Source organism: Phaethon aethereus (genome assembly GCF_964289735.1).
Source record: "Phaethon aethereus genome assembly, chromosome: Z".
NCBI lineage: Eukaryota > Metazoa > Chordata > Aves > Phaethontiformes > Phaethontidae > Phaethon > Phaethon aethereus.
The window spans coordinates 66024152-66096240 of NC_138577.1; positions in this window are offsets into that span (position 1 = coordinate 66024152).

Genomic DNA, 72089 nt, shown 5'->3' on the forward strand with positions numbered 1-72089 from the left:
GTCAAAGAGCAATGAGAGATAAATAGTGCTTCTATTCCTATCACCAGTCTTTGGATAACAGAGGTGAAACATACTATGTCACAGCTTCGCCAACACTGCTCAACTTGAGAAGAAAAGCAACTGGACTTTTTACGTAAGGATACAAAAAGCTCTTACTTTAAGGAACCTACTTTCAGTTTCCTTTTCAGAGTTTGTTGGGGTTCCTCTGCTTTCTGTGTTGTTACTCACTTTTCAAAAGCTATCTATTCTCTCCAGCATAATTTTTTCACTCTTCCTCTATGGTTCTTCAACAAAGTCCCTGGCAACCCTAGGGTTTGGATCCTTCCATTCTCTCGTCTGCTGAGTCTCTCCTTCCGCCTGCATTGTCTCTTTTCTGCTCTTTTTTCCATCACCAGCTAACACAGTAACTCTAGTCCACAAGCAATCCATAGTTCCTACCCAGTGGATATCCTCTCCCTTCCCTCTGTTGCTCCTCAGTCAGGACAGAGTCTCCCGTTTAGTTAAATTGACTTTCTTAGTGTTCCATCAAAATCACTGGCATTTTTGCCTTTATATGGAGCTAGGACCCCTATGGCACCCTGACAGTAGCTCCCCACTGGGTCTCTGAATGGGATGTTAAGCAGTTTTCATTCTTGGATTATTTTCTTTGCATCAATTTGAAGCCATTGGTGATCCACAAAAGAGGGCCAGCAGGGTGAGGGTGACTGCAGTTCCTCAGGGACAGCAATCATTTCTATAGTCGATTAAGTGCTGCACTTTAGCTGCAGCGCGATGGAGAGGGTCGGAGGTGCTGGCAGATAGCTCTGGAGGTTCACTTCCTGTTTTGTCAAAAGCTTCGTTAGAGACTTACTATCAAATAATTCCACAAATATCAAATGGCCAGTACTTACATTTGCTTATCTTTGTGCTCTGTGAGCTCTGTGAAAGCTGAGAGCTCTTTCCTGCAGAGAAAAATCATCATTCTTCACCACAATGTCCTGGTACTGAGAAGTGTCAACAAATGAAACAGCAGTGAGATGGTCCAGAAACTACTTCCACAAGTGGTCTGCATTGACTTTGCTGTTTTATGTTGCCAAAACAAAAGTAGTTTACTCAGCACTTCCTTCCCATCTGCAGCTCTCAGGCATTGCTTCTCTGTGTGTCTGTCAGTGGTGTAAGAGTGATAAAAGGCAATGTCACCCTTCTTCCTTAATTTTAATCTTCTTCCTTAATTTTTTTTCCTGTCATATGCCATCCAGGAATCATAGTCTGAGGGAATTAAATGGGAACAAGGACATCAAATGAGAGGGCAGCTGTAGTATTAACTATCTCTTTACCTCATAGAGTTCTTCGCTGGCTTGAGTTTTCTAGAAGCAGCTCTTGAAATGCAGCGACAACCAAAGTTTATGATAGCAGATCATGCTAATATTGTCCTTTTTCCCAAGGGTAAGAATAACTCTTACTTCTGCCGAAAGTCAGCAGTGTTTCTAAACTATTCAGAATGTTTGCACTAAAATATTTACAGCAGGTAACAACTACAAGACAAAAGCCCGTCATGCTATGACATATTATAACAGATTGTGATTTCCCATACATGGAATCAAATTCTTCAAATCTATAAAACCTCAACAAGCACTCTTTTAACTGCTATCCTGGGTAAAATTACAGCACATCATTTTTCTTTCCAACTGTTAAGTTCAGTTCCCAGAACTCTCCATATCCAACAGTCTCTGTGGGGGAGATGAGTACATAATTTAGCAATTCCACATTTGCAGTGAAGAAAAGAGTGAGATCTCTCTTGTACTGAAAAAACATAAATTATTTGCAATACATGTTTATGCAGACTGAAGGACTTGCTTCACTCCCATAAGTTACATGAAAGCATCATCCACTGGGCACTTCATAACATGGTGCACTCTACCAGGAATTCAGCAGCAGACTGGACCAGCAGCAGTAACAATAACAACTTCTTCACAGCAGACCCCGTCAGAATCATCACCCCAGTACTAGACTGATTGCATGTACGTATCAAGCAGCTGCCTCAAGCTTGACTCAAACAGGGCAGAACCGGTGCTGGCGTGAAGAGAAGAAATGTCAGGGAGCTATCCAGGAAACTGAACTTGCCCTTTATCTAGTTTATGTGCCAATAGGGAGTATGTTAGTCTAGCTACTGCACATGAACACACCAATAGCAGCAGTGGTAAGAAATGCCTCCTTCCATCTTTAAGCCAAAAAAAATGTGTCATTTCCTCTTGGACCAGAGCCTTACTACCATAATTCATGCTCAGCTCTGCTTGGTTACTACAGCCCACTGCACCTTGAGCTACACAGATGCAGAATGAAAAGCTAAAAAACCAGACATGTTCATGACAATCCTGACTGAGGAATGCTTTTGTCTACGAGACCAGGGTGAGACTGATCCTGGTACACTGAAAGTGTCATTTCAAATGAAGTCTTGGCAAGAGTCCAGCCAATTTTCCTTGAGCAGATCGTAATGGAACTATGGAAAAAGTCAGGGGAAGGTCTTTTATGTCAACAACCAACTCATTCACAGAATGGGTGAACATATTTAATATTACCCTGTATCAATTGTCTACATATGCCAGTGAGAATAGTGCAGACAGACGGAAGACAGAAATCTGCTCTCATACAAGGGAGCTTGCATTGCGTACATAGCCTCTAGGTCTTAAGGTGCTCTTTTTTTCCATAAACAAATTCAGTTAAAAAATAGCATTTTGGATTCTGCTCTCTTTGACTCATCTAGTGGATCTGAGTCCAGTCAAGTCTCTCTCCAGACTGGGGAAACCTGAATTTTATCAGCTCCATGAATCACTACGAGCTGTCCTTACTTGAATGCAGAGTCACCCAATTTCAATTCTTTGACATGAACCAATTTAGCAACAATGTGAAATAAAGGGTGGAGGGTTTTTCTGATGCAGTGCCTTGGCTGTGAAGCAGGGTTAGTCACCTAGAGCCTGACAAAAGACTTAACAAGGAAGCTGATGTCAGTTATTCAAAGGAGAACACTAAATACAGACTATTCCAAAACAAGCAATGTCTTCCAGGCAAACTAATCATGCTTCCTGTCATTTTAATGTGGTATCGAGGATGTCCATAATTTGAATGAGATCAAATTATGAATCGAGTAACATAAAGCGTTCTTTATAGCATGAGTTTCTAGAATGACTGTTACCACGCCTCATTTGATGCAGCCTGTGTTTTACCTCTAACATTTTTTTTCAAACAGGACCATACCCATCTCCAGTAATTGCAATCAGCCACTGGTCTTTAATAGCCAGTCCAGGTATCTGCAGGGTATTCAGCCCCCTGAGCTGGAAGATGGGGATGGAGAGCACAATATACTCCTCATAATCCAGGAGGAAGCAGTTAAGGACATGTTAAACCACCTGGACACACACAAGTCTATGGGGCCTGATGGGATCCACCTGAGAGTACTGAGAAAGCTAGTGAAGGAGCTTGCCAAGCCACTCTCCATCATTTATCAGCAGTCCTGGTTAACAGGGGAGGTCCCAGACAACTGGAGGCTTGCCAATGTGACATCCATTTACAAGAAAGGCCAGAAGGAGGATCCTGGGAACTACAGGCCTGTCAGCCTGACTTCTGTACCGGGGAAGATCATGGAGCGGTTGGTCTTGAGAGTGCTCACAGGGCTTGTGCAGGACAACCAAGGGATCAGGCCCAGCCAGCATGGGTTCATGAAAGGCAGGTCCTGCTTGACGAACCTGATCTCCTTCTATGACCAGGTGACCCGCCTCGTGGATGAGGGAAAGGCTGTGGGTGTTGTCTAACTGGACTTCAGTAAAGCCTTTGACAGCGTCTCCCACAGCATTCTCCTGGAGAAACTGGTGGCTCGTGGCTTAGACAGGTTTACTCTTCGCTGGGTGAGGAACTGGCTGGATGGCCGAGCCCAGAGAGTTGTGAACGGTGTTAAATCCAGCTGGCGGCCGGTCACAAGCGGTGTTCCCCAGGGCTCGGTTCTGGGGCCGGTCTTGTTCAATATCTTTATCGATGATCTGGATGAGGGGATCGAGTGCTCCCTCAGTAAGTTTGCAGATGACACCAAGTTGGGTGGAAGTGTTGATCTGCTGGAGGGTAGGAGGGCTCTGCAGAGGGATCTGGACAGGCTGGATCAATGGGCCAACTCAACTGTATGAGATTTAATAAGGCCAAGTGCAGGGTCCTGCACTTCAGCCACAACAACCCCATGCAACGCTACAGGCTTGGGGAGGAGCGGCTGGAGAGCTGCCTGGGAGAAAAGGACCTGGGGGTGTTGGTTGACAGCTGGCTGAATATGAGTCGGCAGTGTGCCCAGGTGGCCAAGAAGGCCAACAGCATCCTGGCCTGTATCAGAAATAGTGTGGCCAGCAGGAGTAGGGAAGTGATCGTGCCCTTGTACTCGGCACTGGTGAGGCTGCACCTTGAATACTGTGTTCAGTTTTGGGCCCCTCACTACAAGAAGGACATTGAGGTGCTGGAGTGTGTCCAGGGAAGTGCAATGAAGCTGGTGAGGGGTCTGGGGCACAAGTCTTATGAGGAGCGGCTGAGGGAACTGGGGTTGTTTAGTGTGGAGAAGAGGAGGCTTGAGGGGAGACCTCATCGCTCTCTACAACTACCTGAAAGGGGGTTGTGGCGACGAGGATGTTGGTCTCTTCTCCCAAGTAACCAGCGATAGGATGAGAGGAAATGGCCTCGAATTGTGCCAGGGGAGGTTTGGATTGGATATTAGGAAAAAATTCTTTACTGAGACGTTGGTCAGGCATTGGAAAAGGCTGCCCAGAGAGGTGGTGGAGTCGCCATCTCTGGAAGTATTCTAAAAATGTGTGGATGTGGCGCTTCAAGACATGGTTTAGGGAACATGGTGGTGCTGGATTAATGGTTGGACTTGATGATCTTGAAGGTCCTTTCCAACCTTAGTGATTCCGTGATTCTGTGATTCTGTATGCAGTCAGTGGAGAGATACAAGAAAATCTTTCTGCAGAAGTGCATATGGCTCTTTGCTGAGTATACTGAAGGTCTAGGTAGACAGCTCTTCTGACTTAGACAGAGAATAGAGGCAGGTAATTGTCATAGGTATGTGGGATTGCTCTAGGTCCAATTTCTGAATTTGCTAATAAACATTTAAGATATCCTTTCATTTTGTTTGGTGCTATATCCTCTATAAGAACAGATTTTTGTAAAAAGCGCCATTTATAATATGTGATGGAATCTTGTTTGTATTTTCTGAGCATTTTCAAAGACCTGGTAACCTGAGAAGAACCTCTGCATATCACACAGAGCCATCCAGTCAAGAACACATCTGAGGCACAGCCATGACCCTTACTGGAAGTTTTCTGTCGTTTCCAGGGAAGCCTAGAAAAATAACCCACTGCATTGCCTCGCAAAACTTTTTATGGCTTGAAGCTGCACAAACCAGGTACAAATGGACAAATTACTATGGCACCTGCAGCAGTAGCTGATGATGTAAAGTGGATGTATTTGTATGTACATAAGAGATTCAGTATTGTCTCTTGTAAAGATATGTTTGCATTCTAATAGGATCTTGCCTGATGTTCTCATGCCAATATTATGCCATGCAGAACCATGCTGTATGAATCCTGTTCATCAGCATCAGCCAAGACAGTCATAATTTAGAATTGCCTTATAAGTATATTTTGCTCTTATTAAGTTCATGCCTAATCAAATAGAATGAAAAACTAATTCTAAACCAGTACCAGTTTAGATTCATGTGAGGTTTAAAAAAGTATAGCCATTAAAATGAACCATTAAAATGGCTTTAATTGTTTCCAGTCATTCAGCATAAAAAGTCTTATCAAAACATCTGACAGGGACTATCTTGACTTAATTTATTTCCTGCAATTGAATATGATTCACACTACTGAAAAATTTGCTGATTTACAACCAGGATGATTTTGTACTAAATCAACTGTACTACACAGGTCTTTTAAAAAATAATAATTAAAAAAAGAAACATCCAGTTAAGGAATCTCTATTTAATCTAGCTAGGTCCACATCAAATTAACAAGCTGTGCTATTGGCAGACCTAGGATAAAAATCTTCAGAAGTGTTGAGTCTAGAGGTAGGTTCCCAAATGTCTAGACACTTTAAAAAAAGGGATGTAGGCTCCTAGGTCACTGCACAGATTGCTTTACACCTACTTTGTATGTACTTTCCTGCCCACTCAACCCCCTGGCCCCAGGGTAAACCCCTTGAGATAAATTTACAAAAGGATCAAGCACCTAACCTCACACCTCTAATCACCACTTTCTAATTTTAAGCAAAACAGTTTGTATCTTTCAAAGTGCTACCTCACTACTACTTATGCAGAAAGATAACTAAATATCAACAGACCTTGTTTTAAAGTGCCTTTGGTGAGTCTTAAGGAAGAAGCAGCTTCAGCTATACTGTTCTGGAGGCTTGTGGCTTAGACAGGTGTACTTTTCACTGGGTAAAAAAATGGCTGGATGGCCAAGCCCAGAGATTTGTGGTGAATAGAGTTAAATCCAGTTGATGGCCAGTCACAGGTAGTGTTCCCCAGGGCTCCCTACTGGGCCTCATTTTGTTCAATGTGGGTGAAATATGTCTTGTTTAATGGGGGTGAAATCGATAGCCCAGCTCAAGTGCATCTACACCAATGCACGTAGCATGGGCACCAAACAGGAGGAGCTGGAAGCCACAGTGCACTGGGACAGCTATGATGTAGTCACCATCACAGAAACATGGTGGGATTACTCACATGACTGGAGTGCTGCAATGGATGGCTATAAGCTCTTCAGAAGGGATAGGCAAGGAAGGAGAGGTGGTGGGGTGGCTCTGTATGTTAGGGACAGTTTTGATTGTATAGAAATCAATGATTGTGAAGACCAAGTCCAGTGCTTATGGGTAAGGATGAGGGGAAAGGTCAACGAGGCAGATATCCTGCTGGGAGTCTGTTATACAGCACCCAACCAGGATGAAGAGGTAGATGAAGCATTCTGTAAGTGACTGGCAGAAGTCTTGCAGTCGCTAGCCCTTTTTCTTGTGGGGGACTTCAATCTACCAGACATCTGCTGAAAGTATAACACGGCAGAGGGAAAGCAGTCTAGGAGGTTCCTGGGCTGCATGGAAGATAACTTCCTGACACAGCTGGTAAGTGAGTCTACCAGGGGAGGTGCCTTGCTTGACCTGCTGTTTACAAACAGAGAAGGACTGGTGGGAGATGGGGTGGTTGGAGGCCGTCTTGGGCTTAGCGACCATGACATGATAGAATTCTCGACGCTGAGTGAAGTAAGGAGGGGCATCAGCAACACTGCTACCATGGACTTCCGGAGGGCAGACTTTGGCCTGTTCAGGTCACTGGTCAAGAGAGTCCCTTGGGAGACAGTCCTGAAGGACAAAGGGGTCCAGGAAGGGTGGACATTCTTCAAGAAGGAAATCTTAAAGGCCCAGGAGCAGGTGGTCCCCATGTGCTGTAAGAAGAGCTGGCGGGGAAGGCAACTGGCCTGGCCAAACAGGGAGATTTTGCTGGGACTCAGGGAAAAAAGGAGAGTTTATCACCTCTGGAAGAAGGGGCAGGCAACTCAAGAGTACAAGGATTTTGTTAGGTCAAGCAGGGACAAAATTAGAAAGGCAAAAGCCCAGCTAGAGCTCAGTCTGGCCGCAGTCATAAAGGATAATAAAAAATGCTTCTACAAATATATTAACAACAAAAAGAGAGGCAAGGAGAATCTCCATCCCTTACTGGATATGGCGGGGAACATTGTCTCCAAGGATGAGGACAAGGTTGAGGTACTTAATGCCTTCTTTGCCTCAGTCTTTAATAGCCAGTCCAGGTATCCACAGGGTATTCAGCCCCCTGAGCTGGAAGATGGGGATGGAGAGCACAACGTACTCCTCATAATCCAGGAGGAAGCAGTCAAGGACCTGCTAAGCCACCTGGACACCCACAAGTCTATGGGGCCTCATGGGATCCACCTGAGAGTACTGAGGGAGCTGACAGAGGAGCTTTCCAAGCCACTCTCCATCATTTATCAGCAGTCCTGGTTAACAGGGGAGGTCCCAGACGACTGGAGGCTTGCCAATGTGACATCCATTGACAAGAAAGGCCAGAAGGAGGGTCCTGGGAACTACAGGCCTGTCAGCCTGACCTCCGTACCAGGGAAGATCATGCAGCTGTTCGTCTTGAGAGTGCTCACGGGGCATATGAAGGACAACCAAGGGATCAGGCCCAGCCAGCACAGGTTCATGAAAGGCAGGTCCTGCTTGACCAATGTAGTGGATGAGGGAAAGGCTGTGGATGTTGTCTGCTTAGACTTCAGTAAAGCCTTTGACAGTGTCTCCCACAGCATTCTGCTGGAGAAACTGGCGGCTCGTGGCTTGGATGGGTTTACTCTTTGCTGGTTAAAGAACTGGCTGGATGGCCGAGCCCAGGGAGTTGTGGTGAATGGTGTTAAATCCGGCTGGCGGCCGGTCACAAGCGGTGTTCCCCAGGGCTTGGTTCTGGGGCTGGTCTTGTTCAATATCTTTATCGATGATCTGGATGAGGGGATCGAGTGCTCCCTCAGTAAGTTTGCAGATGACACCAAGTTGGGTGGGAGTGTTGATTTGCTGGAGGGTCGGAGGGCTCTGCAGAGGGATCTGGACAGGCTGGATCAATGGGCCAACTCAACTGTATGAGGTTTAACAAGGCCAAGTGCAGGGTCCTGCACTTGGGTCACAACAACCCCATGCAACGCTACAGGCTTGGGGAGGAGTGGCTGGAGAGCTGCCTGGGAGAAAAGGACCTGGGGGTGTTGGTTGACAGCCGGCTGAACATGAGTCAGCAGTGTGCCCAGGTGGCCAAGAAGACCAACAGCGTCCTGGCCTGTATCAGAAATAGTGTGGCCAGCAGGAGTAGGGAAGTGTTCATGCCCCTGTATTTGGCACTGGTGAGGCCGCACCTCGAATCCTGTGTTCAGTTTTGGGCCCCTCACTACAAAAAGGACATTGAGGTGCTTGAGTGTGTCCAGGGAAGGGCAATGAAGCTGGTGAGAGGTCTGGAGCACAAGTCTTATGAGGAGCAGCTGAGAGAACTGGGGTTGTTTAGTGTGGAGAAGAGGCTGAGGGGAGACCTTGTCACTCTCTACAACTACCTGAAAGGGGGTTGTGGCAATGTGGGTGTTGGTCTCTTCTCCCAAGTAACTAGCGATAGAACAAGAGGAAATGGCCTCAGGTTGCGCCAGGGGAGGTTTAGATTTGATATTAGGAAAAAATTCTTTACTGAGACAGTGGTCAAACATTGGAACAGGCTGCCCAGGGAGGTGGTGAAGTCACCGTCACTGGAGGTGTTCAAAAGATGTTTAGACATGCCCTTCGGGACATGGTTTAGGAGGCATGGTGGTGTTGGGTTTATGGTTGGACTTGATGATCTTTAAGGTCTTTTCCAACCTTAATAATTCTATGATTTTATAGTTCAGCTCAGGGCCAAGACCTAACACAAGCTATTTCATTTTTTTGCCTTCTTGCTACACTTTTCCTTCCCCCATTCCTGTACCTGCAGCACTCTCACACAACGTTCCATTTTCAAACAGCTAATCCTGAAACAAACTTCAGGTTACAAGCTCCAGCACTGCTGTCTTACAGCCCACAGGCTGTACTTACAGATCAGGGCCAACTCTATTGTTATTGTAATAACCTTTATGAAGAAAATCAACCTTCTTTAAACAGAGGAGTGCCATGCCTCCTGTAACTTCAGCTCTTGCATTATTCATTCTTGTCTTTCTCTTGGCTAACCCGAATCCTGTGCTTCGCTGTGTTTTCTCCACTGCTCATATTGGCAATCAAGTAGGGTGAACATCAACCATGAAGAACAGAAGTATTCAGGAGATCCTATGGTCATGGAAAATCCTGGTGAGACCTCTGTGTTGCTATGGTGAGTCTTATTTTTAAAGGTGAGTGTGCTTTAGTGGCTACGGGCAAGCCAAGCACCGCGAGTGAGAGGTGATCGTCCAGGCTATGTACAACAAGCACCTTTGCTTGCATACCAAGGTTACTATACCAGTTAGTTTATTAGCTGGTTACTGTCCTGATACTGAGGCTTCCTTCAGCCTAAGTAGTTTTCATCCTGGAATTTGCTGACAAAAAAAACCCACACAAAAACCAAAAAAACCTAATTTTGGCACTTTCTTGCCTCTCCAAGGAATTGTCCCATAGGCTGGGAAGCAGAGAGCTCTCTACATCTTTGATTGGATTCATGTTATTGAGGGTGAAAAAATCCTATGAGTTTGAATATAAAATTAATATTTAGAAACACTCTTAGGATAGGTAAGGAGAGGTAATCAGTTCTTGGCAGACTGTAGAACTGTATGCATGGTAGATTTTCCCAGAGTGATCTCTAAAAGAGACACCCCACCATAATTCCTGAAAACTATAAGTATTAGAGCTTCTTTACCTTTATTAGTATTCTCACCCCAACTTGTACACAACTTTCAGATTTTTACATTTTGTGGAGAAGACATCTATCTCCCCCAGACAGGCTGTAGTGTCCTACTGAAAGCAAGTGTGTGCCCTAAGAATACCTTTGTTTTGAGTCCCTGGTGCCTGAGGCTTATTTTGCTTTTTCTCTGCAGCTGGAGAAAATAGAAGCTAAAGTTTTACATAAAATGAATATAAAAGAAGGTTTACAAATTACAGTATCTAACTACTATATATCTGGAAGGAATACTAATATTCCTTCCTCTTTTTTCTTTTCTCCTTCTCTTTGCTCAGAATGCTTCTCAAAAGCCGAGCTAGTCAAAGCATCCATCAAATGATGGGAGCAGGGGGGGTGTTGAGAGAATAGCTTGCGCAAATGTTTTAATTTAGTCAGTATTTTCTGCAGTTTTTTATTGCAATGAAGCTACAGAAAATGAAAAATTTTGTTCAGGTTTTTTGCATTGAAAACTGGCTTTGTTTCTTTGGCTTTTTGCATTTGAGTTTAAAACCAGAAACTTTTCAGCAGAGTGTCTTGCCAACAGTAAAATCTTTCAGCTTACCTTTTTGTGGAAACTCAGTTTCTGAGAAAGAATGATGATTTTTTTTGTCTGGCCATTCTTAACATTGATCTTCCCCTGCCAGTGTGAAACATGTTGTCAGTGAATTATCACACAGAAGAAAATTACTTTTCTTCCTCACTGCAGTAGTCACTAGGCCAGCTTGTCTCAAACAATATAAGGGATACCATTTATTTTAGACTCAGATTGATTTAGTCCACAGCAAGGCTGATGAATATACTGTTGACAATAGAAACACTGAAACTGTGCTTAAAAAAAGAGTCTTACATGTACTGAAGAAATTAGAATCTACTGCTGCTTGAAATATGTCCTTTACTTTGACACTATGTGCATGTTCCATGTGCAACACTGGAAATGTTGGACATTCAAGCCTGAGCGGGTTGAATGAACTGAGTTATGGTCATCCATTTAAAATCTGGTTTATGGCTCATATTGAAACAGAATTACTGTAACACTGCTCATTTAGTTCCCATCAGCAAAACTGTCGTTTTACTATTTCATGGCTCTGTCAGACCATGTCACAGCCCTCTCACTTCAGGTCTTCCCAGTCAAATTGATATTTTACTGCAGCCCAGCCATTATCAGTGTTATTGTCCCACCAGTCATATGCACTTAAGCACTAGTCAGCCAATATATATAATTAAGTAATTAGATACAACTGGACTATTTGCCAACAGAAACAAGAATCACATTTAATGCCCTGAATTACTACAGGCTGGATTAAGGGATCTGAAAAGAAATGTGTGCTGTATGCTTATCACTTGTTTTCCTCACAAAAGCAGTTGTGTGAGGTCAGGGTAAATCCTTGGCTCTGCCTCCCCAACACACTGAGCAGTGCAGCTGGACAGGTACAGTTGGTGTTTTTCTGCTGATTTGATGCAAAATTTGATCCTGCCAGATAGCAGTTTGAAGGGATTTGACTCAGCTCCGTAGGGCTCCTAAGGTGCTCTGGGGTGATGGGAGTAACACGGCCCTGTTTACTTCAAGCATACAAGATAGGTAAAAGAAAAATACATATACCATAATATCATATGTGTGGTCTTATTCCAAAGAGTAAGAGTAAGCCATGCAAACAGATTGCAAACAGATTGCAAACAAAACAAACAAACAAACAAAGTGGCCATGCGTTATTTAGGTAAGAGAAAGACCTAACCTCCACCAGTGACTGCCTATGATGGGTGATGGGCTCAGAGCCAGATGTGCACACATCTGTCTTTCCTGCCAGTAGAATATGCCTGATGAGAAGTTAGCTGCTAATCTCTTCAGAAGGGTATTTAGAGGCCCACTGTGAGCCTGGAGGAATGGCTGCGGGAGGTATTAACAAATGAGAAGCTGGTTGCAATGGGGAGATTAATGTATAGATTTTTGGATGAGCTGAAGTTTCTGCTGTGTCTGAACAAAACTTCTAAGTTCTTCTGAGCCTCCTAACACCTCTTTTAATATTGGAGAAGGAAAATAGACATCACCTGTACTGGACAGCCAGCGTGCTGGTGTGAACACTTCATTCCAACAAAATCCACACAGTAACACAGGAGGAGCTGGTAAGAGAGGAGCCACTGAACTACCTTTACCCAATTGCAGTGTTTCAAATATCATGGGCAACACCTGCAGAGAGGCTACAGCCTGTCACCCCACCTATAGACCAAAATACCAGCCACAAAGGAGTTACTCAGCGACCCTGTGCTTTAACACAGAGGGCTGGAAATGTCAACTCATCAGTCGTTCTACATTCTGCTCAGCCACAGCCTCAACCCTCAGGCCTTCTGTGGGTGAAGCTGATTTCCTCTTTACACGAAGATAGGTTCTACCCTTAGCCCCAGACTGGATGGGACAAAAGAGACTCTGCAATGATCCTTCCCTCTTGGTGTTACTGAACCACCTTAGCCTTTGTATGCTATTTGGACAAAAAAGTCTCACACAGAGATACGTCTAACGTGAGCAAATGAGCCAAAGCTTGAAATAAGGTAAAGTAACAGCCTTGTGATAATCAGTTAATTGGTTTGTTATTCTATGCTTTGTTTTTGCTGGCTCTGTGTGGCAGACAAAACAGTAAAAATGAACGTTTGACTTCTATTTCTCCTCTCGTAATCTGCAGCTTAATTATACCATTTGGTTGCTAGCACCCTCTAATAAGACTTAAATTCAAGAGAAGAGGATATGACAGAGCTGGATGAAAAAGATACACTGTGAAAGTTCATAGTAGAGGCACTCATGGAAAGTAAATGGACGTGGTTCTCATGGCAGACGTAGCCTAAACCTCTCCCAGGAAAACACAGCAATTAGGGCTTAACGCGTAACATTTCTACTGAGAAAGAAAAAATGCAAGAGATTAAATAAAAACAGGCAATGCTGCTTGACAAGAAGTAGTTTGATGTTTAAAGCATATCCTTGAGATAGGCAAAGTGGTAGGAGCTAAGGGACAGAAAGGGGCTCCCTGACTGCTTGGCCCCATCTCAGAAGACAGCCGAGGCTTGTTTTTTTTCTGGAGATACTGCAGCAGTTTGAATTGCTGACCCACTTGGATGGAACAATTTGCCAAGAAGACTCTGTCCCACAAGCCATCATCTGTATCCTGTGATTTAGCCAAACAAACCTTTAGGTTTTGCCAGAAGCAAGTCTCATCCAAGCTGTAGCAGGGGACTTAGCACAAGCAGTCTGGGGTGGTGCTCTGATTCATCTGCAACATAGGCTGGGACGGGGAGACTCTCTTTGTCACCTTACTGCCTGCTTGAAACAGGACGAGGGACAAGCTTACTTAGTCCTGGCCACCATCCTAGGAGGCGAAGTGCTGCAGAACCATAAAAATCATACTAATCCAGAAAAACAGGACTAGGAGGCACCTCCAGAGCATATCTAATTCACACCCTACCCCTAGCACTGCACTGCTTGTTGCCACTAGAAATGCGTCTGTGAGGAGGGATTCACAGAAGAGAAAAATGTGAACCCAAGTGTGTACATACCCACTCACAGCAATGGTGAAGGAACAGGAGAATCAATGTCATTTGCTACATATTTATTTTTGCCTTAGACCGTGTAGCTTTTGTAAGTCCAGTCTAAAAATAAAGTCAGAATGTTGGCTGGTATTACAAAGAACTTGATGAAAGGACTACAGAGCACTGTTGAAGAAAGAGTGATAAAATGATCCTTTTTTCCCACTGAGATTTTCACTCTATTCTTAACTCTGTTTATTTTCCCTGTCTGAAATGTTTTAATTACTGAAGAAGCAGAGCACACTTTTGAAGGAGAAGATGAAGAATTCCATGGGTTTCCAAAAATTTCAAATTCTACTTCTGGTTTCTGGGCAGTTTCCTTTATATCTGGGTATGGAAACAGCACAGCCTTAGGACAAAGATCCCTCAGAAAATTAATACCTACTTTTGGTCTTGTCTATTTCTGTCCTTTTTTTCCTGTCTTGTCAAAAGTACCTGTTCCAAATGCAATGTTGTAAACTCTCAATAGTATTTTTCTTCAATATCACAGTATTCCACAAATGCCTTCAGTCTGAAAAACAAAAAGAATTGTTAGGAATCAAAGACACGCTGTATCACCAAAGAAGCAGCTAGAAAATAATCACTGGTTTCTTGAGAACTCTAAAGTGACTAAAGGAAGTTTTGTGGATTTGCATCATTATTCTGCTGTTCAGTTGAAAGCTATGAGTTCATTTGTATTTTTGAAGAGGTTTCTTAATGTCTGCATCTGTAGTAATGTGCTAGAGTAGCTGGAGTGCGGGGGGCTTGTCAAACATGTTTGTTTTACTTATGAATTAGACACTCACTGTTTACTTTTTGTTTTCTCTGGAAGCCTCCGTAAGTATGGAGAAGACAATGCCTCATGTCATACATCTTTTAGAAGTTTTCTTTTTCCTTGGCTGTGCAGAACTGGGCTACTTGAAATGAAAACTTTTTCATTTGTGAAGAGTTTGTTGCTAGATCTCTTTCAGTTTTTCTCTAAAAATAGGTCTTCCAGAGCTGAGTCATGGGTCATGCTCTGATGTAAACAGGGACCAAAAAGCACAGACCAGCACACAGCATTGCAACAGAAGAAAATGTTTCAGCAACACAGCTTGGCAAAGGGGTTCACATTACAGCTTCCATGAGTTGCAAAACTTTCAGGATTGCTCCTATATGTGCCTTCCAGCACAACAGTCATAACACATGGCACATTCAGTCACTCCTTGCAGGAGCTTAGGCTGACACTTGTATCAGCTCAGAGCTATTTTGCAGTAAGTCATGGGTTTTCCTGCAGCCTGAGCAAAGGGATGTTGTTTTGAAACAAGTGGGAGACTATTAGCCTCTTCATCGATGACCTCAAGATGCCTCTGATGATTAATATCACTCAAGAAAACTTTGTGGGAAGGTGTTTTTTTCATCTTAAGCCCTGATAAAAGAAACATCGATGACTTACTGTTTTATAGCTGCTGCCCAACTCATCTCTGTTTGGAATCCAAAGCCAGTTGCATTAGTCATTGATTACATCAGTCAACCTTTTATTTAAAAGGGCAACCCATCAGCTTTGTCTGAACATATGACTGTAGTACAGAGGGGACCAGATTTGAACTCCCACGCATGACCTGGCCACCCACTGCCCACTCAGACACAGTGGCTGCTGACATGACAAGGCAGCCACATGCTGCAATATGACTTTTAAGGCTGGTCCCCAGGTGGACAGCACAGCCACATCCTCATTTTAGAAGGGCATACATTAATATAACAAATACAACTAGTCCTTTGGAGGCACAGTGGGGAGAAGGTCATACTCTCTAAAGATATGAATCTATGAACAACAGATGAAAAACTTACACATGAAAAACTCACCCTGGTCCTTCAGTGCCAAGATGAGCAAATGACAGAAGTAACAATCCTCCAGACAAAGTTTGTTACTGCTTTACAAAGCTGGGCAACCCAAATAAGTACATGCCCATAGCTCATCACTTCGTTGTTGGAAAACTGTTAGTGTTAGCAGTGGTGGAGGTCTACCGGTCAGTCAGTTGTGAGGTTTACTCAACACTGGTGAGCATTAGTGACATGGCTGAGATGACAACTGGTTCAAGAGAATGGGCTTTCTCAGCTGCTGTGGACCTCCAAGTGCATCAATGAGTATGTCTGTATTCTTATCACAAGAAACACGGGAAATAAGTCTAATGTCCTACAGACCTCTCTTGATTATAAAGCCAGATTCACCCATATGCAAGGTATCAAGATGGGGCAGAGTTTTTCCATTTAACTCTTTAGAGAGGCAGAGCTCTTATTTATTTCACATAACACAGTTCCCACTGTGACAACTGCCCTCTCCCACTTTTTAGAAAACTCCATTTACCTTCTAGTAACATCTGAAATTGTACCAATAAAAAACCAAAAGACCGCCTGACAGAAGTGTAATAGCACACTTAGAAGTGGCAGGCTGGCTGCTGGGTTTTCATTTGGCAGGCTGATGGCCAGTCCTTGTCTTCTATAACATTAGTGCCTTTGCCTACTAAGTGTCAGTGTGACCAAAAGCAGGGTGGACCAACTGCGTATCTTCTGCAGGAGATGATGGGGAAATACTCTAGTTTGAAGGAAATTCAAGAAATGTCTGCATTATATAGCTGATTGATAAGGGAAGAACAGAGTTTCCTTTCCCACTGTGCCCATATGTTGTCCTAGAAAGGATATTTCAGAAAATCTGCTACTTTCTAATTCTTTTGTCATTCTAAATAATGCCTATACTGACATAGTCTAACCAAACAACAGCAGTAATTGTAAAATAATCAGGAGAATTTTGAAAAATAATTTTTGTATACCAGCTGCCTCTACAGAAAAAATAATTGCAAATGTAAAAAGGACAAATCTGTGTCAAACATTGCCAGGGACCAAAGGGCAGGTTGAAGAATCAGCTATGGCTGTGCAGCTGTGCGTGACAGCAGGAAGTTTTGACAGGCTTATATTCTTTCAAAATAACTTTTGTCCCAGATCTACAACACATGAATTACTAGCATTCTCATCAGACACTTGACACAGTCCATTAAGGTGCTTAATGACATTAATCCCCTTTTATTCAACACTGCCACCAAGGAAATGTAAATGCACTGGCTAAGTGGCACATTCTGTGTTCAGGTGTTAGCCATCCTAAATGTAATCTTGTCAAGCAATGGAAGAACTGAAATGATTAAACTTTTGGATGAGACTGGTTAACTGGTTAATTTACATTCTGAACTATAATATAATTTTCAAAATTATATTCTACGTTTTTGAACCAATACAGAAAATATGGCTTAATATGCAAGGTATAATTTCTTCCCACCGTGAATTATTTTCTGCTGAATTTACATCAAAGCCACCATAATACAGTGTCCAATGAATCTTGGAAGCCAGCAATTGCAAATATACTATCAGAATATAGAAAATAGATTCACAGAGTGATTTGTATAAAGTTGTCTTGAAGTTATAAGAAGAAAAAATACCATACCAAACTTCTGATTTGTGCTTATGAGTGCTTAGTCATGTATGCATGTATAGTTCTAACAACATGAGGCTGCGAGTGCATAAAATGGCATTTGCATTGATATCACCAGTTAAGAAAACCAAGTCCACAATTAGGACAGAAATAGATTTTAATTACAAATGAAGGTTATATAAGTGTAAGTGCAGATGGAATAATTAGAGCCTTTTTAGTGAAATCCTGAATGCTTATTCATGGAGCCATAGAGAGTTATAGCAACATCTGGTTCAATAAGAGAATAGAATATTCTTTTCATTTATTAAGTACCTGCTAATGTGAAAAGGAAACATGGCTCTGAACTGAAACATATGTGAAGTGCACACACTGCAGCGTTCATTTCTGAAAATCATACTAGCATATTGCTTACTGATGCATTAATGTTTTAAAGTGCATAAAGTAGTTAATTAATGAATTTAATCTTTTAAACTGTGTCTCATGTTGTCCAGGCAATACTGTGGCAAAAAAAAGTGACAATTTGCTGAAAAACAGCAGGCAGCACAAAGATAGAGATCACACCTTTACAAACACTGCACTAAAGGACGTCCTTCAGAAAAACTCTGTAACAAGACATACTGTAATTCCTTTTTAGCCTCTACTTATGACTACAGCAATCTGCCGACATTTTTTTAATATAAAAAAGGGCATATCAGTTCAGCTCACAGTAACTGTGATTACAAGGCAAAATCCTAATGTTACACAGTCCGTGACAAATAAATTTATGTGATTTTTGCTGTTAAAGGAAGAAATGCCCTTAATCAGAGAAACAGTAACACTTATGGTGTCATTGCACTGACCTCAACTGGGAATACCCCCAGAATGACTGTACCCCAGAAGTACTTTCTAAATATCCCATGGGAGGAACAAGGAAATATAAAGTGAAATAAAATTTCTCTACATGTATTTTTCAAAGATTTGACATGTGATTATACTTCCTGTGTAAATGAAATATGCACAGGAGGTCTAGGAAGCTAAGCTGTCCTTGGAGTTTAGTTTGGTCAAGAGAACTCAGACTAAAAGTCCTTTCCATTGTTCTTTCTAGTTGGTGCTTTCTAATCTAAGTGGCTCCCAAAACATAGATGGCAATGTTTTAATTTTGAAACAATAAAAAAGAAATGCTGTATCTCAGTTTTGACTTGTAAACTGGAGACTTGGAGTCCCTGGGAAAACAAAATTATATTCCACAGAGGGATCTTTTTCAGGCTGTAAATACATTAACAGTCAATTTCTAAACCTCACGTATACGCTTCATTCATGCACCATCCATATCTACTTCCTTAAAAAATGCCTCACAAAAAAAATGTTACATTGACCCCAGCAACTAGCACCGTAAGGAAAATATGAAGTGTTGTGAGACTAATGTGAAAAATCACAAGAGCTAGCAAGAAGAAACACTCTCTTTCTGGAATACTACTATTCCAAGCAATGCTTTTTATCATCTTTTTACCTTCTTTACCTTTTCTTTTTCATTGTCACTTTTTTTTTTTTACTTACAGAGTTATTTGAGACCTATTATTTAACAACGAAATATACTTCCTGCTGGTTTTTTTTGTTTTTTTTTTTCAGAAACCCCACAAGGGATTCTGCAGCTGAAAGTGATGCCACCTAAATACAGCTAAAGGTAACTAGTTTCACACTACTTCATTCTAACTCAGCTCCGTTAAGGAGAGCAGACAGTTCCTCCTAAATCTCCTGTGCTCCTGTTGACAAATTCTGGGATAAATTAAGACAAAGCCTTCATAAGACTTCTCAGCAGTGTAGGTAAAACTAAATTTTGCCAGAGCGAGGGCAGAGCGAGGCTCTGTCCAGGGCACAGGTTGGAAATGGGAGAGCCAAGCGCTCTCTGGTTGCCTGGGCTTGCTGAAGCGGGGCTGGTAGTCATCGTGGGCTGCAGCATCGCTCCCGTGCATCCGCAGTGGGCAGCCAAGCCTTCCAGAGCCCTGGCACAGACAACGCAGCAGGGCCCTGGGCATTCAGCTTCCCCATGCAAATTATCTCCTTTTTTCGTGTATGCCTATAGCTGGCTCTGACACAACCCTTCCCATGTAAACACGGCGTACCCGTAGGCACAGCAGCTTCTTGGATTGATCTGGATAGATTTAAATCCAGAACCGGTTCTAAGTCACAGGCAGAGTTCGTTCCAGATAAAATGGTCCCACTGCCACTGTAAAAAGATGATGAGGAAGTTGTGAATGGGAGAGATTTTAGCATACACTTGTCAGACAGAAGAGTTTTGTTTATTTGACTGTTCTGGGACATCGGGTATCATTTCCTTCTGAGTAGCAGGTTACCTGCATTTGGGGACCCATTTGGAAAGATCAAACTAGAGAAAAGCATCCACATTTTCTTCACACTGGAGCTTTATTGACTAAAAATGTTTCATGAGTTGCATGCTTCAATTGAAGAGATCAATCTTAGTAAAGGCATAATAGCAGCATAACAGCAAGAAAGAGAGAACTGAGATATGATTAAATTAGTCTGATGTTCGGTAACCTTGTTTCAGTGAAGAAAAGGAGCCCTGAGTTTGAATCAAGGATTCCTTGTTCCCTTTATGGGCAGCAATTATTACATTTTATACAGACATAGGTTGACTGCCCACACATGCACACAAAAATCCAAAGCGGGGGGGGAAGTAACAGAAAGAAGCCTTAAAAGTTTTTGCTGAAAAGACTCGGAAATTCTCCAAATTTCTACCTAAATGGGTCTAACTGAAGTAGCTGCATTCTCTGGCATACCTGTTCTGAATGGTTTTAGTTCACTTGAATGACTAACAATGTATTTCTTTTATTTATCTATCTATTTATTTATTTATCTATTTATTATTAATTATAAGAACAGATTGAGAGTGAAATGTCCCCTATTACCAATTTCCAGAGCAGAATAGCTCTTCAAGAGTATCTTTTTTTTTTATCTTCTGCCATATAACAATAGTTGTTTTTACCATCCAGATGATCTAATGTATTTAGATACTTCCAAAGTATTAACAACTGCAAATGACCATGAGTCTCTCAGTATCTTTCCTGTTTTTCCCAGAATGAGTAAGGACTAACTTGACTATTTCACTTTATGCTTAGCGTATTGTCTATGTTTGTCTGAGTTGTGGTTTTGAATCTGAAAAATCATTTTAAAGGGAAGTTAAGTAAGTACTTTTACATTTATTTCTATGAGAAAACCTGAACCATTTTTGTTTCAGAAGTGGGTAATCTAGCATATGTTCAGCTGCTATAGAACTTCTGCCTTTATCACTTTTGAGCCTACCCCTGTTTTATTGATCAAGCATACTGCAGTTGTTCCAAAACATCTCTGTCGAGGGCTATTTCTGATTACTAATCCCATGAAACAACTGGAAACACTACCCTACACAACCGTTATTTTCAAAAGGAAGTTAATAGAAAATAGTCAACAGAAAACACCAGTGTAAATTAATCGCAGTGATTATTGCTGCAAAGAAAATGGGCTGTTGCATTTCATACTCGCTGGAGCCTTATCAAAGTCCGTAACATTATTACTGGATATAATGGCCAACCGTCTTCTCTCTTCCACCAGTTTTGCATCAGTTGCATTATGTTCTCTGGAATATAATTCCAATTCATCATGTTCTGGGATGACAGCCAGGGTCAGTGAAAAGCCACCACCAGTGCCCTAGAGATGATAAATACATCTTGTGATAACAGGAGCCATATCTGCCACCGAGTGAACAGAAGGTGGACATTGTTTTCATTCTGTATTATTTTTGTTAAGTAATCAGAAGATAGGTGTGACTAACAATGTGAGAAATTACTGGTGCCAGAAATTCAAACGCACTTTTGATGTTTCTGACACCACTGCCTTTATTTGGACTGAATTGAATGGAGAGAGTATATTTTATCCTCGCTAGAGCTACATAATACTTGTATTACTATTTACTTACATTGCCACAGTAGCTCTCCCAGCATATCTGTAGTGACCATGATCTCCACAACAGAGAAGACTGCCTAACTGAGGACTCAGCTTTTAGAGATGAAAGGATATAGCACAGTTTTGCATGTCTATTTATTCTTGCCACTACTCGAGTGCAAAAGACCTATGCTATTCTAGCACTTTCACTGTGTCCCACAGTCTGCTGGAAATGGAAAAGGACTGAGGAACAGGATTGTCATATGTAAGCGAGACCCAACATACAAATGGACACACTTTCTTTTTTCTATAGAAATACAAAAATCATCTAGAAGAGCTGTTTCTGTGTCTTTGTCTCACTTGAAATCTGGCTGCCATGGATCCAAAATGTAAGCAGCAATGCGGTAGTGGCAGAACATTTTCCTTAGCTTTTTGTAACTTGCTTACAAAATTCAAAATGTCATTGCATCACTTGCATCCATGGTGTTGTTTTAAGTGAAAAGGTGGATTCCCTTCATGACAATGGATTTCTAGTTCCTACAGGGGTACGAGATGCTGACTGCTTTCCCTAATAATCTGGAAAGGAAAGTATTTGGGAGCGAAAATAGTTCCCAAGTTGCTATCAGGGTTTTTGTTTTGTGTAGGCCTGCTTCTTGGAAAATGGTTGTTTTATGTCTGGACTTACAGCTAGCTGATAGTACCAGAGGTACACAATGTTATTTTCCAGTTGAAAATAATCCCTCACAGATTCTTAAAATGGGTTTAGGTTTAGAGAAAAACTGCTTGTTTAGAAAAGTTTAAAAGGAAGGTGGGACAATATTACTGCAGTTATAACCACAGCTCACTTCAACAGCCTGTCCCAGTGCTATACTGAAATACAGATCAGACTTGTTTGCTGGTAAACCTTTTCTCTGTTCCTCAAAGACTTTTATAACAAACTAAATGGTAAGTAATATTTTAATTTATTGTGATCACTCATGGAGTCTCCAATCTTGGTAACACTGATAATGAACACACTACACATTTCGATGTTTGATAAAGTTTTGACAGCATTTTTGGAAAGATTATTGCATTTTTGTTCAAAACACAAGGGTGACAATTTGAGTTGATAGAGGTTTAATTTTATAAATGCTATGAAAACATAAAAATACCTTATGTAACTGATACTAAGAAGAACTTACTCTGGAGCTGTAGCAAGACAATTTTCTGTTCATGCACTTCACTGATGGTGAATTCTCATGAAAAAGCAAAGTGTTAGTTGTACGTGAGGTTTCAAAAGGCTTCTGAAGTCCCCGGACTGGCTTGAACCTTCCACAATTCACATGGGAGGGTTAACACAGAGGTCTGTGTGCTGTATTTCATCCCAAAGAATAAGCATGGAGGTTCTGAATGTTGGCTTCACAAACCAACACTGCAATATTCTTTCTTCCAGAACCGTGAAAGGCTTTTCCATAATCATAGATAGGTGAAACGAAAGGAAAAAAAAATTAAATAGCAATGCATTTAGAGAGAATTAACTTCTCTGGCTTCCTGTCACATGCCAAACTTTGCTCTTCGCTTTGATGTTACCATAGCACCCCTTTCATCCTCCTCTGAAAGTAGGAGAATGATGAAACTTCTTGAAACTTTGTGGAAAATCCTTTTTCTGTGTGTGAAGCTACAGCTTGTTTCACCCATGGCTGGTTATAAGAAAGCAACTGAAAACAAATTGTTCTTGTCTCTCATAGAGCAACCTTTCAACTTGTTTGCCTTCAGTGTCTTGTTTAGAAGTTTTAGTCTCTCCAGCAGAAGCAGTTTCAGCATCCAGATATTCTAAGCCATGTTTTCTGTTCTTTTTCTTTTCCCTTCACACTTATGCTACTGCTACAGCTTTCTGGCTCAGGGCTATTAGATTTTCAGCACTAAGGTTTACAGTCCCCTCTAGTTGACACCAAACTATAAGTTTACCTGGACTCAGCATCTTCAAGCTCTCATTGTCCTGTCACCACTGGTGTGCTTCATGATGGCAGTCATATAAGTATATACACTTCTAGAGTGTAGTAGCACAGTTTATGCCAGAAGTCCTCAGAAATATAATGTGAATGCAAATTAAAGAGGACAGTCCTCAATGGAAGTGTTGCCCACACTGATGGTGAAGCTCTTGTCAAGAGATAAAACCAGTGTCTCCTGAAATTCTGATGTTGCCTCCAAGACATGTCCAAGAACCCATCTCCTCTAAGTATTTCAGCTAAGCACTCATAACAGAAAAAACAAGCTAATTCACATTTCTTGTCAGATGTGTTAAGTGAACTTAGGCACTTTTGCAAGCCACTTAACTGGAGCTCCCTGGAAACAACAAGCATTCTTACACCAAAGTGTGCTTTTTTCACCCTCATTTTAAAAACTAAAAATGTGGCCACAGAAGCAAACAAACAAACAAGGCAGTTTAGAACATTTCTAATAGCCTCATAGCCAAAGATGGTGATGCCTTTCCCCCACTGGATAAGCAGGAAACCCATGAGAATTTGTCTGAAGATGATGAGGAAAAGAAGCTGAAAACAGAACTGGGACCCTAAATGTATCATTGCTTGTAATACCACTGGCACTACTTCAGCACTATAGTCAAGGAGAAGCCTGAGTTCAGGCAGAGACAGAAGGAAAATCAGTCTCTTCCAATAGAAGCTTGGTGGAATTATCTTAACAGTTCTGTAATTTATGAGCTGAAAAAACAGTAACAACCCAGCTAAGGAAGCATCAAATGCAGCTTCCTCTGAAGACATTAGAAGATGCAAATACAAACAGGAACAGATTGAATTGAGTTTTGCTTAAGGAATTAATGGATAGTTGGAGGAGGTACAAAAGGGAGGTTTCATTGATCATAAAGAACGCAACTCAATGCAACAAGAACTGAGAAATTAAGTATGAGTTTTAAAGGCACAAGTGGGTGGTCTTGAGCACAGTTTTCAGGCCAGACCTCCTCCCTCAAGGAAACTGGTTGGCAAAATCAAAAGAATGCTGGATACATTTGTAAGACAACTAAACCTTGGAGAAATGAGGCTTGATAACAGAAACCAAAATAGAAAATTTAACAAAAATGCCACTATAGCAAAATAACTCTTCCGGCAGCTATGAGACAGATACTCATGAAAGCTGTAATGAGTTTGATGAGTAACTTGCTTTTAATCAGCCAGCTTTTGCATGATGACTTTTTAAAATATGCAATTTGGTAATAACACAAGCAAAAGTTTTTTAAGTAGCAGCTGGAGAATATGGCAGGAAACCTGAGGTAACAGAGACTTCAAAAATACTACTTGTTTGCATATTAGTCAGTTACTTGGTGGTTTAGTTTATCCATATCTTGATTACATATTAACTGATGTGTTAAATGCCACATTTGTTCAGATCACCAAAAGAAGTTGATTAACATTGTGCCAATAATTTAGCACTTTTAACTAAAAAGCCGAAGAGTCTGCTAAGATGCTGTTCTTCCAGGGTCCAGAGGCACAGTGCTCATGACATTAAATGCCTTCACAATCTGTTCTTCCTTTGCTCTTAAGAGATATCAGACTCAAAATTAATGTTCTTATGCAGTCACTCAAATTTCAGGCATTTACAAACAATTTCTGATCAATGAATGCAATATCTCAGTCAAGAAGTGTCCATTTTTATCTCTGTCCAGATTGAATCTCTGGGCAGCTCTGGTTAGAAACTACACCAGGGCAGCTCTCGTCTATATTACTGTCTCTGTCTAAGTTAATCATGTTTGGGCACTGGTCTCTGCAGAAGTGTGTCCTCAGGCAACCCTGGGACCAGCATCTCAGGAGGCTTAGGCACACTGGTTCATTGAAAAATCCAAAACAGTTGTAGGTATCAGCTGGGCACCAAGTTCCTCTGCCATGACAAATCTGAGGTTCCTGTGTACCTGTAGAGAGACAAACTCTTACAACGGGGAGAAGTCCAAGGTGGAGGACTACACTAGCTACAGCAGTTAGAGATCAACAGAGGAGGACTTACAGAACTGCTGTTTTGGACTTGAGTGCCTACATTTTTCCCTAGCTGCACTACAGTCATCTTATCTTTTGCAGGGTTTTTGGACTGGAGAATCATTATTAAAGATTCATTATAACTTCTGATGAACAAATGAACTGTTACTCTGCCATCTGGTCTTCCTACCAAGAATATCTCTGAAGTAGCTTTTCTGGTCCCAAGTCTTGGGACCTGGCAGCTTTCAAGGTTCCCGAGTCTGACCAGATCCTTGTCTGACCTCTCTCACCTCTCCTCTGAATGTCTCTTAATGACAGGATGATGATTTCCAGGGTGTTCTGCTTGCTTTTCTCCAGTTTTGGCTTCTAGACTGACTTTCTTATCCCTCTGACAGGTGGAATCGAAACAGGTCATCTTCTCTTAGACTGCACTCTGGAAATCCAGGTTTGGAAACATATTCATTTGCACTACAGACAGCTCAAGGTTCTGTTGCTTTTCCATGGGAATGAGAGACCACCAGGCTGAAAAGGAATGATGTTATCCCTGCTTCACCCTTAGATGAAACAAGTACTTTTTCTGGTGGTTTCTCCTTCCTGTTCAAGCAGAAAGATGCAGTGACAAAAACAGTTTACTCTGGACAGTCTTAATGTTTGAGAGGCAAGGAAATACTCACAAAATAGAAAAGTATATACAAATCACCAAAGCAATATGCAAACACATATTAATCCCTCACCAGTTTGTTAGCCAAATGATACTTTCCAACACAGCAGTTTATCATTTGACCAGGTCCTGTCTCAGACCACATACCCTGCAATCTAATTCAGTCATGCTGGCAGTGGCATATACTTTTGCCAGACTTCTTACATGGAAACTCCTTCCTTTATAATCAGTGTTCTCTCTTTAGTTTACCAGTAGCATCCCAGTGCCCACCTGCATCCCAAATCAAGACTGAATGATATTGCACTGGATAATGAAATAAGGCAAAGCAGCAGGCAGTCTTTATCCAGAGGTGCTTGTCATGTACTTCAAGCAAGTCACAACCAGGAATAACTGGGAGGGAAGACAAGAAAGCTGTGGGTAGGATTGTGTGGTTGCAGTGACTCAGCCTGTGTAATTAGGATTAGATGGTGGCTTTCATGTCATTACTCTATGCAAGGGGGAGTGCACAGGAGGAGGACCAAGGAAAGTTTGCATCAAGAAGCTGTAGTCTTTCATGGGAGTCTTTGTGCCCACAGGAATGAGAAATTCGCTCATGCATTCTGCCCAGTTTATTCCTCAGGACACAGCTTTCATCACCCTTCCCACAGTACTGACTCAAAGCAAGAAGGGCTGGCACTCCCCTGCTACAGAGACTGCTGGGCTGCATAAGGAGGAAGGAATTACCAGTATAAATTCTAGCTCCAAGTACAAGTCTCTCTTTTATTTATACACACACTCAAATATTAGATTGCTTCAGTAAATGAAAGAGTACAATGTGTGTTGGTGTGCATGTGATAGAGATGACAGTTAGCTGCAATAACTCAATGCAGTCAAGGGGAGATAGAGGTGAAAAGCGTTTATCTGCTTCTCATTTCAGCAAGAACGAGTTTATCTCGTTTTCATAAATACCACACAATTAATTTGTCCCTTTTTTACTTTATTTACTTCTTCAGCACTGACATAATGCTAGCTAAACAATCTATAGCAATAGCAAAATATGTTCACAAAGAAAGCTGACAGTATAGTCAAGTGTTTGACAAATGTATTTTTAAGAGTTTAGTTTAAAAGATTCACTGTCTTCACATAAACACTAAAAAACCTCTATCTTTTTGGTGATAATAGTTTTCTTAATTTTTTTTACTAATGATATATCATAAGATGTATAACGAATACGTCTTGAACAGAATGATTTCTGATATTTTAAAAAATTCAATTTACCCCTTAATATCAGGTTACTATGCACAGCTTTTTTAAAAAGTACACTTTGTGTTTAATACAATCCTAGCTAGCTTAGTGATAGGTTGTAATAAATCCTGGCACATTAAATCCTGAAACACAGCTGGTTAAATACAATACTTTCAGCAAAGGAGAGGTCTTCTATTCATTCATTAACAAGACTCCAAATTCAGGATTATATTCAGAAACCCCGAGGAGATATAATGGCTTGGATTTGAGAACTGGGTAACCAGTAGCAACTGGTTTATCTTTTCTTTCAGTGGTGATGTGGCAATATTTGTTCCTTGAAACAACTGCTTGCAAAGGAATCAAAGAATACAAGTATTGCAAAAGAAATCAAACACAGTAGAATAAAATCATGCACTAGGAATTAGATGACAAACCATTAAGAAATCCAAAAGCATCAAGTGCAGTTCCCTGCATGCCGTTTCTACTGCAGTAGCACAAACATCTGTAGTTCAACAATAAAAGGTTTCTTTACAATGCAATAGCTGAATTTACAGTGATCTCAGTTCTCAAGTCATGATTGTAAAAAGCAGCTTTAACACTGACAGCAAGAAGACTAATAAATGCAACTTTATGTTGTTTTATGACTGGTAGAGTAATGTTCAAGGCAGTGAAAGATACTCCAATATTGTAATTCACAACTTTACCCTCGATATCTGACAGCCTTTTAGCCTCTACTGAAGGAAAATCCCTGGAGACAAAACACCAACTTGCCTGCCTTCTTTATGAATAAGGCACTACTACAGCAAATTGTATTTTCCTTTAAAGCATAATAGCAATGTTCATTTTTGCTTCCTCTCACCAAGATCAAGAGAACTATTTGTTTCTATATTTTGATAAAATCTTGATTTTATAAAAAAACAGAACTACTACTAAACGTAATACTGAAATGGCCATTGAAATGAGAAGTGTTAGACAATTTTTTTTGTTGAGAGATTCTTCATGCTACGTCGATAGTTACTGAAATGACCGTAGTCATGATTCCTATCACTATGTACAAACCAGTCATTCCAGACATTTCGCTGTGCTTCACAGAGCCTAATAAAAGAATACAGCCCTAAATTTGTTGACATACAAAATTTGTTGCCATGGAAAGGAGGAGGAGTACAAGCTAGGGCAGAGGTAACACATGTACCGGTTACAGGTACAGATGGGGACCTAGAAGATGGAGGAAATAGGGAACTGCTTTTGGTAGAAAGATGTTCGGGAGAATATGGGACAGGAGATGAGAGATGGGAATGGAGCTACTTAGGCGACAGGCAAAAAGGAAGCCTGGAACTAAAAACTATGTTTGTAAAACTAGGACTCCAAAAAACAAGTGCCCTTCTCCATAGGATACGGAAGAACATGCCTTCTTATTGTTTATCGTATGCCCGGTTCTAGAGGGGGCCACATGGCATGGAGTTTTGTACACCTTCCTATGCCTTGCCTATACTGGTTTCCTTGACTGCTCTTATCTCCTCTCCTTCACAGCTCAGACCTCTCGTTCTCCCTCCCTTTCTCTTCTGGTCTATTACTCTTTCCGTCCATGTGTTCCTTCTCCCTGCTTTTGATCACCTTCCCCTGGCCTTTACTCTCCCTTCACCCCATCGCTCATTTCTCCTTCCTTCCCTCCCCTGCTTTCCTGGTGCCTGCAGGTGCCCCGTGCCCGCAGGGAGGTGGGTGGCCACCTGCCAGAGGGGCTCCTCGGCAGACCGCCCAGGGCAGAGCTGGAGCAGCCACGCTCCGCTGGCCACGCAGCAGCCGCGGCTGGACAGAGCATCTTCCATGCTGGAAAGCCAACAGCCAAGCCCTGACAACTGCACTCCTGAGAACTGACTCCTTTTGTTTTTTCAGTTTACCTTTTCTCTAAAATATATTTTGCAGGGATGGCAAAAGGCACATTTTGGTTGTAAGCGCCCGCACTTCCTGCCCAATTTCACAGCCTTGCTTCAAAGCATGGGCGTGCAGAGCTTCAACTGAATGGGTGTATTGCTTATGTTAACATGGAGAGGGACATGAGTACTTTTGCCTCATACAGTTCTGAGATACGGCTGAACTTTCCAAAAAGTTTAAGTCTGAAGATTAAATGATACACTTATGAACACAGGGTTTTATAAGGCAACATGCCAGGAAAAAATGAAGATAGGCTTCAACAACTTGCTCTCTTTAAAACACCATGATCTGATAGGAGCAAAGATACAGCTGAGGAGCTTAAATACAAAAGTTGAGAGGAAGTTTTTAGAAGAGATAAGCAAGTGTAATGAAATAAAATTAAGAAATGGAAAATCTATAGGAGGAAAAAGTCTTCCCAGCACTGAAATTTGATTAGCCATAGAACACTGTTGCTTTGGGGATGGTGTGAGGCCCATGACTCATCACCTAGCCTATAAAAATAGGTTAGACAAAATATTAGAAACATATGCCCTGATGAATAACCCTGTGCTCTCAGAAGGATGAACCAGATGACTGCATATGACTTTTCCATCTGTAACATCCATGAATCCAAGAGAATTTCTTTATTACTCTGCTGTAGAGTTTAAGACTCTGTGATTGAACAAAGCAGAAACCTCATTGAAAGACCTGGTTCTGTCACCAATGCTCCTGCCAATTAGCACCTTGCTCCACAGCAGCCCTCTCTACTCTGAATTCCCCTCAAAATTGTATTCCAAGGGAAGAAGCTCATGAAAGAGAAGAAAATAAATGTGAAACTCATTGTGTAGCAATCCAGAAAATGTCTGAATTTCTTCCCTGGACAAAATGGAGGGAAATGCTAGAAAAGGGAAGGAAAGGAGCAAGCACATGATCTGCTAGAAACCTGATCAGAAATTTATGGCTAGTCACCCAGGTCAGCACCTCATCCTGCAACACCACGTCTCCTTCCCGTGAGCAGCGCTACTGGCTCAGAGGACTTATCATACTGCTTACTCACTAGCAAATGTACACCCCCTCTCTCATCAGTGGAGGAATCTTTGTAAGATGCTTGAACGATGATTCAAGAAGCAGAATCAATTTACAGTTTAAATGGCCACACAAAGGGCTGTCCTCAGAAGCGCTCCTAATTGTCATGAGTAACCTGCACTATATTAAAGGTCATATACGAAGTTGCTGCAGAGAGCTCCCTGCGGCAGCAGAAGCAGATTGCTCAGTAAGACAAAAGGCAAAAATAAGGCAAAACAGAGGGTGATATGGATTTTTACATTCAGTCATGTAAGCGCAAATGCTATACTTCCTACAAAGAGGGTCGCATGTCTCACTGCAATAGAATTGAAATGAGATAATTTTCAAAGCAGTAAACTGCACGACATTTAGTAAAAGGAGTGCAGAAGTTTGTGTTGGTTGGTAGGCAGAATGCAGCTTAACAAATGGATCTGTTGCAAATGCTCTTTTTATTAAGCATTTGTAGAACTGGTCATTTGAAATGAATCATGAAGGTGAATTCTAATATTTAACAGGAAAAAATAGATATTTCAGTTGCTTTCTAAGAGTGATCATTTCGGCTTATCTGGTTTAAAATTCAGAACCAGCGTTATGAGGACTGACTCCTGAAATTACCATTTTGAGGTCACTTTAAAATCACAGGGACTATGTGAAAATCTGGACCTTTGCTTTTCACCAAACCAGACATAGATATACACGCTTGTGGTGAAAGCATCGCTTCTGGTACACCAATTTCTGTCTGGCCTGATATGCAACCTCTGTCATCCAGATTCAGTGGGAACTAAGCTGTGTCAGCGGGGACTGAACAGTGTCCTGTGACTGGGAGCCATCACTGGCTGTCAGATGCTGAGCATGGATGTGTCTCCCAAAAATCTAAACTTTATTTGGTGCTTAAATGGCAGAAGCTGAAACTTCTTGAAAATTGTAGGCTATCCAGTTCATAGTCTTCTAAGTCTCGTTGATTTAATGGATACAGGTGTTTGCATTTGACAACATTTGGATATTGCTGGTGAACAAAACTGCTGTTCCTCAAACAATCTTTCCAATTCTAATGGCAATGCCCTGAGTAGAGGAAAATATCCTTAGCAACGGAGTTCTATTGATCAGTCCTAGCTAGTTGAGGATCTTCCTGAATCCATCCTTCTCCTTTTATTCCCCTACAATATAATATTGAGTCAGATGTGAGTAATTGACATCTGCATACAATCCCATACATTTGCTTTTAATTTTGCAAAAGTTGTCAACTAATTATACAGCTTGGAGTTCCCACGGTTAACAGAGAGTCAAATTTTACATTTAAAGCAGGAATTCAGCCACTTTTGCTATGCATGAGGAAAGAAGCATAACTTTCATAATTATGACATTCATTCTTCGTTTTATGAAATGCAGCTAGTAAAGCAAAGAGCATAAAAGAAAGGTTAGGGGATATTGTTCTTTCTTTTTTCAAGGCCAATGAAAAGGAAGAAGTTGGCAGTGATAAAGCACAGACAGAGAGAAGTGGAGATCACCTGAGGCTTGGCATGACAAAAATGAGAGGGTGCAAGAGGCAGAAGGGTATCCATTGTCTCTGCAGGGATACCTGGCACAAACTGTTCCTGTGAACAGTTTGGCCTAACTAAGGTAACAAAAGATGAGATCCAAGACTTAAATGCATCTGGAGAGAATAACAGACTTCAGTAGAGATTCGTCATCATGATGGAGCAGAAAATGGGTAGGTAAACCAAGAATGAGAGGTACCTGCTAGAGAAGATGAGCAGAAGAATACCTTGGCTTAGATGGATTACCTCTGGAAGAATGTAAGGACAGAAGACAGAGGAAGAAAGCTACCAGAGGAAAAGTATCACTGAGGGATTGGCTGCACTAAGGAGAAACAGAAAATGAAAACTCTTTCCAAAAGAGGGTGGAGAAAAAGAAATAACACTAATAGGCGAGGGATGAAACAGAAGGTGGCATAAGGATGATAGACAGAAAATCAGGAGAAAGAGGGCCAAATACAGAATGATATGCAAGCAGAAGGAAGAACATGCAGGGGAGGAATTTCATACAAATAGCAGAAGAAGCAGGTTCACGTGACTCCTTAGGAGAAAATGATGGGCCGTCCCCAGAGCAGACTTGGAGAATGGGAGAGTGAGCTGTCTGCCATGATGAAAATTGTGGGCATGTCTCTGAAAGCGACAATCACAAGAGTGGAAAAGAAGGCAATGGGGTGCATTACACTGCCAGATTCCTACTGGAATGACTCAAAGACACTTATGCACAATCGGAGAGGACTGGGGAAGAGATGGGGGAATCCAGTCTCCAGCACAATTCTTCAAGTCCCAGAAGAGACAAAAAGGTGGACAAAATGTAAAAAAAAAAATGCAAAAACTTATTCAGAGAGAGAAAAAATAGCGCAAACCCCAAAGTATGAATGCTACTTCATGAAAGAAGTTTTCTGACTTCCTTCCGTTTCTCCTGTATTGAGACACAAAACTTGAACACCTTGGTCTAATAAAATAAAATAGAATAAAGTCTCAAAGTGTATAACTTACCAAAGGCTTCTCTCTTGCTACCAGCAGTCGTCAGGATTCCACCCAACAACTAAACACCTGGGTTGAAACAGGAACAGCAAACTAACACTAGCTATGGGGACTCCTCAGAAATAGCTTACTCCACTTAGGCAGTCTTCGCTGATGACTTCTGCTGTGAGTGCAAATAAAATAAAGGTCTGTAAGTCTACATCTGTTTTTCAGGCCGCTGTCTGAAGTTGGTTCTCCCATGCCCCAGCTTTAAGACAGTCATTCTTCTCAAGTATGCTGAATTTTGATATTGTTTAAAGAAAATAATAGAGCTTCCATATTCAAAAATATATATTTTGCTGAAAAAATAAGGAATCCATGTATGCTTCTGTATTATGTTTTCTGGGTTTTTTCTCCATCTTTAGAAAACACCAGATTTGTTCTCTATTTCCAGAATAGATTGAGAAAAATTAAGATTATGGGTCTGATTAATGTTTCTGATTAATTTCTAAATTGGCAAATGAGAAACTTCACCTTGCGATAAGTTTAATCACTTACCATTTTTAATCACTATTAAATGCCAGTACCAGGCACTGGCATTAAAATATCCACTCTAAACTTAACTTACCTGAGGAGAGTAGAAACTTCTTTTGGAAACTCAGTGTATTTGTACCTGATCCTACACAAAATATGTTAGATTTGGCAGTGGGAGAAAAGGGTTGTTTTCAATACTGATAATAAATGAAGACAGACAACTAATTTATAAAAGAAATGTATGGTGTGTTGTTGAAATAGAAGTCGTCTTCTCAAATAATCTAACAATCGATACCTTTTGGACCTATGAAAGCTCTCTGGGAAAATATCATCTCTGCAATAGACCTCAAGTTGAGGTCTATTAATTATTTTAATGTATATATATTCCAGCATTCACTTTCCCTGCTCCTGTTATCATGGCCCACATTTTGGGAAACGTAGCTTTTCACATAAAAATGAAAAGCTTTTGTCCAAAGGATAAGTCATGATCCTCTATAGTAAAGAATATGGATAGCAAAACAGAAAGATGAGGACTATCATATATATCCATAGGCCCTTGGTAGGTACTCCCCTCAGGCACAAGAAGATTATTAACACTGTTAATACTATTAACTTTCCTCTAAATAAGCCAGCAATTCAATGTAGGTGAAAACATTTCTCAGAATGACAAGATATGTTTGTGTGTTGTTAATATTATGTATGCAGAGAGGAAGACACACAGAGAGTTTTCCATTCTGAAATGTTTAGCCTCAGAGACGGACATCTGCTACCATGATGTTAGACCTTGCTAATTTAAAACAGATGAGTGACTTAGATCTATGTGTAAAAAAAATCATTTCAGATGTTCCCTCTTCAGCTGTTCCAGCCCATCTGCAGTTGCCGGTTACCAACATTCAAGGAGATGTCTTGCCAAAGCACAGAACCACTGGGAAAGAATTATAATATCCTACTAATCCAAGTATGTATTTCTCCTTGGAGACTGTATTTTGAAATTGTATTACTTGCTGTTTGTAAATGTCAATCATGCTCTTAGACAATTTTAGTTTCCTGGGGTAAAGAATTAAGTTTTTGTAGAAGAATTCATAGAGTGTAAACCAGGTCCAAATGTTCATTTCAAATTTCAAACATTATCAGAATCATGAATATAATTTAATTGGGAATTTAATTATTTCAGTGCTTTTCCCTTCAATCCTTTGTGACCTCCACACACAGCAATACACATGAATAAATGAAAATGTCATCTTTTCTGAGCTGCATTTCATGATTTTACAATTTTAAAAAAATATATTTTATTTTAAAAATAGAATGTATTTACATGGAAGTTTTCATTATTACATTCAGACTCTACAGCAATTCCTTCTTTATGAAAAAATTACTGAAAATTCCTAGAATATTAGAAAAAGCTGCAATTTTGGAATATATTCTCATAACCCCAGTAAAAGCAGCAGTACTGGAGATCACTGAACTCTGCGAAGAGTACCGTTATGAACTACAACATGCAAAAGAGTAGAGTGTGTCATGTACAGCCAAAATTTCTTCTCAGCGTCACTATTTACCTATCACTGCCTAAGGTCGCTGTAGGATGGCTACCTTGCTAACAAACCCCATGGCATTAAACAAGATGTAACTATGCCATCCTTTGCTTTCTCTCAATAGAATGTAATGGAAAGACAGCAGCATTGCCAATGGACTAGTAATTTTGCTTGGTAGGAGCACTCATTCCCTTTCTCTCCCTCCTGTTTCTCCCCTCCCCTTCCATCTTCCTCCCAGTGAGAAGACTAAAATGACCTTTAGAATAACATAAGGCTCTGTCATAACCTCCCACAGTAAATACTGGATAAAGGAGATAACAGCCCCAGGACATGACAAAAAAGCCTCCCCTTTCTGATGCTTTTCTGATTATAAATATGGAGCTATGTGAGGAAAACTGATTCCCAAATACTTTACATTCTAGAGGTTTGACACAAGACATTCTGCAGCCTGTCCAATTTCTCCTTTCAGCCATATATTTTCCATAGGGAAACCACATGACACAATATGTAGTAAGAAGCCTTGCAGACGTACTGTATTGGCTTCCTCTAGGTTCAGAAGGAAAATGCTGAACAAAGCAGCTAGTTCCTAGTCCTGCCCCATTCCTGCCCAGACATATGCACGAGATCTTACTGAACACCACCAGCATGGAGAATGGAACTAGGAAGAGTATAAAGGCACATAACAAAAGGGGGCTGAACTAGTAACTTTTCTACAGTGCAGTATCAGCTTAAAATAGTAATTTAGTCCCTTCAAATGGGTGACCTCATTACTGGAGCAATGAAAGTGTATTTATTTGCCTTACAGAAATATTCATTACACGAATGACTTGAGTCACCAGAGTGACTTAAGATCAGGCTGTGTAAGCTGGGCATAGCATGAGCTAAGTTGCATTCTACTGAGCTCTGATTTTGCCATCCATTCAGTTGCAAAAGCTGTATAAAAACTACAGCCACAGTGGCCAAATATGCAGTTGAAGCTGCATAACTGACAACCTGTATCCTGGGAATGACTAGATTAAACCAGGGTAGTCATGTACAGAGAATTTTCATTATTAACATAGAGGGGATTATAGAAAATATGAAGAGAGCTTATCTCACATGCGCAGTGAGGAGAGAGGCAACTGTCACAGCCTGCAGCAAAAGAAATTTTGACTGGATATGAGCAGAAAATGTTCACTGTAGAAGCGGTTAAGCACCAGCACAGGTGCCCCAAGAAGATACAGAATATTCATCCTTAGAGATGTCTTGTCCTTACCTGGGCTAGGCCCTGAGCCATCTGATCCAACTTGGGTATGAGGTTGGACTAGATGATCTCCAGAGGACCTGCCTAAAAGGAATTTTGTTACGAAGTTAACATTTTCTACAGAAACACTCTCCAACCACATTTAAACTCACTTTTCTGTGTCACTTTTATTTTAGTATCTATCCTTACCAAAAATTTACCAACCAGGAAGCAAAGCATGTGAAATTATAGACAAAATTCCTCAGGTCCAAAGCACGCTACACTACCTACCAGTCCCAGCTTCTCTTCTGACCAGAGCCAGTTCACATTTTTTCAGCAAATTAGACAAAACAAATTTTGTTGCCTTGAGGACTAGAGCAATTTTGCAAAGCTTGTAGTTCAGGCCAGGAGAACCAGGAGCACAGACCTGATTTTGCTACCCACACCCCTTCCACACTAGCAGTGGCTTATACGTGCCTTTGCCAAAAAATTGGCTTGGTGAGGCACCAGTCATGGTTACTCAGCAAGTTGACCATCATGTGCTACTAGCATATGTATCCAAGAGGTCATTCACTGAACAAAAAGTGCTAGGTCAAAGAGCAACTTAGACCAGGCCTACCCTACCCAATCCTGCTAGCACAGCCACACTGATCATGCCATGAGTCTGCAAGCGAGGAACAGCAGTGAATACAAATAGCTACCTCAGGAGAGATGAAACATTACTAGCAATCAGAATCTTTAAGGCAATAAAAGGTCTTTGCTCCCATCTTTCCTAGACAAACCTACTACTGACTATCTCTCTACTGCTAAATAGATTGGTGCAGAGCTCTTCCTCTCCCTTTGTCCTCCTTCTCCCCTTTAGAAAGGCTGGTCTCATCTATACTGTGCACTTGGAACAACTCCTAGACTGCACAGCTGAACTGCTGCCAGAAGTTGTTGAGGAAAGCCAGTGTTTACCAAAGTTGTGTCAAGGAGTCTCCTAACAGTTAGGCAGCATGAGCAACTGCAGTCCAGCACTTGAGACAGTGACTTGTGCCTGTTTGCTAGTACAAAAAGAGCTAGGTTGCCTTGGATATATCATTTATGGGCCTTGGGTATGATGTGCTCTGCAGAAACTTCTCACTTCTCCCATTCTTCAGAGGTTTGCCAAAGAGCTTTGTTTCAGCTCACAACCTGGATTTCTCCTTCCCACTACCATACCATGGTGCAGAACTCAGCACGTAGGTAAGTGCCATGGCTAGCAAGTGATGAGACATACTATTGGAAACAGCCAAGTGTTCATTCTAGCAGGCAATTGTATAGCAACCAATGCAATACCAAATGAATGATGATTCATATTTTATTCATGAAGTATTGTAGGCAACTCCTCTTCACAATATGATCTAATCTGTGGCAGGAATCTTCTAGAAAATTTGTAATTGACCAGATGAAGGTACTAAGATGAATCAGCTTGACTAAAACACTTCAGAAGGCAATTTGAGCCAAAAGGTCACACCCAAGGATGGGTATTTGCTAGGAAACTAGGAAGTACATCCCAGGGAGGTATGACATGAGCAAATGACCTTCAAGTGCTGATATTACAAGTAAAAATACTCATCTAGGTTTACACTACAAAGAATTTGCTTGGAAAGAGTATGAAGGTATGAAGAGTATGAAGCCCTACCCAACACAGTTATACTGACAAAAGATCTGACAGGAAAAACAATATTTTTCTAAAGAATAGCTTGTTTCCCCTGGAGATAGGTGAGTGAGAGATCCCATATATGTATAAATAAATATATTTGCTATATGTATAAATTGCAAATCTTTGCCTTTATAGCTCTAGTGCTAATATACAACACGTATGTCTTTTCATTCCAGTACAGCACTCCTTATGCAAACACAGGTTAAAGATTAACCTTTTCTTGTTAAATTCTCTAGACTTTTATGTTTTAAAAAGCACCTTTCAGATAAAAATTGGATAGTCTGTGTGCATTTCTGAAGCTGTCATCCAAATAAAATTCTTCTGGCATGGCCAAGGCATGACCTTTTGAAGGCGATACTATATATAGATATAGAATAAGCATATCTGTTTTACTCTCCTTCAAATGCAATTGGGATATCTATTATTTACTGCATAGGAAACACTAACATATAAACAACCTGCACATGTTGCTTGTTCAGGTTTGTAAGCTTTGGAATAAAAATTAATAAAACAAAACTCTATATGAAACCAATTGACCATGTTCTCTGATAGTTAACAAGACTGATTCACATCTCCTGGAAGAGTTTGATAGTTTGCCATATATCTGCATACAAAAATATTTCCAGTGCTGGCACACCCCACAGCTGGCAAAGTCTGTAACTGCTGGTTCAGCATTTTACTCCTCTGGTAAGCATGCTAGCCTACCTGCACAAGCCTGCCATTTGAGCTAAAAGAAATTAGTCCCTGGGTTCTCGGTACTTTGAGCATATTATTTAAAATGCAGAAATCATTTTTTCTGCTGACTTATAGAAGATGTTCCACATAAAAAAATAGGCTTAACTGGAACAAGATTTATTCTGGACACGTTTTTGGCTTGGCATCATGTAGAAGGCTGGGTAGCTATTATCTTATAGGGCCCCTGAATGGTGACCAAGTTTACCTAGCAATTGCCTTCAATCATCTGCCAAACATGAAACCAGGCAGAAATGTCTTCACAGGCTTTAAACAAAACTGGAGAGGAAAGGGTTGAAAGAGGAAGCAACTGGGCAGAACTGCAAGGGTTGTGCATTTCAGCCAGGCATGTGTTCTTTTATTTATCTGGGTTTATAAGTGAGATTAGAAGAGGAGCCAAATTGTAAAGAACAAATTGTACATCTTTAGTACTTAAGTTCCACAAATATGTAATTCCGGATGTACTAGAAACACCGATCCTGGGCCAAGATAGAGTCAGTTAAGAACACTATAACAAAAAAGGAGAAAAACAAAAAGGAAGTATAAATAATATATTTCCATACCACAAAAGAGCCATAGATCATCTTAAGCAGTTGTGATTATGTGGGCTTTTCATATTAGATTCCAGTTTCTTCCACTATATTACTTATGGGACAGAAAAGGAATTCTACAGGATTTTAAGTATCCTTCATGAAGAATATGCTAGTTTCACTTGAAATCCTGCCTATATTTATACATTTATATAAAATACAGCTGTGCAAAAAGCAGACCTCTGCTGCTCTGTGGGAAAAGCCCTTCGCTTCCATCTACAGGCACAAAGGACACATCTATCTTGCATTTGTAAAGGATGCCCCAAGGCAAGGTGCAAGACCAAATGCACAGTTGGCACAGACAGAAAGTACAGCCCCAGGTGCAGCCAGAGGCCACTTTATGAAGCACACCACATGCCCAGGCATGTCCAATAGCTTGGTGAGTTACAGGACATCTTAATATGCACCTCATTGCAGACAGACTCCCCATGGCCTGTCTATAGGCAGCCAGTGCAGCAGTCGTGTGGATTAGGAAGAGAAGTCGATCCTAATGGTGGTGTTCACATTTTTTTTCAGATACCACTCAAAAAGCATGACATAGCTAAAGCCATAGGATTCAAGATCCGTGTGACTGCAATTACACTGAGCAAGGAAGAGAAAGATGCAGAGAGTTTCACCTGTTCCGTCCACTTTGGCTCCTTCTACCCAAAGCACACTAGTTCAGAGCAATGAGCTCCACACAAGGAGTGTGGGTCTTGCAAACAAATCCACAAGTGAGGCAACGACCATAAAGACAAACAGAAGCTACTAGCTTGTGCTCACAGGTGTAACCACAGACAGAATACTCTACACTGCCACGGGCATTTGAGACAGTGGATAAAGGAGTCCAGCCCAAAAGGGTCTTGTGAACATCCTGTCTTCTACAGACTGTGCAAGATTGGGATATAACAGATTTTTCTCATTTTCCTGTATCGTTCCATCACGTTTTTTCCAAAATAAGATACATGCTATAGCCTGTTCTGCAGCCCACTGACTAGGTCTTTGGTGTTACACAGAAATTCCTAAATAGTAGATGTTCTATGATTTGTGTTTCTCCATGTATATCTTTTCTCATATTTGCTTTATTAGATTCTGCATTATCGTTTTCCCTATCATCACTTTTTCAAAGACAAGTAAAACCATCTATCTTGGTTAATCCATTTTCTTACCTGAAGATAGGTTTTGAGAAGAATTAGGTTTTCATTCCTAATACCACATTAAGATCAATGACTCATGAATGTCATGTTTCCATCTGTGTAAACTTGTGAGTAAACGTCACTACGTAAACAAAAAAAACCCAAACAGCAGAATACAGAGTAGATCGCAAATCTCTGACTAATTTCTCCGTATTTCTTGTTTTAAATGTATAAAATTCTTGCCCTTTTAAAAATTATTATTTGTTTGATTTATACTTATGGCATTTGATTCATCCTCATATTCACTAGAAATAGCCTTCTTTCCTTGCTTAACACAGGAGAGACATTGGTTTTAGCTCACATTAGAAAATGAGTAATGGCAATGCTTAGTATCTCAGGCCTTGTGAGTTCCCACTCCCTGTGGGTGAATTTCATATTCATGGGTGGGGAGGAGGAGAGAGGAGGATCTGCCCCAGACCTATGCACCATTTTAGTCCACAGAATAGGGTCTACCAGGAGCTAGCATGTAGCTGGTATTTAACCCTTCCCACCAGAGACTGACAAGTCATCTACAGGTTTAAAGCCGTGAATCTGGTGATGACTGTCATCCCAGACCCTTGTCCCCATAAAGATGCAGCAGTCTGCTCACAGCTTTCATGTTACAGAGCCAAGCCTACAACTCAGACCCATGAAAGGATTTAGATCTCTGAAGGCATAAGCAGAGCTTCAGTAAAAACATGCAAGCCTCATGACCTCTGTATAAATACACTGCTAAGTAAACCTTAGAGGCACCCAAGATTTGAGGGAGGCAGTTTAGAGGGTGCTTCTGGTTCAGCTCAGCATCTGTGCAGATACGCCCCAGAAACGCCACTGCTGAATTCACCGGCTGGCGCCCTCCATTGAGGTCCATCAAAGCCCATGGATGCTCCCTTCCACACACCCAACACACCCCAACAGCATCAGGCTCCACATCAAGCACCAGAGCTACAATTATGACTGTGTTCAAAACTATGGTCAGCCAAGAGAAAGCTGGTGACAGCACGTGCCTACAACAACGCACGCTCGGTAGGTGTGTACTGGCATATTTTGATGGCACTTGCCAAGATTAGGATACACAGCTCCTCAAATGAGCAGTTTACAACATTCTTTTACAATACACGAAATTATTTCAGTTGTCTCCAGAAGGGGTAAAAAGTGAACTGGTGCCTTGAGGGCTGGCCAGAAGTTTTGTCTTTCGAAGTTAAATTCTGAAAGAAATCAAAGATCTCGTTCTCCAAAAATTAGACTTTGCTTTTCTAATCTGTACACTGCCTATTACAACTTCTCACCAACTGAATTCATGTTCCTGTCTCTGAAATTTCCATCAGCCATCATCACGGCTTTTTATGAAAAAGTGTTATCTTCCCTCCAACCCATGTACACATTACACATATAAATTAGTGAACTAAAAAGTGAGGTGAGGAATATTCACTGATAATGAAGGACAGATTTACAGACAAATATCTGAAAGACACTGTAATAAAGAGCATCAGAAAAAAGAATCCCATATATGTAGTGATACATTCAACACCTGCTTCAAGGCTACTAAAGACTGATGTGTTACTATGTAGAGAATTTTTAAAAATAATTTAATAGGTATTTTTCTGACATCAATTACAATCTTCTTCTACCTAGACAGATCTCGTGCACATTACAATAATGCTGCCTGACAGATGAAAAAAAAAATTAATTTAAAAAATCTTAACAAATTTTAAATTGTCTTTCAATTAAGTACATGGCATATACAAAATAAATAATGAAGAGGTGTATATTACTGGCTGAAGTGACATACTTATAGTGTGATCTTACTAACTTAGTCTTAAAGCCATCCCAGACAAGTTTATAGGCTAATACAAGTTTACATCATACAGTATGCAATACCATCATACAGCCTGTACATGAAGTTATCCACATTTCATGGCAACAATGAACAAAGTGATCCGCATTTCAAATATCACAGGAATCATCAATGTAATTAGTCACTAAGGAATGACTAGTACACATAACAGAGTGTACTGAATAACTGATGTTATACAGTGCTAATGAAAAGCACATCTATAGCTTATCTCATGATTACTATAGCAATTAATTCAGCCTTTACTCATACTAAAATCAGGACTGTTAAATCAGAAACTACAGGTCAGTTCTGTTCTCCACCACATCAGCTAATCTGAGGAGCTGTATAATTATAATCAGGAACTGCATAATTGTAACTCATGGTATAATTTGATCCAATGAATCAAAATATTTTTTGTATTTAATTAATTTCTATGCGCCCAAGAAAAGCAGAAAACATGAGATCAGTTACCTGTTACTACTCGTCCTTTCCAAGAACTCTTGTATCTTTATGTACCAGCCTGAGGTCCCCTACTTAGTCACTGATTTGGTATACTACAAGATACATCTCTTCGCAACAGGATTTTGTTTCTTATCTTCAGAAGCATCCTATATCACATTTATATATACCACAATTTTAATGGCTATGTATCCTGTGGATTGTAAATGTATATGAAATTAGTAGTATAATTTAGAATTATCTTTTTCTTTAATGAAATTTGTCCAGATTACTTTAATGTTTTGTCATTTAATCAGTGTCTTGTGTACTGTTTCACTAAATGAAGTGGTGTGGATTTTCAAACTTGACTACATTTTTAGTGCATGGAGTTTAGATGCATTAAGAAGACCTCAACCTCTAAAAAAATCTCTTTAACAGTAGCCAAGGCTGGGCACCCAAAGTTGAATCCACAACTCAGGTTCACCAGTCACTTTTGGAAAACCAAATTCTCTTCTTTTTATAACCATCTGCTATTTTATTTGATGTTCAATATAGTTTAAAATCGATTTGTGTTTCACCAATTTCCATTGGGTGAAAACTGGGTGACCTACTAGTTCTATCTATCCAGTTTTCTATTTCCAATAGCCAGCAATACCCACCCCAAGTTTTTGCTTTCATGCCAGCTGTTAAAGTTGGAGTTTTCAGCTTCTAAGCCCTGTCCCAGTGAAGATTTCACCAGAATCTTGAAGCTGATCATCCCCCAATACAGTCAGATCCCCTTTTTCACCAGAATATTACTGTTCTTTCTTGCAACAAAAAATGTATAAATTTATTGAAAAAAAGGCTACTAAACTCAGTTTAAACTAGCATACAGGAGTAGGCACATCCACAACTATGAATTGTTTGTATGGATATTTCTGATGTAGCAACGCAAAACAGATCTTCAAAAGCCTGTCCAGAGTTGAGTGAAACCAAACATTTGGGTGCAAAGCACCATTGTAGGCAGAAAGCAAGGCATAACATCTCATAATTCTTCCAGTGCTCAAAAGTAAAAGTCATCCCACATCTGAACTCTGCAATGTGACGTATTAGGAAACCTTTCCAATGCTTACAATTCCAACTGGAAGTTATTCCATGTGCATGAGGCTACGCTGGGAAGACAGGGCAAGAGTTCTTCAATTTCTCATTGTATTTTTAAGGAGATCTGTAACTCTGTTCTAATTCCATTTTCAATTATGAGCTAAGTTTAAGAATTAAAATCAGGGAAAGACTTTTAAAACTTCTTAGCTTCCATAATTGAGGCCAGATTTTCAGATAAGCCGTGTATATCAAGCACAATTTTCTTGGAAGTCCAGTCATTAGTGTCACAATGGGAACTGCTAAGCAATAAGCACTAAAAAAAAAAAGTTCCTAAACTGATAATTGCAGTAGGAATTGAATGCACTTAGCATCACATACTTTTCACTTTCTTCAAAAGATCAGGCACACAATACTCAGGAGTCGACATTTTCTCTTGCTTTAACAAGGCTCATGATCATTTGACTCACAATCCTTCAGGTTATAAATCAGGAACAGGGTGGAAATGAATTTTTATCAAATTTCAAGATGCAGGATGCTGTCTGAATCACTTCCCCACTTTGTAGTGCTTAAAAGATGGATAGTGTGGAGGAAGAGTATATTTCTGATCAGTCCTTTTAAATAATTGCTTGATGCCAATATTCCACTTATTCCACATTTACTCTATTTAAACAAATCCACAGATGCAGTTACATTCTAAATTATTAGTTGGCTTAAATATTGTACTTAAAAATGTTATTTTAAAACTGTTTTTCCTCTACAGCTTCCCAGTGGCCTCTGGGAACTGCTATATACAGTTCTGGCAAGCACTGGCTTCACAGCTGCTATGAGTTATTTATTTATTTATTCACCATCCTACTTGGCACAATGGGTTTGATTTTGTTAAAGGCACAGTGAATGGGCACAAATCAGGATTTTCAAATGAATTAATTACTATCAACTATTAATGTTAGTGGCTGAAAGCCATCTCTCAGACCCAGAAGGGCAAAAGCCATAGAGATTACTCAGCCTTCTTCTCTCAAATATAACTTGGCCCTCAAGCTGGAAGGTCAATCTCTAGCATCTCCGCCTCTGAGCCAACACATGCCTGACCAGAAAAACCTCACAGAAATGACCTCAGTGGGAATATTTGGATCAGGAAGCATTGTCAAGACCAGGGCCTTAACTTTTGATCTCACACCTATCATCTCCACGCAGGCAGCTGACAAAGCACTTAGGCTGGATCTTATAGCACGAAACACTTCTCACTGGGAAGGGGCTGAAACTCAGATTTCCTCAGATTACCCAGTAGCTGCCGGATTCTGTTCAGCTGTCTGTCACCGGTGACCTCAACGGTATTTGAAGCTGTAATTTCAACACAGTGAAGTCATCTCACAGCATGTCCCTGTGCTGGGTTGGGGCAGATGTGGTATTGTCCAGTAGTCAGTGATGGTGGAACTGTGTAAAGCCTCCTGCTGATGCCATACGAGTGGGTATCCCAACATTGCCTGATGGAGCACATTACAATACCAGCCGGTACTTTGCACTGGTCAACTGTTTGGGATCTAGGGTCTGTATAAGAAAGATTTACCCAGCAGATGACAGACCTTTGCAGCCTATCCTGATGGCAAATATTGACTGCTTCTGAGGGCTCTTGGGAGAAGTGTCTGGAAGGTGAGGCAGGACATTTTCTGCTGGAACTGGCATTTACTGTGAAAAGCAGGATGAAGTATCCATCTCTGCATGCTGTAATCAGGCTGGCGTGTTGTCCAATGCTGATCATCATTACAGTTACTGGGCCTGATCTATTTCGGGTCTAAAATGACAAATGTAGATTTTCACCCATTTGTAGGCTGGCCGGATACTACAGTCATACAAGCATTAAAAATGTGTGTGGTAAATCAAGTAACTAAACAGAGGTAGGCAGACAGATATGTGGATTTTGAAATGCAAAACATTACGCTGATCTGTTTTGGCTGAATGACACATCCTTCAGCACAGGATCTGGCATGCTTATGTGTAAAGCATCATGTGCATTTACGGCACTGTATAAGTAATACACTTCAAGCAATAACCACTAACTAACTGAAACAAAGAAAAAATCACACAAAATTATGGCACAAGCACTGTTTTATTTTTAAATTGTTTTATTTTTTAAAAAAATTAAAACCCAGGAGATAGAACATGCTGTAAAAATTGTGGAATAACACTTCTGTATATTGTTAGCAGTACACACTGTACTACAGTGTACTGATTGGAATTCTTAACAAATGCAATCAGTCTGATCACAGTAAATGAGAGAGTTCCTGTAAAAACTGTCTCGCCTATGAAATGGAAGGCTACGCTGTTAATAATTTAAATATAATCTGTCAATACTGCAGTGTCCCACTGAATAATTCAGAAGCATATTATGTTCATGTTATGAGATTTCAAAATTAATATTTGCATTTTGCAGCCACCCTTTCTAATCAAGTTTCCATAAACAATCTGATGAAGACAAATGAATCCCTAATTTGATGTTTTGTGCCGATAAGTAAGTGCAATGAGTTTGCAGGGTAATTTAAAGTTGGGGTTATGTCTAAATAACCACTCCTTCAGTCAAATCTTCTGTTGCACCAGTTGTTCATGTCTCACTGCTACTGAAAGCTAAACCATTTTTGAGACCAGAAATGTGGGATCTCTACACAAGCAAAATACTAAGAAAGCTGCCCTAAGCAAGACTGTCATTCCTTAGAGAATCAAAGTGGTACCCACTTTGGGCTCTTCTTTTCCAACAGGAGGGCCTGGCAAAGGGGGACAACAGTAAGCCTGCTGTCTTCTAGTGATTTGGGACAGCAGAATAGTTCTCAGGGAGCCTCTGCTACCAACCTATCCACCTCACACACCAGGAGTTTCCAACACTAGGGACTCAGGAACAGCTGAAAAGACAGTTCTCCCTTCTCCTTCCTTGATTTTCCCCACAGCGTCAGACAGGCCAGGATTCTGGTCCACACACCACTGATTCCTAACTTCAATATCCGATCACTTTAGCCCACATCCTCAGAAGTATTTACACACAGCCACACTGTCCCTTGTTCATAGAAGCACCGATGAGAGGCTTTGCCAATACCCCACTTTTTGGCTGGCACCTGTCAGACTCGCAGGGACAGCCACAGACGAGGCAGCCTCGTTGTCCCTCTGCTCTATCTTGTTCATGAACCTGATGGTCTGCACCTCAGTGACTCACTCATGACCTGCATGCCCAGGCTTCCTACTGGCAGACTGTTTACCACATTTTCAGTGGTTACTCCCCTGTGCCATTGATTCTTCCCCAAGTGATTCAGTGCTTGCTTGGCATCACTTCTCCACTGTCTCACCATATTTGTGCCACTTTCCTTCTTCCTTGTAAAGGCTTGCACTATGTTTTGTCTTCTTTCTTTTTGTCTTCCATCTTTCCCCTTCTTCCTCCTCGCTTCATGCCTGTTCTAATTCCTTGTTCTCTTTCTCACAGCACTGTTTCCACCATCTCTCTTGCTCTTGCTATCTGTTTAAAGCAAGCTTTCCTTGCTTCCTCCTTGCCATTTGTCATACTCAGCCTTGGCACTGTTTCCTACCTCATTATCACTCCTGCTCTTCCATGGTTTCCCACCCAGTCCTCACCTCTGTATTCATGCTTCTCTTCCTCCTTCTCCACGTAACATTTCACCCATTTTCAGAAGTCACCTACAGTATCAGGAATGTCCCTGACATGCTCTGGTTTTATTTACCATCTTGTATACTTAGGTTTTGGTACTGCTTGGGACTTACATGAACTTCCAAATGACAAAGAATAAATACAAGTAATAAGATTCTGTTCCATGGCAGTCTGCTAGTTTATCTGATGCTGATTAGAAATTAAAAGGCAAGCTTAACTGTAGATAGTCCTTTCCTACTCTTTCTCCTGTTAGGACTACCTCTTCTAAGTAGCAAGTTTGAGAAAAGACAAAAGCAGAATAATAGGAAGAATACAGAGAGAGAGCTGGGGAATCCCAGTCAGGAATAAATTAAAAACCAAACACAGGAAAGACAGCATAATGTGCACTTGCCAGTTGCTGGCAATATCCAACATCTGTGATCAAAGACTCATGATTATTGCATTCACTGAACATGTATCTTGCATATTCTCCAAAGCTCTGGGCCCGTTAGCAGTGACTTAGGTTGAGGTGTTGAAATGTTAGCCAGTTTCTGAAAATTTGTCCTCACTGTCCAAAAGACAACATTTGATTCAGTGAGACTAGTGGAAGCCTCTTCTGTAGTTAAAATACAAAAAACCTCCCAAAAGTTTAAGTCCCCCTGATGGCAATATACTTCCTGCCTACCTCCTGAGGCCTTGAGACAAATGAAACAAAACTTAAGGACCATTTCTGATAGCATTTTCTGAATTACAGAAAATGTATCTTATTTTTTCCCCATTATGTTTTAGCTAATCTAGGGGAAAGAGTATCTTGTCTCTGAAGGCACTTCATTTAGTACAAGGGGAAGCAACATATTTGAAAAAATGCTCTAGAGAATGAACGAAGTACCTGGAACTTTTGTTTGACAAGGTTTCCTAAAAGCTGTGGTTTCTTTAGCCCTTAACTGGGCCATAGCAAATGACAATACGTCTCCTCCTGGTCTACCTTTTTCTGATTTGCAGTTAGTTCACCATTGTACTGGGACTAGACCATGAAATGTTGTTATGATGTACACTGGCTGTCCTTGAGCATTATTGCACATAGTTGTGTAAGATGACCTTGCTTGGGGATCTTCATTTAGATAATCAGAATAGCAGAGAACAAAATTTAATCTAGGGTGGAAATTAATGTGGAGAGAATACAGGAAGATTTCTTCTATTACTTACCACTGCAGCCAATATAAAATCAGTGGTTTCTACCTTGCCATTTGTGGTTTTGCTGATGCAGCCTAGATTGTCACAGGTTATTGCTTCAACAAAGTCTCTAATCTACACCTGCATTTTTTCTTGCTGGCTGTACAGAAGTTAATTTCACACACACTTAAAACTGTGGCTAAATGTGGCCCTGCATTACCATTGTAATATCGATCAGAAGGCATTTTAAGCATCACTCAGCATGTACTCCACTAGGTTGGCAGCAGCAATCCATGCACAAAGTGTATCTCACAGCCTACTTTCAACAATCCCACTCTTGCCAACAGCTTTCCTAGTGGAGAGTAAACATCTGCAGGCATATTTGCGTACCTATAACAACTGTAACCACCAGCACGGATAGATCTGCCTCTGTCCCTCTTACAAATGCAGCCAGCAGTGATTACTGCTTGTCGCAAATTGGTGGGCCTTGGAAGAATTGCTGTTCTAAACTTGTTTTCTGGGTTTTTTTTTTTTGATGTGCGTCTGTTGCTTTGAGACCCTCCACAGCCCTTGCTGCAGTCTGAGCATGGAAAGAGGAGTGAGACTGCGTTCACATCTGCCGGCCACTGTAGTATCAGAACAGCCCACACTCTGGCCCCAGGGCGATCACACCTGCAGCTCTCTATAACGCGCAAAGACTTTCCCTAAGGAATAATAAGTGAATTCATTTTGCATTTTTCTCCCTCTTCCCTGCAGCTCAGTTGTTCTTTTAGTCTGCGATTTGCATGCAGTACCTGCAGCACCGTTTTGAAAGACAAAAGGTATTTACCACCAGGGAAGGGAATAATTGCAGGTTTTGGGCACACTGAAGCACGCGATTAGCCGCAAGGGAGGTATGTGTGCTTCAGTGTTGCTTGAGAAGGAAGCAGGTAGAATTACAGAAACTGCGGGGCAAAAAGGCTAGTGTGACCTTCTGAGAACCATGTGTAATGTTACGCTATCAGGCAGGAATATAGCGTTTATAAACAAACGGAAGAAGAATCCTATCATGGCCTGTTGCTGAGACAGTTGCCAAACGGGCTGAGTAAAATCTGCCCACAGAAAAACGTAAAATAATGCAGCCATAGGTTAGCCTGAACGACTGCATCACAATTAAACCGTAATTATACGAGGGGCATTACAGCACAAGCAACACACCAAGAATTGCCTCGGTATAGCACGAGCTTGTTGCTAACACGGATCGCATTCCAAATGCACTTCAGCACGTGGCGCGCAGCCAAGTGGAAGAGTATCCGTGGTGACCTCACCATCCCGGGGGAAAGGGAGTGGGCTGCAGAAGGCAAGCGGCACTGAATGGCCCCGGTGGAGCCTTCTCCTCGCACAGCCGGTGGCTCCCGGCGGTTTCAGATCTGCTGCCATCGCCGGTGATTCCTGCACAGAGGTGTTCATGAAAGTGTGTGCAACCACATTCTGCCTCCAGCTTTCTTTCACTCGTTTCTCTTCTTTTTTTTTTTTTTTTTTCCCTTGGAATTAACTCTTCTGAGGCTACTCGGTGCTTTAATCTTCCTTCACACTACTGTCTTGCAGTGGCCATGGTGGTGGATTGTTTATTAATCTCGGACTATGTGGATTGTTCATCAACCTCAGACTATCTAGAAGTGCTTCTGGAGCACCCAGCCCAAGGCTTTCCTCTTTCCACCCTTCTCGGTGCCTTCTGAAGTCGAGAAACGTACACCTCTCTACACCCCAGCACATACACTCCACTGAGACAAATGAGAGATCTGTTTATACTAGTCAGCTGGAAAGGAGTCTGTGTAGGGTTTCAGTTTTCAGGGAGTTGCAACTGAGGAAGCCTTTCCATTTGTACAGTTGTCTCCTCTTTTCTTCCACCTTGTTCAACCCATCTGTCACTACACAGGCGTTCTCAAACATAACTAATTTCTTTCAGCTTAAAGTGAAATCCACTTCACTTTAAAGGTGTGGGGTGTGTGATGTGCTGCAGAATATTGCAACCACTGCTTACTGCAGTATTAATCATTCTTGTCCCCAGGCAGCATACCCTGAAAGATCTGTCTCACGCCACATGGTTGCTGAGGCAATTGCAGTGATTTCAACTTGGCATCTAGGTCCAGGAGCCAGTCTAGAAGGTTAGCTCCCACTGAATCCCCTGGGAGCCCTCAGTAAACCTTTCATGAGTTGAGACTAAGGAATGTGTGAGGTGATACCTTGTGCTTAGCTGAAAAATACTTGTACAATCTGAAATGTATTCAAATTCTTACACTGTTCCTGTGAGTCTGCATTTTGTGACTTTTGCTAAAACTTTGGGTTTAGGCAAGTTCTGACTTTGCCTGGTTTTATGAAAGTAATTGTGCCTTCAGCTACTGTCTGAACTTAGATGAATAACACCCTGTTTTATCAACTGATGAAATTCCTCCTTTGCTTTATCTGTCATTTTTGCCATTGTGTCCTTATGTGAGACACCTATATATGTCAGCCTGCTTCTCCTACACATGCATAGAACTATGAAAAGAGGAGGAGCTAATTAGCACCATGGTCTTAAATTTATTAGCTAGGGCATAAAGTTAGACTGATCACTAGATACTGATAATAAATATCTGTATCCTCAAGTGGCTACCATTATCTCCAGATCCTTGGGTTTGCTCATGCTCTGTATGCCACAGGATTTGAGTTAAAGGGTGGGCCACCTAACCCTGGAGCTGTACTAGTTCTTTGCCCAAGATGGATCATCATTGCTTGCTGACCTTAAATTATACCCAGTTTCCCCAGTTTCAATGGCTTCTGTGCAGTTTCCCAAGCAGCAGGGAACTGCCATAATGCTGCAGCCATGCACATTTCCCACGGTGTGCCTTCCATCCCGAAGCAATCAGGAGACAGGACCCAGGCGAAACTATGTGCTATCAGCCAAGCAGAAAACTGAGTAGTCAGGGATAGAACAGGTACCTGAAATTTAATTTGTACTGGACCACCTACAAAATTTCTGGTCTATTAACCTATATCATTCCCTGTGCTTTGCCACAGTTACTCATAAGTGACCCCATTGACCATTTAGAAAGAGTTCTGGGTCAGATGCAGTTCTGCTCTGTTATCATATTTTATGCATCATTACTTTCTCTGGTTTTTGTAATTATTACGTTTTTCAACATGAATCCCCATGAGAAGCAGTAAGGAGAAAGACAATACCAAACTGTGCTAGGGCAGATCCTGTCAACCTCATAATCCATCCCTGAGAAGTGCAACACCCGCCCGCAGTACAGCACAGAAATACTTTGTTTTCATTATAGCTGATTGTGTTTGTTCAATTAAATTAAGGCACACAATAGTTCTGTCTAAATCAGAGCTTTCAGCTTTGTTTGCACAGGCAAAGGGAAACCTCAACCCTTTCAACACAACCAAGAACTACCTATTCAAGCAGAATGTCCTGAAAGCAAACATTCTCAAAAGGGAAACCAGAATTTAAAACCTGTTAAAACCTTCAAGTTTCAGTGCGATTTGTTTCGTGATCCCACTGTTTCTGCAGAAATTTCTTCAATACACAGTCTAGATGGCAGCCTTGACAGGCTTATCTTTTATTTATGGAAAATGAGGGGAGAGGTGGAAAGAGAGATGATCTGGCTATTGCAGATTTCATTGTACACCCACTCACTTCTTGTTTCTGTTTTGCTGACATCAGTGTATTTTGTCCTTTTGCATCTACGTCCATCACCATATGTCCTCTGTTCGCACACATGACCCTCAGGGAATCAAGCAGCAAAGTATTCCACATATCAGGTATTCAGATTTCCAGATGGTCTATCCCTTGCACCATACACACACTCATTAGGTGCATGTCCCCACAACAGAACAGGTTTTCACTCAAGTTTTCAACCTCTTTTCCACAGACCATGGGAACTTGGGGCTTTGGGTCAGTCTATCTGCTTGATAGACTCTAATTAGAGCTTATGTTGTCAGTCCTGCACAGTGCTGATGCAGGCAGTGCCCAGCCTGTGCAATTCAGAAGCTCAAAGACCTCCACTGCCCTGTGCCGATTGGTGGGACAAGAAGGGGGTCATTTTTATGCCCTGCAAATTACTTTCTTTTTTCTGCCACAGGAGCAAGTTGAGGCCAAGCCATGTCCTGAAATCCTTCTGCCCTCCCCCTCATTCCACCACTGACCAAGGACTAACTCTTCCACAGAGCAAAGCTGAGGAGCAGCAAGAAAAGGCTCTAAGCTGAGCAGGAGGAACACACCTTGGCAGTGCACCAGAAGCCTGCAATTGTCCGTGTGCCACATCCTCCAGTCTACCTCAAGCCACCCTCGCACCGAGCAGAAGGAAATGGAGGAAGAGCAGAGAGGCGCATTCTTCTGTGACTGTGGGCACGCTTACTACCTTAAGGGGGGTCGCGAACTCCCCCTTGGGAACTATCTCAAGTCTCCATCGCTCTAACGCAACACCAACTGGATGCATCATGCACCCAGAATCTTCTCATTGGCCTGGTTCCTAGGCTTAAAAAAACCCCGCTCTGCTGGCAGCCACGACTTCTAGCGGAGAAGTGATATTTCTGAAATAGAAGGCAAGGAGATTCCAAGGGAAAAACAGGATGCCTGATTGTGCACCTCAGGGAGAGACTGAGTAATGCCCGGTGGCAGCAAACCTCCGCTCACTGCTGAGAGAGACAACTGTGGACACGGGTGGAAGGTGGGGAAATGACTGGAAACACCAGGGAGAGGGGAATATAAATAATTTTGTATACTTCCACTGTATGCCACACAAGAAATTATTTTCCAATTGCCACATTCCCAGGCATCAGGGAATCGGGAAATTCAACCTCCTCTCCCTTTTAACACGTTACACTTTGGCAGCTCACAGCAGTTCATTTGGCAGGCGTGTGCACCAAATGTTCCTTTCAGTCTTGTAACAGATGGAGTACATTACACACAGGACTGCATGCTTCACGTACAATATCTAATACTTGAACTAGGAAAGGACATCCAGCGGATCCCACTGACCGCAAAACTGCTTCCATATCGCTGGAAGGGAAGAAGTCTATAGATGAGTTAGAAGTAAATATTTTCTCCGCATGGTAAATAAATGTGTATGCCTGGCTCCGCAGCCTTTGTGTTCATAGAGGCAAGCAATTTATTCTTGCATTCATATTTTACTTTGGATATGTCCCACCTGAAATCTGAACCTAAATAATTAAATATCCTCTGATCTACTTACGTTTATGGTATAACTCTTGCAGGAAGAACGAGTACCAGATCATTTTGCTAGCTCTTCGTTTTTAGCAGCTTTCTTGCTACATTGTTTTATATCCCAAAATAAAATATTCGCCACGCAAAATTGTCAGGGACCACAGGCTTTTGATTAAATTACAGACTAAAAAGTTTTACTCAATTCATAAATCAAATCTAAAGTTACCGGCAGTTTCAACTACAACTTACAGAAGATTTTCAGAAATGCTCCTAGCAGACTGCTGGTTTCTGAGTGCCCACAGCAGATTAGCTGGCAGAGCTAAAAAAGCACCTCCTAAAACATGGCAGGTGCATGTCAACTGCTAACCAGGAAAGAACAGTAAGAGGGTAGAAAGAGAAAAAATAACAGAAGGACTAAATATTAAAATATAAACTCTGATGGGTTTCACTCATTCAGAAACTGAAGGAGGGATTCACACAGCTGTGAATCACCCAGCAAGTTAGAAACTTCCCATGAGTATTTAATATATATAATATAATATAATATTCAGGCGTAATTTAACATATATATTTAGTATATGTATTAAACACTTATGGATAGTTTCTAACTTGCTGTGTGATTTGAGTGAGATATTCGCTTCCTCCTTCAATTTCAAAATCTGTCAGATGGGGATAAAAATATTTGTTGATATCACTGGCCCAGTCTGAGGACGCCCTGGTATTTGAACAGCAGCCACTCATGTGTATAGTGTTACAGTTTTTATCACTGAATTATAGATAGTGCTGTCATTACCTCAGCTACTCAAACATCCATACTGCCATGGCCAGAAAATCCTATCTTGTTCACTGTGAAGGTGTACTTAAGAAACAGACTATAGGTCCATTTTCTGCTTTGTGATCAACATTGTCTCATCTAAAACAGCGTCAACTGCAGTGACAAAGAAATTTACTGTAACATGTATGACACAATGTTAGCTGCTGCTTAACATGGGTTTGGGGTTTCCTCCCCTCCCCTGATATATCTGGGAAAGAGTTAACTAACTTCTGCATTTTTTATACATGTATATATGATTAGCTGCTTATTGATACACAAGGTGGTATGAAATAAGTCTGGTATATAGCAAAAGACAACCCTTCATTCGTGATCATAATGATGCATTGCTTGACCTGTCTGACCCCAGTTACGTGGTGGACAAGTGCATATCCAATTAGTAAATACACATACATGAACAGTATTTACAGTACAGAAAGGTTCCACAAAGTAGTTGACTCAGTTTGTTTTCCTCTTGTTGAAGATAATATTACATTTACAGGAAAACCTCCAGACTCAAATACTTTTCTTCAAAAAGTTCATTACTTGCTACCACAGAAACGGTCTTAAACTGAGCAATGCAGAGGTACAAAGTTAGTGTTCACTGAATTCTTACATTCCAACAACCTATCCACCACATGGAGACAAGGCAATAGGCAGGGGAGAATAGCAGCTCTTACTTCCTGGAAAGAGCATAAGAATTTAGAGAGGAGTACTTCTGTTTTCAGCCAAGCCTTATCTCTTTGCTCCAAGTGCAGATGGATTTTATTGTAGGGAAAACAAGTGCCAATAAAGCAAGTAAGTTCACAAATTTCTGTAAGACACAAAAAATGCTGTTTACAACAACATCAGTATGTAGATGTATTATTTCAGTATGAACGTATAACAAATCATTTCAGGCATGAAAATTCAATCCTGCTTGAGAACTCAGTTACACCCATAAATCAAGTTAAAACAGAGCAGGCAAAAAGAGGAGTAAAAAGCATAGCAGACTGCCTGTGACCAGTCCAAGTCTTCTCTGACACACACAGATGCACATGAATCTCTTTGGTTCCGATGTGCTGTTGAAGCTGGACAGGGAAAGTATTGTACCTCACAGCCCCAGACAACTCTTCGGGACAGGGCTCTTGAATGTAGAGTGGCATTGGTAGAGTGCTAAGGACTGTGGAGCCCTAAGCATGACTGGGGCCTCACAGGGCTTTTATAATATTAATAATGATGATATGGACAAAGGTGATGATGACAATGCACCTCTAGCAGAAAGAGACAGAGCTGTGCTACCAACAAAAAAGCTGCAATAGATAAATTATCAAGCTTGCGTTGCCTGAGCTCTTTGCTTTTGCTGGGGCATTTGCATGCAGTCACTTTATCTGGCCTTCTTTGTTCACTATTTACATGCAAGACATCAGTTGGTCTAAGCAATACCATGCTGTTGTCCGCTGAGGTGAGCTAAGGATAATGATTTCCTGTGCTTTAGATCTCAATCTAGAAATAAAAGGATAAACATGTGCAATATATATAGAAGGTGTAGGACTTATCTGCATAGTTCAGTGATGGTAGCCCAGGACTTGCTCTGCCCACAACCGTGACTTGGCAAGCTGTAAGGCAGGTCCTCTCTAGAAGCCATAGGAACACACTGACACTGTGCTGTAGCTCTGCCCTGCTGAATACTCTGACTCAGGGTTATTGTTGAAGTTAGATGACATATGTCACAGATTAAGAAGTGATCGCTCTCTGCTTATCCATCACGTACCAAGCAGTAGTGGCAAGAAAGGCAGTGTGTCTCCCTTCAGCAGTGGCAGTTCACAGCCAGAACATTGACTTGACCTGACATGAATATGGGGGAGCCAGCAGCTGGGGTACAGCACCGTCTCTTACAAGAATTCTGGTAGAAACCGCTGCATCTAGCCCAGGAAAGACCAAAAAGGAACCTGAGTAAGAGCTCAGATAGCCATATTCCTACTGTTTGACCCATCTTAGAGCATTGTACGATCTGGTTTGCAAACATGTAGGTATCCCCTTAAAACATCTGGAAGAAATGTACACATAATTAGGCGCACCTTTCCAACACGTGTGCTCCTGACTTCTGTTTCTCGTACACTGAACACAAACCTAAGATGTGTATTTGCTGTGGGGTTATTACTATACATAGACTGAAATCTGACCCTTGTAACAGCAAGCATCTTAAAAAAAAAAAAAAAGGGCAAAAAATCAAACACAACATCAACAAAACAGCAGTGATTTTAGCCAATTTTCACTCACAGTTACCAAAGCTGTGCAAAAATAGTAGTTAGATACCTATACTTACATCCACAGACATGAACACAGTGTAAACATTTTTGTTTATGTATGCTGAGGGTCTCAACCATCACTTAGAAAGAAGGTCATTAAGACAATAAAAATATATCAGCCTTTGGGTTGCTATTAGTCCCAAAGGCCTCTGCTAAAACTGTGAACAGAGGTGAAGCAACTACAAGTTTGAACTAGATCATATCAGATGCCATCTGCTTTCTTTACAGTCTGTATTTCACTCTTTTTGCTCTCCCTTCTATTTGATTTAAAACATGTTTTTAATCCTGGTTCCATCAGTGCAGCGTTCTCAAAGAACATTTCTCATGATATAGAAGGTTTCCACATGGGTGAAGGCAATGAAAAAGTCATTTATTTCCAGCTCTGGGGCAATTCACAGAAACCTGCCTAGTGACTATGTGGGTTTGTAAAAACAAATCATTTGAGTTCTCCAGGCCCTAGGCTTCTTGACAGGTTATATCTTGGCAGGCATCTATTTCATCTTTCCAAATATTTGATAGAATTTGCATGTCTTTTTGACAGCTAAACTCGGTGTTGCTGGGAGCTATTATTCCACTGCAGCCTGGCTTGATCGCTCTCTATCTACTCAGCCATCCTCCATCTGATGTGGGTAAGGATTTTAAGACCATATGCAGCTGCTTCAACAGGAATTCTGCACTGTCTCCAAATCTGATACCATTCTTTTCAGCCCACACAATGAACATTTTTGGCACAACAACTTCATGGTGTTGTCTCTTGAAGAGAAGATGCTGCTGTTAGGTGGCTACAGCAGTTTTGATTTCCAGTTGTCTGCCCTACTGTCCCAGAGGTCACCAACGTGCAACAGTGACATCTGAGCTCTAGGTGAAACGGTTCCCAGACCATTGCAGTTCACGAACTGGAATATTAGTTGAACTTGGATCAAGTTCTATACTGCCAGCTGTAGCAGGCTGGAAACAGCAGTGGCCAAGTGGCTCACTGGTCATCATCCAGATATACTTTGCTATAATGGTGGTGATCTCCAGGAGGGGGCTGGGAAGCAGCTGGGGGCAGTACACCTCCAGCACTGGAACTTAAACCCACTGCTTTAGCCCTCTATGAAAAACTATGATTATCCAAAAAAGTCAACTGTTCATTTGACCTCTACTCCCATTTAGTAATAACAAGTACCTTATCACACATTAACAAATTATCTTTATGCTTTTTTATCTTGTTTACAAGAACTGTGCTAGATTCCCGGTTGGTTAAGATAATCATATTACCTCAACAGCCAAGGGAGCTCCTTCCCATCTATGTCTAGCCCTGGTCCTAGAACAAAGATTTTGAGTTTTGACCTCTCTGTTGTTGTCCACACCTTACTCTTACTGCTCTTATTGTACTGCAGTGTGGTCTTAATGATGTTTTCTCTTCCAAACTTGAAAGAGTTACAATGGATTGGCTTTTAAATCACTGTCACTTCCTGAGAGTGCATGGGACTGGCACTCTTTGACTTTAATTAGTTGTCTCTTGGATTCTAGGTGATTTAACAGCATAATCTCTGACCTGAATAGTGCGAGAGCTGCCTGTTTGGAAAAATTACTCTTTTCTCATGGGATGCTGTTACTACTCCTGCCAAAGGTGCTGCTCCACCTGGAGCCCTGAAAAATAAAAGAAAGGGAGTGATGACAAATGCTTTCTTCTAGGGCCTAAGCTCCAGGTCATCTTCATCTTTCAACTAAAATTGCCTGGGATTTTTTAGACCACTGCAACAGGTACTGTTAGGCACTGAATTAAATCTTTTTGAACCTGGGAAGTTCAACCATTTCCCTTCACTGAAGATAGCTGCAGCAAATGTTAAGTACCTTTTCCTGATGAAAACAAAGGCAAAGGAATCCTGTTGCTATAGGTAAAAAGAGCTTTTTATGTTTTTATTCAAAGCTTGAATGGATGCTGGGCACCTCAACTAGGAAAGGAATAAGATGTTGATAGAGAAAGACAAAAAATATTAGATTTGCTTGGGGCCCAGAAAGAGGTGCAAAGACAGACTTGGTTCTAAACTAAAACACGGTGAGGAGGAAATTATTGGATTCCTCCTCTGCTCAAAAAATGTAAATTTTCTGTGTCATTGCAAATAAACAAACCAGCACAAACTAACCCAGCTCAATGCTCGGTCTCTTTTCCTTACTGGAATATCCTAAAAAGCCCCAAATGTTTTCTAGGTACTTGGACCAAAAGGAAGGCAATTATCTGTGTTACATCTTCAGGAAGAAGGAGAATTTGTGTGGGTAGATCTATTCCCTGCTGTTCTACATTTGTTCGTGTTTCTGATGGGTGTATTCTGGTTAATTAAGCTTTACCTCATTTGTTATTTAAATAATTGTTAAATTATTTAATTGTTAAGTAATTGTAGGGTCTAGATCTGGAAGCAGGTGGAAAAAAGAAACAGAATATTTGCCCATGGAACACTTCCAGTCAGGTATTTTACTTTTTTCCCATTCTCTTCCTCTTTTTCCCCTCCATCTCTCAAGAGGATGGGTGGTATTCCATAACTTGACCACAATTATACCTTTGCTCCAGTTATCTGACTTTTCCCTCTCTTACTGTAACAAACATCTAGTCACTGGGGACAGCTGAAGGCTTTTCCTAAAAGAAAAGCAGGGGAAAAAAGAGCAAGAGACCATGTTTTATAGCCCACCCAGACGACCAAAAGTTTTCTATCTTCAATACAATTCCCCATGAGGCTGTTTTGTAAATAAAGCCAGGGCCCAAATTCAAAGAAAAAATAAATCAAGCATAATTAAGAGAGCTTTACAGAAAAAGCTTGAAAGTTATCTTAGCTTTCTAAACTGTCCATTACTGACTCATACATGACCTGCATCAAACTTAACATCTTTGTTTCAAAACAAATATCATTCTCATTATCAAAATGATCCTTTATTCCTCTTTATCTGTCATTCTTTTCTCCACACACGGTGGGCTGGCCACATGTTTAGAGCTCACTGAAGTGGGATGCTTACATAAGAGAAGGGAGCTTTTCTACCAAATAAGTGTCAGCAAAAGAGCCTCTTTCTTTCTTACAGAAGGGGATGGCCAAGGATATAATTGCTATGGATGGTGCATAGTACACACTAGTCTTACACTTTCCAGTTTTTATTCTTCATGATAGGCTTTTTGTATCTTATTCTTCTGGGTAATTTCATGGTTTCTGCATTTGAAGGGGGAAATGAAACTCAAATTCCATCACAGGTGTTGTTGACTGATACAGAATAAAGTGTATTTTTAGAGCTAGCTAGTTAATAAGAAGTTTAATTGTTTATCACTAATGTTCCAAGACACAGATGTTGTTGTAATTGCAATGGATGGTCTGAAGTGCAAGAAACAGATGCCATAAATGACAAGACATAAAAAGGTTACATCAATGTACTTAAAGTTCTACTTCAATATATTCTATCCACTTAAAAAAAAAAAAAAAGACTTGAAATCGCAAAATGTAAAGCTTTTCTTGGAAAAGATCTATTACACCTGGAATTAAGCTTCATCCAAAATACTACTTACATCACTTGATTTTCACCACTAACAAATGCAAGAAAAAGATTTTGAAAATACAAAACCTATAGAAAGTGAGTAGTGCTTGGGGAAACTTCACAGAGAATTTTTAGATATGTCTGTCTCCTCATCTTGTTCACATTTACTCTTTATTCAAGTTGGACCACTTAATTTGTCCCTGGATATCATCTGGTCCAGCCTCTTACCCAAAGCAGGGCAAGTCAGCCTCCAAGTCAGATTATGCTGCTCAGGGCCTGGCCTACAACGCGGTATTTCCAGGGTTAAATATCACACACCTTCTTGGGGCACCTGTGCCAGTGTTTAATCGCTCCCACAGTGAACAGGTTTTTTGCCTTATATCCAGTTAGAATCTCTTTTGCTGCAAGTTGGGACTGTTGTCTTTTGTCCTTCAAGTACACACCCCTGAGAGGTGGTTTCACCTTCTAAACAGCCCTCATTTTGCAGCTGAAGACTGCAATAAGATCCCCCTTTAGTCTTCTGAAAATTATGCCAAACAAACCCATCTCCCTTAGTCATGGAATATGTTATGTGCTCTGGGCATCTTCTGCTGAGTTCTCTCGAGCTTGGCAGTATTTTTTCTGTACTGGGCTCCCAAAATTTGATACAGTACTCCAGATGTGGCCTCATAAGTGCGTAAAAAGAAGGGATTAATCACTGGTAGTTGCATTCTTGCTAACGCAGCCCATCTTTCATATATAGTGTCCATCTTACTCACAGTGCTGCTAGTATTTAATATGTGTCTCCACAGGCACTCAGGTTCCAAACAGGCCGAAAAATTATATTTGTGTAAAGCCCAGTTGAAATAAAAATCTATGATATCACTTCTTTAAGAAATTACTAAACAAATGCTTAATGTAATATCTCTTCAGAGATTGACTGATGAGCAGGATAAACCTAGATGTCCAAATCTAAGACCATAAACTTTTAAACCATGTGACACAAAAGTCTTGTTATTTCAAAAGCTCTTCTAATCTTAAGTCTCCAGCCACTGACAGTATGCAGAAAGCAATGGTTAGTACAGTTCCAAAATAGCCTGGGGTTAGAAACTAAACCCAGCGTTGGACTTTAAACAGTTTTGATGATGATGTTGTCATTACTGTTACTCTGAAATGCTAATTTACTCTGAACAACCACTAGTAACTGAAGGCTGATTTTTGCTAGAAATTTGAAAGGTGTAGTGCACCATGGAACATTTCTACTGTTCTGCTCAGATAATTGTACATATCGGTCAGTATAGTAATCTTTTTTCTTTATAAGAAGAGATGGTGTCATGTTGAATATGCCTGTTCACACAAACTTGAAGTATTTATTTCAGGATATTTCCTAAAGGTATTCACTTCTTTGCACAAATAAGTTCTACAAGTAACTGAGAAGCAGTGGAGAACTAATTTATTTCTTCCCTTCCATGTGCACTGGATTCTTCCTACTAAACAGAGCTTCCCAAAATGTTTTATGTACGGTCTATTTAAACATGTAGTTATTAGTCTTCTAAATAAGTGATGGCCTTGAATAAGATAATTTTCTTTAACTTGCTCTACACTATCTCTTCCTAAGTATAAACTACTTGTCTGCTAAGCAAGGTCTCTCAAACGTAAAGTACACAAGAAGGAAGATGATTTTTTCTTTTTTTTTTTTTTTGCTATGACAGTTTTCAGGAAGGATCTAAAAGGCTGTCTGAATGAGATCTTTTTCATGCAGTGTTTTTTCAAAGTCTACCTAGGCACAAGCAGTGATTTTGACAGAGCTTACAATAATGTAGGGATTGAACTAATAGTTTCTCAGGTCATCTGCCAAAAGATTGGAGAGAATCAATAAGCAATTACCTATAAGATTCTGAAGCCAAACTAGATCTTGCTGTTGTGAGACAGTAGAATCACAAAATGAAGAACAGACAAAATTTGTACATTAAGAAGGCAAATTCTTTTCACTTTTATGTCACTGAAATGACAGGATTAATTCTCTCAACCTTGGGGTATAAAAAAGTGAAGAAACAGCTGTTCACCTACGCAGATAAAGCCCGTTATCACTGAAAGGCATATCAGAGAGAGCAAAGACAGTCTCCACCATTAACTTCTTTTGTTTATCAGTCAGCATCTCCATTTCCATCTCTTGAAGCTTAACTCTTCAATTCCTGTGCTGCTAGTACACTGCAGCCACATGTCTAGAAATGTTGGTCAGTGTCATAGTGTCAAAAAAAGTTAAAGTCATATTTCATCCATAAAAAAGAAAAAAAAAGGCTTTTGCTGGTATACATTAGTAAATTTGCCTATAAATTGCAGCTCTGTTAGGAAAATCTGTTGGTTCAGCTAAACTCATGGACACTGTAATGGCAAAATCTTTCTATTGGACATGAGTCCTCTTTCCAGGATAACTTATAGCAGAATGGAAAATACTAAAGCTGACCCACCTCCCAGGATTTTGAAACTGCTGACAAGGCCATCAGGTTACTGGTGGCCAAAAGCCACCCAGCTACTGTGCCAGCCACAGTTCAGAGCAGAACTAAATTACACCATGCTTAACACCAGTGGCTGGGTACACTCAGTGTCAACACTAGGGAACAACCCTGGTGGAAAAAATTTTTAAAATTCATGTACATTAGAACAGCAGATATGGGGGAAGAAAAAGGATAATGACTAGGGGGAAAAAAAAGCACAGAGTTACATAAAAAGTCAGAATACAGAAGCAACTGCAGAGCCCTGTGGAGCAGGAACAGGCATTTTCCACTCTGAAATGTAACTTGCCCATAAGAACAGTTCAGTTAAAAAAATTCACTTGGAGCAACTGTGCAGCCTAGATTAAAACTGTGAATTCACAGAGGAATTTAGTTTCCATGGCTGTCAGTCCATTATATTTAATGTTTACTATTACAAAAAATCCTAAAAATTTTAAATTAAGCAAAATACGATGGTCATCATGAAGAAGATGGATATTTAAAAGAAACTAGAATGCAAAGCCAAGGAAGATGGATATTTAAAAGAAACTAGAATACAAAGCCAAGCAGCCTGAATTGAAATTTGACTATTTCAGAGAAAAATACCCGGCTGTATTTAAGTTTCAGCCCTTATAAAAACAGCCATTAACACAACTACTTACTAATCTACCAGAACAACTTTTGCACTTACCTGACAAGAAATTAATCAACAAAATATACTGTAAAAATTGCTTACAATTCCTAAATAGACTATGGAAAAAACCAAATCCTAACTTAATGACTCCTCCCAAATTTACAGTATTCCATTCATAACGGAAATGCATTTCACTGAATAGATCCTCTTTATGGAGCGTCATTGTATATGACTATATATATATATGACATCATATATTGTCAAATAAATTGCTTCCTAATAAATCAATCAGCTTGTGGAAAAATTCCTCCATGAAATCCTATTACAAGTATGCTCAAGTAAAAAACTGAATTCCTTTTGTCTTCTTATATTCAACAAATACTATAATAAATGAGTGTGCACACAGGAATGTCCCACAGAACATGGCCTATTAAGTGAATATCCAAAAATTATAAGTATTCACATCAAAAACATGAACCTAGGAAAGAAGGAAATTTCTTAAGGGAAGAGAAACATACCTGATGCATAGGGAAAAGCAACACACCATATCATGTGACTGTTCTTTTCAACCAAAACTAATAAGGCTTTTCAATGTCATATATTAAATATATGCAAAGAAGTACTCAGAAATTATATTAATAGAAATTGCTTAGCAACTTATTTCAAAAAACAGACAAATACAAGGAAACCACAAATCCTTCACAATTAATTAACAGATAGAGAACATATTCATTGAATAAAGGATTTGAATCAAATTATTGTCTTGCATCTCCCAGTTCAAGTTTCCATGACAACTTTTTTTTGCTCTTGAATAGCAGGTTATGAAGTAGTACCAAAGTATGATTCAGATGTACTCTACATTTTATTTGAGTTTATAAAGTAAGAGCCTCAGTAAAAAGAATAGAAAATACACACTTATGACATTCATTTTACAAAGTACATCAGTGTGCATTACAAAAGACACCACTACTGATGTGACAGTAATTATTTCAATTTAAACTCCTCACTGCTAGCAACAGTGGCATATATTGAAAAAGCGAAATTTTGGATTAGTTGGCGTTCATAATTCCAAATCAAGCCCATGTTTACAAAATATTTAATTGCTATAAGTGAGGCTAGTCAAATTTATTTCAAATCTGAAAAAGTTTTGCTTGCAACTTAAATATCTCCATATGTGGTAGGCCTAATCTTGAAAACTGCAAAGGAACAAAAAACTCCTGTTAACTCCAAAGTATCAGTATATGAATGACCAGCAGTAGGAAGTACAACGTTCTCATTATGTGAGCTGAGTGTTAAATGAAAAGCAAAAAGTTTACAGTAAAGTAGATTTTTTGTCCTTCCACTGACTGTGGTATCATCACATGGAAAGTATTTTAAATAAATGTATGATTTGGGGGCCTTTAGTACCTTTGTATCCAAAAATACACAAACTTTTGAGGATGACGGGATTAAAAGAGATGAAGTTGATACAGCATGAGGCAAGGAGCTTTGCAATATAAATAAATGAGCTCGACTCCTTTTTCAGGATAAACTCTTCTTACACAAGCTCCATCCTCTGACTGAGTTCATCAATTTGAAAACCTCCTAGAATCAAGAGGGTAGATTTAAAAGAAAGCACTTGCAATTATCACAAAAGAACTGTTCACCTTTCCCCAAAGCACACATCTTTTTTTCTGTCTCCTGAAGTAGCTCTGGAGACAGGTGCAGAGACATATGATCTTGCTCAGCACAGCTTATTAACTCAGGCTCAGAGCCATGGTAACGAAGCTATATGATCTGCAGGCCATATACGGCCCACTTCCAGGCAACTTTAAGTGCAGTCAGAGCAAATGTATTCACTTGTTGTATCTGTCCATAAAAGTGTACTCACAGCCAACGTTTCAGCTTCAGGTATTCATTCTGGTAGTCTCCATTTTTAGAAGCTGAGCATGAGATACACCAGGAGTGAGTTCGAGGGATGTTAAACACTGTGCGCATTTAGGCATCAGCTATGTTAACCCCCGGGAACAGAGCTGTTCAGCTGAGTTTACTGGCCATATTTGAAAACACTGGCCATGGTCAGTGGTTTTAAACCTAAGGACTCATGCGTTATTTCTAACCATGAAAACCAGGCCTATTCTCAACAGGCTAAGGTTGATAAAAGGCACTCCTACCAGAGTGCTTTTTAGGGAACCTGCAAGGTGAAAAACAGTGGCAGGTCTAGCCAGGAAGGTACTCCGTTCACTGCCATGGAGCTCACTCCCCATCTCCCACGGGCTGTACTGAGACTTCTCATCCCACCGAGTCCCTGAAAACACAGATCAAGTGCAAAAATTTCTCTGCCCTCTGTTTGTCAGTAACATTTTCCTCTAGGACTAAAGCCTTGTGCAGTCTACAGTCTTAGCTTTCCGTATCTGCACAGGGCATCTGTTTTCTGTCACCTTGTCCTAATGAATATTTAACTCTCAAAAGATTGTCACCAAGCACTACTTCAGTCTGTTGCAGAGAAATGCTGATTTCAAGTGTTTCAGAGTGTTTGCCTGAGGCATTCATTTGACCATTGCCCTTCAGGTACTTGTGGAAGAACACATTTTCAGGTACTCTTAACCAGCTTCTGTTGTTATCTTTTGTTCTTCTCCTGGAGATGTTAAGAAACTAGAATTTAATTCCGTAAATAAAATAGTAGGTTTATCACATCACTTTTCTACCACATAAACTCTTTCCCCAATAGTCTATACACAATCTTTCTCAAGTGGTGTTTAGAATGCATAAGTCCATCTATTGAGGTTTTACCTGGAAAATACCTCAGTAATCACAGAATCACAGATCATTAAAGTTGGAAAAGACCTTTAAGATCATCAAGTCCACCCAACACCACCATGCCCACTAAATCGTGTCTCGAAGTGCCACGTCCACACATTTTTTGAACACTTCCAGTGACGGTGACTCCACCACCTCCCTGGGCAGCCTGTTCCAACGCTTGATCACTCTCTCAGTGAAGAAATTTTTCCTAATATCCAATCTAAGCCTCCCCTGAAGCAACTTGAGGCCATTTCCTCTCATTCTATCGCTAGTTACCTGGGAGAAGAGACCGACACCCGCCTCGCCACAACCCCCTTTCAGGTAGTTGTAGAGAGTGATAAGGTGTCCCCTCAGCCTCCTCTTCTCCAGACTGTACAACCCCAGTTCCCTCAGCCACTCCTCATAAGACTTGTGCTCCAGGCCCCTCACCAGCTTCGTTGCCCTTCTCTGGACACGCTCCAGCACCTCAGCATCCTTCTTGTAGTGAGAGGCCCAAAACTGAACACAGTATTCGAGGTGCAGCTTCACCAGGGCCGAGTACAGGGGCATGATCACTTCCCTGCTCCTGCTGGCCACACTATTTCTGATACAGGCCAGGACGCCACCGGCTTTCTTGGTCACTTGGGCACACTGCCGGCTCATGTTCAGCCAGCTCTCAATGAGCACCCCCAGGTCCTTTTCCACCAGGCAGCTCTCCAGCCACTCCTCCCCAAGCCTGTAGCGTTGCATGGGGTTGTTGTGACCCAAGTGCAGGACCTGGCACTTGGCCTTGTTAAACCTCATGCAGTTGACCTCTGCCCATCGATCCAGCGTGTCCAGATCCCTCTGCAGAGCCTCCTACCCTCCAGCAGATCAACATTCCCACTCAACATCTGCAAACTTACTGAGGGAGCACTCGATCTCCTCACCCAGATCATCGATAAAGATATTGAACAAGACCGGCCCCAGAACCGAGCCCTGGGGAATGCCACTTGTGACCGGCCGCCAGCCGGATTTAACGCCATTCACCACGACTCTCTGGGCTCGGCCATACAGCCAGTTCCTCACCCAGTGAAGAGTAAATCTGTCTAAGCCACGAGCCACCAGTTTCTCCAGGAGAATGCTGTGGAAGACGCTGTCAAAGGCTTTACTAAAGTCCAGTTAGACAACATCCACAGCCTTTCCCTCATCCACTAAGTGGGTCACCTGGTCATAGAAGGAGATCAGGTTGGCCAAGCAGGACCTGCCTTTCATGAACCTGTGCTGGCTGGGCCTGATCCCTTGGTTGTCCTGCACATGCCCTGTGAGCATCCTCAAGATGAACTGCTCCATAATCTTCCCCAGTATGGAGGTCAGGCTGACAGGCCTGTAGTTCCCAGGATCCTCCTTCTGGCCTTTCTTGTAAATGGGCGTCACATTGGCAAGCCTCCAGTCTTCTGGGACCTCCCCTGTTAACCAGGACTGCTGACAAATGATGGAGAGTGGCTTGGCAAGCTCTTCCACCAACTCTCTCAGTACTCTTGGGTGGATCCCATGAGGCCCCATAGACTTGTGGGTGTCCAGGTGGCTTAGCAGGTCCTTAACTGTTTCTTGCTGGATTATGAGGAGTTTATTGTGCTCTCCGTCCCTGTCTTCTGGCACCATACAAAACATGACAGGTCCAAGATAAAGAATGATATTCTCTTTTGCACAATGTAATGTCTGATTTATATTTTATGACATTACACATCTTTATAAGAAAAACTAGGGTGTGCTTAAAGATATTTAAAATCCAAAGAATATTCCTCATGCATAACAACCTGTACATGCCATCTTTAAGAGCGAAACCTACTTCCTACCAGTGACCTTTTCTATCAAGACCATAATGAGATAAACACATGGTGACTATCTTTCTTTAAACAAAGGCTTGATTTTGTTCTGTTAGGTTATCTGTACAGCAAAGCACACAAACCACTGAACTTCGGTAGAAAGTCCCAAGTGCTCCATTAGCTCCATTTTGTACAAACAGTTCAGTGAAGCATACTGAACTCTAGCAATGAAGCAGGAAATATTTTCAGCATAACACATAACGAGTGCCTTGATGTGGAAGTTAATTCACAGAATGCATCAAATAGTATTACCTCTATTCACTCCACAATGAATTTCTGTGTGTGTATATGTCTCTGAAAGGGGGTTAGAAAAACTCCACAGAAACAAAGAGTTTATGTTTTCATGGCAGCCATGTGAAGTACCATTCTGATTGCGGAACAGATCAAGGGCCTTTGCATAATCATGTTGAACTGTCACTCTCTACAAGACCACACATACTAGGAAGTCTTATTTCTGCCAGGAGAAAAAATTTGCTCGCTCTCCTCTCCATCTGCTTCCAGTCTCCCAGGGCCACGGTGAGGACACACGGAGACCCTCCACAGCCCCTCTTCATGCTGCACACCACTCCACGCACAGCAGCCGACCCAGAGCTTTGCGCCACACGCTCAGGCACGTTTATGTGCTGAGCTGCATAAGCTGTACAAGCTGTGTGAGCCACGGGTCCTGATCTTTGGAAGGCAGCTATGTTAGCTGTCTAGGGATGAGAAGGGCTCAGCCTCTGTGCAGAGCATGCACTCTCAGGCTGAGGTACTGCATCTCTCTCTGACTCAAGGGGAAGTAACGCGGAAGGTGTTCAGCCACTCCCAGCATCAACCCCAAATTTAGAAAAATAAAGACTGGTTCTGCAGTGGTGGAACCAGTGACAGCTTTCTCATACCCTCAAAAGAAGATACAACATTTAAACTGGTCAGAAACAGCTGACTTAATATAGCTGCAAATTATAGTCAACAAGCCTTGGCATCACAACTGCTTGGAAATTCTGCCTAAATATAGGCTATCTTCAGCATGAGTGTGACAAGGCCTGGCTCTGCACATCTTTTATTTTATTTTCTTCCACTCTAGATACAATAATCTTATATTAAAAAACAAAACAAAACAAAACAAAACACTTCACAAGCTACTTTAAAAAAATATTCAAAGCTTTTGGTATTTGCATAGACATAAAAACAAAAAAGGGGTAGAAGTGTAATTACTAAGGATTCTGCCACTTATGGAAGAAACTCCATTATTCTCCACACTCTTAACATGCCCAAAATCATATCAAGTCCTCCATGTGATCTTCAACATCTCCTGTTTACATGTATGACCAAGAAGGTACTTGTCCTGTAAAATAAAGTTCATGGAGTTGTGTCTTTTTCTTCTTCTTAGAACAAGTGTCCATTTGTAAAGTTGTGTAATCACAACACACTATGATGGAATGACAGCATCAAAGAGCACATGCAAGGACACGATTTTGTCATGCAGAGATACAGTTTGGATTATGATGCAACATAGCAAACTTTTCTGAACTTCTCCCAGATCATTTCAAAGTGAGCATAAAGATATGGCCAGATTTTCAATTCACTTGAACCTATACACCTAATTCCTCCTCATCTTCCTGATGGTATATATGAGCTTCTGTTTAGTATTACAGCATTGGAATAAGATGATTTTCTTTTCTAGTGTAGTATGTTGCTGCCAAGAGTGAGTCATCTTGATCACATGGCTTTTTAAGTGACTAGTCCTTGCTTTTTCAGTTGAATAAATTAAGCTTTCTGCAATCCTGACCTGCTGTGGCCTCTTTTTAACGTAACTGTTTATCTTTCTAAGATCAGATAATGCTAATAGACAAATGCCTAGTTTCTGAGCTTACTTACATTTGTGTAAATCTGCAGCTTTGCATCTGAGTTCAGTAGAGTTATTCCAGGGGCAAAGTGACATTAAGTTTATGAGTATCCCTTGACTAGAAACAGTGCTTTCTCTGACAGTTTTTTAACCTAGGCCTAAAATACAGCTATTCCCCCAAATTCCTCTAAGTTATGGCTTCCATGCTAGCTCATATACACAGCACGTATAGTGCTAGACAAAAAAAGAGAGGCAAGATGCCCAAGAACTAATAAAATGATGTTCTGGTCCAATCTGCTTTCAAGTACATTTTTCTAGAGATGGTCAGAAAACAGCTGGGTTATGTGGTGCATTACGCAATCACTCTAGCAGCCAAGTGCATTACATTGCTTCTTTAGAAGCTACTGTACTCTAATTAAAATAAAAACATCCACATATCAGTATTTTATTTTTCTCTCAGTAACAAACTTGTCTTTTATATAAATGCTTTTCACTGGTATCTGCTTTTACTTTCAGTACTTAAACAACCTATGCAAAGAATGTAAAAGTATGTGGACAGGTTTTCAGATTACCTTTAACATCAGATTTAATTGTACCCCTCTTCTCTTTATTTTCAAATCATTCACTTTCTTAGGCCCAGGTCTTGTAATTATGGGCATTTAACTTTAAGCACACAAATAATAGTACTTGTTACCCTGCAGGCATGCAGGTAATCTAATGACACTCTTTTCACTAGCTCTTCACTACAGATCAGGCCTTTGGATAACAAGTTCTTGAGGCTGGAAATGGCATTTTTAAGGATTTTATTCACATCTAGGACAGCAGGGCTCCATTCCTATCTGAGTCATCTGAGCACTACTGAAAATGGAGAGGTAATGGGCAGACATATATAAAAGATCAGCCTAGATTTAACAAGTTATTTCAATTTGGACCCTGCATGTTCCTTGGTTTATCTGTAAAGAATGAAAAAGATTAGCTCCAAAAATAGAAAAGTGTGTCCATGAGCAACACAGGATTTGGAGAAGCATCCAGAATGCGCATTAGGCTGTGCTAGAGTACATGTCTGGCTAGGCTTCAGCATCAAGGATTACCAATTACTGGGGCTCCCGCACACATTTTCTGATTCCCCCATTTCAAGGGCAAGTGAATGATCCGATACTCACCTTCGGGGCTGTGTGCAGTGGGCAATGACGTATGTACCCTGCAGTCAGAGGTTTTCCTGGACATGATCCAAGCAGGCTTTATACAGGTAACCACAACTGCAGCAGTGTGGAGTTCTGTACTACCTGTCCCCATAAATAAACACTTGTGCAGCTAGCTTCTGCAGTGCCGCACACTGCTAAGGCTACATTATTGTTCATGCCCGAATGGACCAATTTAAGAGTACCTTGCAGGTGTCTGCATAAGCGAAGGTCATACGTTCCTCTACATGTGCAGGAAAGAAGAAACTCAAGCCTCAGAGCCAACGTCCTACTCCCTGCTATACTAAAGAATGTTCTTGTTTGTTCTGATTGAAAATTATTAATTGTTCTGTTTTAATATTCTCTAACGTTCCACACATAGATCTGGCCAGCCCAATACAGCAGCAGTCCTGAAGAAAGATCTTATTTTACATTTCGCATTGAATCAATTTCAGTTTTGAAAATATTGATTTTCTCATCATCTAAAAGAGTAAAATATTACAAGGTGTTCTCTGGGTAGCAGACCTAAAAAGAGGGCTTCCTATGGGGTTGTGTCCTTTGTTCTCTGCACCCTCAGACAACACCTTCAAAAGGCAAGAAATAGAACATGCAGCTGCTAATATGCAACTGACTGTTGGCTGGCTAACGGCCTGTTGAACAGAACATCTAGCAGCTGAGTTGTCTGTCTTTTGTTCTCAGGGAGGCCTTCTGCTTCTACAAAGCCACTAGTTTTCATTCGATCCGTAGGAGTATACTTCATTCTCCCCCTTGAAATCAGTTGAAAATGTCCAAAAAGGTTTAATAGCTATGGGAAGGCCTGGCAGCCAGAAAATCTGAGCACAGCAGTTTAGTTTCCTTAGGAAAACAGACTAGTGAAAAAAAACCCCCACAAACCTGTAACAATAATAAAAAAGGAACTTGTAATGTGTTCTTCCTTCTGAAAAACCCTTCTGGACAAAAACTGGAGAAGTGATTAGCTCTTTCACTTAAGCAAAGTTATACACTGTGGACTTTTTTACACTCTTCCATTGAGTGGAAAAGCTGTGAGGCTTAAAGAATTTCTGACAAGGGAAAAGTTCCAAAAAAATTATTTGAAATGCAAAACCTCTAATACTTACCAGGTTTAAAGAAAGCATATTATTATATACATTTGTGATAGTCAGTCTTTGTGTGAACTATGCCTGTGTTCCAGCTGCTTGATTGCACGAGTTATCTATTGCCTGCTTCTGGTTTGTGAACACTCTATGGGACACAGGACTATCAACTATC